Genomic DNA, 69,921 nt, shown 5'->3' with positions numbered 1-69,921 from the left:
TTTCACTGTACATAAATTATACTTCAATAAAATTATATTTATCAACATGTTGTTGTTTGTTGTTGTTATGTGCCATTGAAGTCGGACCTGACTCATAGCGACCCCTCCTTGGGTTTCTGAGGCAGTATCACTACAGAAGTAGAATGCCCAACCTTCCTTCCAATTTATCAACATAGGAATATGTTTTGATAAAATCTTTATTAAATGATTTTATTTATGTAAAAATTACAATAAAACAAATCCAACTTGAGGGGAATCCTATACTCTTCAAAACATGAAGATCATAAAAAACTAGACTGAAGAACTTCCAGACTGAAGGAGGCTAAAGAGGTGTAATAAATGTGGGATCCTGGGTTGGATCTGGCCCTGTAAAGGACACTAATGGGACAATTAGCAAAATTTGCATGTGGTGTTTTAATTTCATGGTTATTTTATTAATTTTGAGAGTTGTATTATGTTTATGTAGAAGAACTTCCTTGTTTTTAGGAAATACTAAAGTATGAAGGGGTAATAGGACATGATATCTGCAGCTTACTCTCAAGTGGTTCAGAAAAAAAACTCTTGTGTGTGTTTATGTGTGTAGAGAAAGAGAGAGAGAATGGGCAAAATATGGTAGAGTGTTAACAATTAGGAATTCTGGGTGAAGGATGTGCAGAAGTTCTTTATATTTTTAACTTTTTTGTAAGTTTGAAACTTGCAAAACAAAAATTTAAAAACACAGGTGATGCGCTATATATTTGTAATATCTAATAGCTAAAAATATGTTTGGTTTCTATTGTTGTAAAGGCTTATAAAGTATGGCATGTAAACAGCAGTTAAATGAAACAAATGGAGTTAATAGTAAACTTAAAAAAAAAAAAAAACCAAACTCACTGCCGTCGAATCTTTCTTCCAAGGAGTGACTAGTGGGTATGAACTGCCATGCTTCTGTTTAGCAGTCAACTAAATGCCTTAGGCACTATGCCAGCAGTGCTCCTAGTAAACTCTAGTACAAGAAAATATCTTTATCAGCTCTTCTCCCCCTTAGAAATGTTCAGTCAATCCAAGTCCTCGACTCAAGTTCCCTATCCCAGGGAATATTTTCACCACACTCTGAGCACCAGGCCAAAAATAGCCCCCAACCCAGTACCACATACACTATGGTACCACTTGGTGTTGCATCCTAGAAGTTTTGTCTGATCACAGGGAGCTGAGCATGGAGCCTGCATATTTCATGTTTACAGCTAGCGTTTATTTAGGGCAATGCCCAGTATAGTAGCCAGGGAAAGTCCTTCATGCATGTGCAGGCCACTTTGGTGACCTTCCTTCTTTTCTCAGGCCTAAGGCCTCTGCGGACATGCCGATCCAGGCTATAGTAGATCTGGGGAAGTCATTCCCTGACAGAAGTGATCCCAGAATAGGTGCCAGTTTAACTAGGTACCAAGACATTCCCTGCCCCAAGGTGAGTGGTTTAAGATCAGCCTACAAGACTAATTGTGTTGTGGGGGGGGGGGGTTCATTTCAGAACCATGACTAAGTGAACTTCAACATCATGGTCCCACGTATCAACACGATCAGAGCTAATTCAAATCAAGCCATTCTCCTAAACGCTCCCCAAACAGAAAATGCAGATGGTCATCATGAGTTTTGCAGAGCCCAGTAGCCTGGTTAACTGAAGCCATAAAGAAATCATAGGGAAGGTGGCAATTCTGCAGTTTGATCTGTATGTGGAATCCCTTCACTTTTTCATATCCTTTTCGGTATTGTTGTTGTTGTTGTTGTTATGTGCTAGGATATTGTAATTAGACAGACAACAGAAAAATAGTAGAAAAAAAAAATACACAAATGTCTGGGGCTTAATTATTTAGCTCATAACTGACCATCTATTATGGCTTGACTTGTGTCACCCGAAAATATGTTATAAATCCTAACCTCCACACCTGTGATTATAATCTCATTTAGGAATGGGTTGTCTTTGTTATGTTAATGAGGAAGGATTAGTGTAGGGTGTGTCTTGAGTCAATCTTTTTTGAGATATTGTTGTTGTTGTTGTTGTTATGTGCCATCGAGTTGGCCCCGACTCATAGCGACCCCTCCTTGGGTTTCCGAGGCAGTATCGCTACGGAAGTAGGATTGCCCAACCTTCCTTCCGAGGAGTGGCTGGTGGGTTTGAACTGCCAGCCTTCTGGTTAGCAGTCAAGTGCTTTAGCCATCTGGTGGTGTAGTGCCTAAGACATTTGACTGCTAACCAGAAGGCTGGCTGTTCAAACCCACCAGGTATTCCTTGGAAAAAAGGTGGGGCAATCTACTTCCGCAGTGATACCACCTCAGAAACCCAAGGAGGGATCACTATGAGTTGAAATCGACTTGACGGTAGTGAGTTTTTTTTTTTTTTTTTTTAAGAGATTAAACAAGCAGGTCAAGAGCAGAGCCACATAAAATCACCCAGGAATAGAAGCTGAAAGAGACAAGGACCTTCCTCCAGAGCTGGCAGAGAGAAAAAGCCCTCCTCTAGAGCCAGCAGCCTGAATTCAGACTTCTAGACTCCTAAATTGTGAGGAAATACATTTCTGTTTGTTAAAACCAAACTCAGTCGGACCCGACTCATAGCGTCCCCTCCTTGGGTTTCCAAGGCGGTATCACTAGGGAAGTGGATTGCCCAATCTTCCTTCCGAGGAGTGGTTGGTGGGTTTGAACCACCAGCCTTCTGGTTAGCAGTCAAATCCCTTAGGCACTAGGCTACCAGAGCTCCTTCTGTTTGTTAAAGCCACTCATTTGTGTTATTTCTGTTAACAGCAACACTAGATAACTAAGATAGAATTTGGTACTGAGAAGTAGGGGTACTGCTCTAACAAATAGCTACAATGTGGAAGTGGTTTTGGAATTGGGTAATGGGTGGAGGTTGGAAGAGTTTTAAAGTGCCCAGTAGTAAAAGCAAATGATGAACATGTGATTGGACAGTGGAGGAGGGGTGATGCTTTTTATGCAGTGACAAACCTATATTTCACCAGTTCACAGATACAGAAAAAATTTAACCCATATGGAATATGCCTAAAGTTTTGCCCATATTTGATCTGATTCAGAAAATGAGATTTTGGACTTGGAGTTAAGACTTTTGGGATGATATGATAGGATGTTTTGCATGTAACAAGGACATGAATTTTAAGGGTGCTGGAGGGATAAAAAGTTAGGGATTGAATTATGTTCCCCCAAAATATGTGTTATACAGCACTAGATAACTAAAACTCTATCCTACTTAAAAGCCTTCTGGGTAATGGAATTCCTGTGATAGTTATAAGTCTTCCACTCTGCTTCTAAAGTTTCCATCTACCAAACTCTCTGAATGCCCAGCATAATTCTAGGGTGCACTCTAAACTAAAATAACTTCTCAGCCCAGGGGATAGAAAGCCATAAACAGCTGCACTGGAAACAGATTACCGTATTACCCACAGACAATGGAGGCCTCAGACCTAATGATCTTAGTTTTGATTATTATACCATGATTATATAAGCTAGCATTCTAGGAGAAATAAAGGAGGAGATATTGGCATCTGATATCAGATCTGCCTGTCTCATGACCAGCCTTGTTAAAGGCTGCAGTGCCACAGGAAACCAGCCAGAATTAGACAGCTGCTTCTTGGCAGTTGTTTCCAGCAGGGCTGATGGTGTTAGATTCCTCTCCAATCAGTGATAAGGGAAGGAGAGCCCTGACTGTATATGCGAATCCAGAGATCCTCAAGCAGAATTCTTAATAATGGAGTCTTACTCATGCATTTACTTCTACAGTGGAAATGAGACCTGGGGTGTGATTTGGCTGTGCAGTGACCTGACTGAGTGACCTTGGCCATATCATTTAACCTCTCTGGGTCTTAGTTTCCTCATTTATTAAATAAAAGAAATAATCTTTAAAATAGTATGAGTTTTCTGTGACTTATAAAAACACAGTAGATATCTCAAATTTCCTCAGCTGTAAATTGGGATTAAACAAATCCTAAGGATTGTTGTAAAGTTTAAAAATGATCTGTACGTATGAAAAAAGAAAAATAGTAAGTTCATATGAAGAAACTTAGTAGATAACCAAGTGTGGTGCAGTGAATTACTTGGTATGGCTCTCCTAACCATGGTCCATGGTCTTTGTGACTCCCAACCGATTACTGTGTGGAACTATGCAAATGAAAGATGCTTGTGGCCTGCAAAGGGAATTGAATAGTTTGTGAGTAACGTAAATGAGGTACAGGGCACCTTGTGGGGGTGGGAACATGCAAATAAGGTGTATAACACTTGGCCAAGCAGGGTAAAGGGCCAAGAGGCCAAGGGCCAGAGAGGCCTGCCTGAGGGCATAGCAGAGGAGAGTGTCCTGATGGAAGAGAAGAATTTTAATCTGAGCTGTTCCTGAATCTGAATTGTATCCTGTTACTTCCGTAATAAACCCCATAATCGTGAGTATTATCTGTGAGTTCTGTGTAGCCATTGCAACAAATTATTGGACTCAGCAGAGTAGTGAGTGTCATGGGAGGGACGGCTGGTGTCAAAATTGATAAAAAGGCTGGAGGGTAATGGTATGTCTGACCTCAGAGGAATAAGCACTGGGCTGTTGGTGGTGACTCTGTTTCTCCCTTAGGGGGTTGGAGGAGGTCAGAGGATGCTGCCTCTATGTCTTTTTTGCACCAAGTGATCAGTGTTAACATCTATAATAAAACATGCACATAATGTGTACGCCAGATGTGATTAATGGGAAGGATGCATCACATCTGTGATATTCTTCCCAAAATTCCATAATCTCAGTCCAATCATGAGAAAATATCAAGCCAACAAAAATTGAGGAACATTCTACAAAATACCAGATAAGTACTCTTCAAAAGTGCCAAGGCAGAAGACATGAATAGACACTTCACCAAGGAGATACTCAAGAGGCCAACAAACATATGAAGAAATGCTCACGATCATTGGCTATTAGAGAGATGCAAATCAAAACAACAATGAGATACCATCTTGCCCCAGCACCAGTAGCAAAGTTCAACAAGACAGAAAATAACAAATGCTGGTGAGGTTGTGGAGAGATTGGAACTGTCATACACTGCTGGTGGGACTGTAAAATGGTACAACCACTGGGGAAAGCAGTATGGTGATTCCTTCAAATTTGGAATTAGAAATACCATTTGACCCAGCCATTCCATTACTAGGTATATATCCTAAAGAAATGAGAGCCATGACAAGAACAGACATATGCACACCCATGTTCATTGCAGCACTATTTACAATAGCCAAAAGATGGAAATAACCTAGGTGTCCATCAACTGAGGAATGGATAACCAAACTATGGTACATACACACAATGGAATACTATGCAATGCTAAAGAATAATGTTGTTGTTGCTTTTTGTTGTTGTTATATGCTGTCGAGTCAAACCCGACTCATAGCCACCCCTCCTTGGGTTGCCGAGGCAGTATCACTACGGAAGTAGATTGCCCAACCTTCCTTCTGAGGAGTAGCTGGTGGGTTTGAACCGCCAGCCTTCTGGTTAGCAGTCAAGTGCCTTAGGCACTATACTACCAGAGCTCCTAAAGAATAATGTAGAATCTGCAAAACACTGCATAATGTGGATGAACTTGGGGGACATTATGCTGAGTGAAATAAGTCAATCATAAAAGGACAAATATTGTATTAGTTCGTTATTGTAAAAGTCAAGGAAAGGTTTACCTATGGAAGGAAATTTTCTTTGTTTGTTACCGGGGGTGGGAGGGGAGAGGAGGGAACACTGTTAGATAGGCAGAGATAAGTATTGATTTGGTTGAAGAGAAATGCAGTGTTCCAAATGTGAGTGATCAATGTGGTGGCATTGAGAAAGAGAAAGACAGAGAGAGGTACATGGGAGGTACAGACAACAAAGATGAACCCTTTTGCACATACAGTACTACATTGTCAGTGAAGGCAAACATGGGTATATGGGTGGATAGATAGGTGGACAGGCTGAACTAGTAGGTATGTCTATGAAGCGGGGAGTGTACCCAAGAACATGTATATCAATACCATGAATTTCCCCAGCTGTGGGGCTGAATAAACCTTGATCTTGGATCTGCTCATATGAGGGGTTGTTTATTCACAACAGTTGATAGGCCAAAATGAACAGCATCTTGTACTCTGTGTTTAATATTCCCATCTGGCTTGACAAGAGGCTGTTTATACACTCATCTTAGTTACTAACAGGTGGAGTTGGCATCAGCAGCCAATGAAAGAAAGGTCAGCATGCATGAGGCCCAGAGATAGTTCCTCCCCCAGGGATCAACATGTATAAGGTTGGCAGACAATGGTCCTATAAATTTATTTGTATGATCTGAATTCCCAGGTGTATAGTATAACTGACAAGGGGCAAGGTTGTAGTCACTTCTTGATCACAGCCAGCTACCCAGAGGGACTGAGTAGTTGAACCTGTGGGCTCGGGACCATAGCCGCAGGGGACATCAAGCTCAATTGGCATAACATACTACACAAAACATTGTTCTGCCTCATATTTTGGCAAGTAGCGACTGGGATCTTAAAAGCTTGCAAGCTGCCATCTAGATACAACGATGGGTCTCTCCTCACCCAGAGCAAAGAGGAATGAGGAAAACCAGAGATTCATGGAAACTGTTGGTCCTAGCGACTGGTACACCATCCGATCTGTAGCCTATATGACTATGAGACCAGAAAAACTAGATGGTGCCCTGCTACCACTGTCAACCACTTGGAAGGGGATCTATGTAGGAGATCCTGGATAGAGAGGGAGAACAATGTGGAACAAAACAAAAAAGTAGCTGGTGAGGTTGCTTATGTATAACCAAAAACTTCTTTACGTTGAAGGCATAGGGTCATTGTTTCATGAGACATCCTAGTTAATTGATCTAGTAACATGTTTAGTGCTTCTGTTCTACCTCCTAGTTCATTGCATAGTGCCTGGGATCTTACAAGATTGAAGGTCATCCGAGGTACAATAATTGGTCTCTATTCACCTGGAGCAACAGAGAAAGAAGGAGAGTTAGGAATAGGAGGATATGCAATGTGACTAATTGCCTCCATGAACAACTGCCTCCTTGTTCATGAGACCAGAAGAATTAGATGGTGTCAGACTACCATTACTGAACATTTTAATCAAAGACTCCATAGAAGAATCCTGATCAAAAGGGAAAAATGCAGAACAGAATTTCAAATTCTCATGGACTGTAGACTTCCTGGGGCCATGAAGATTGGATGGACCCCTGAAACTACTTTCCTGACATAACATAGTCCACCAAAACAATGTTCCACATCCTACTTAGGTGACTAGTGACTGGTGATTTAAAAGTTTGTGAACAGCCATCTAAGATGCAACTATTGATCTCTCCTCTACCAGAGCAAAGAAGAGTAAAGAAAATCAAAGATTTAAGGAAACAATTAGTCCAAAGGACTAATGGGCCATGTGAACCGTGGACCCCATTACCTATAGACCAGAAGAACTAGATAGAGTCCTCATCTTTGGCTTTAGTGGTTGGGGGTAAATTTGAATAATAGTAGTATTAATTGATCTTCCTTGTAGGCATATGGATATTATTATGCCTAGTGGCAAACACTACTGACCACTCTGACTGGAATTGCAGTAGAAAGTCCTAGACAGAGATGGAGGGGGAAAAAAATGCAAAAACATAAAAAAGACCAGACTTATTGGGCTGTTAGACACTAGTGGAACCCCTAAGACTGTGGCCCTTAGTCACCCTTCAAACCTGGAATTGAACCCAACCCCAATGATCAACTTTCAGCCAGACAATAGGCCTATAAAATGAATAAAACTAGGGAGAAATGTACTCAATACAATCAACCATACATGACCAAAAGGGCACCACTTACCCCAAAACAATGCTCAGAAGGCAGGAAAGGGCAGAAAAGAAGGACATATGGAAACAGAGAACCCAGGGAGGAAAGGAGAAGAATGTTGTTACTTTGCTGGGATTACAACCAATGTCATAACACAAAATGTGTATAAATGGTTGAATGGAAAAATAATATGCTTTGTAAACTTTCACCCAAACTTGAATAATAAAGAAACTATTGCCCTGAGATAATCTTTAAACCTTAAACCAAAAAACCTTAAACCTGAAGTCTTCTTAAAACCAAAATAGTTTTGGAGGACATTATGCTGAGTGAAATAAGTCAGTCATAGAACCACAAATACTGTATTAATTCATTATTGTAAAAGGTCAAGGAAAGGTTTATATATGGAAGGAAACTTTCTTTGTTGGTGGGTGGGAGGGGAGGGGAGGAAACACTGCAAAAATAAAAATAAAACAAAAAATAATAAAACCGAACAATAGTTTAGCTTAACTAGTAAAAAAATGTCATATTGAGCATTATGCTCTTATAAGATAATCCTATATATTGGATCAAATTAACCACAGCAATTAGAAGGATTAGATGGAAACCTTGGAGGGTGTGAGTTTATGTTAATGGGGGAGAACAACTCAGAAAAGGAGGGTGAGAAAGGTTGCACAACTCAAAGAATGTAATCAGTGTCCCTGAATTGTACGTGTGGAAGCTGTTGAGTTGGTGTATGTTTTGCTGTGTATAGCCTCAATAACAACAACAAAATAAATAAAATTAAAAAAAAGATAAAGGACATTAATGGAAAAACTGGAGAAATTAAAATAAAGTCTTGCAGTTTAGTTAATAGTACTGTACTGATACTCATTTCTTAGTTTTGATCATTGTACCATGGTTATATAAGCTGGGTAAATGGAATAAGGGAACTTAGTACTATCTTTACAGCTCTTTTGTAAGTCCAAAATTATTTTAAAATAATAATAAAAAAAAAAACTTTACCTGAAACCAGAACTAGATGATGCCCAGCTACCACTACTAACCAGTCTGACCAAGACCATAATAGATGGTCCCAGTTAGAATGTATAAAAAATGTAGAACAAAATTCAAAGTTAGAAAAAAAAAAAAAAAATCCAGACTTACTGGTCTGAAAGAGACTATGTTGTTGTTGTTGTTATGTGCCATCGAGTCAGACCCGACTCATAGCGACCCCTCCTTGGGTTTCTGAGGCAGTGTCACTACGGAAGTAGATTGCCCCATCTTCCTTCCGAGGAGGGGCTGGTGGATTTGAACCGCCAGCCTTCTGGTTAGCAGTCAAGTGCCTTAGCCACTATGCTACGAAAGAGACTACAGGAAACCCCAAAACGATTGCCCTGAGACCACCTTCTACCTTGAAACTAAAGACACTCCCAGAGGCCACTTTTCAGCCAAATAATAGGACTATGAAACAAAGAATAACATCCATGAAGAATGTACTCCTTTGAATATTCAACTATATAAGTAAGACCAAAAGGGCAACATGTGCTCAAAACTAAAGATGAGAAGACAGGGAGAGAAAAAGAAACCAGATGAATGGAAATGGAGAATCCAGAGAGGAAATTGATTGCTGATACATTGCAGGGATTACAACCAATGTCACAGAACAATTTGAGTATGAATTATTGATTGGAAAACTAATTTACTGTATAAATTTTCACCTAAGGCACATAAATATTAAAAAAAAAAATCTGTATGTGCTTATAACCTATGATAAAATGCTGTTAGTTTTGAAGATTTAGAGCCATTCATTGGCCTTGTTTGTGCAACAGAAATCATTCCAACCACAGATACTGCAAGACTATGGCTGAAATATTTTATAAAAACTACTTCTTTATCCTTGAGGAGGCTTCTAGGAATTGAAATGTGCAGCTGTTTATATAATCCTTGTCTGTTCTTTATTCGTGGGCTTAGGCTGGATTTCTCCCCAATAGCGTGGATTTCCCCAGCTGTGCGGCTGAATAAACCTTGAGCTTGGATCTGCTCATATGAGGGGTTATTTATTTACAACAGTTGATAGGCCAAAATGAACAGCATCTTGTACTCTGTGTGTTTAATATTCCCACCTGGCTTGACAAGAGGCTCACTCCTGTCATACGCTCATCTTAGTTACTAACAGGTGGAGTTGGCATCAGCAGCCAAGGAAAGAAACGTCAACATGCATGTGGCCCAGAGACAGTTCCTCCCCCAGGGGTCAAACCAGTCAAGAAACTTTGATTGCATTCTGCTATTCTGCCTCTCCATGAATAGTAAGGACCCAATGGCATTTTCACAGAGGGACAGGAAGATACACTGATGGTTTCTATAAGCCCTAGACACAGGCTTCCTAAAAGCTGCAACCTCAGGGATCTTGATCCTGGTGCTACTCCCTATTTCAGCTATCAGTTCCCACCTTCTCTCATAGCCTCTAACCTTGGACCTGTGAAGGAGTCACATGGCAGTAGTCATGGCTGTGGTCTAGAACAAGCCTCCCCTCAGCCAGACTTGGGATGGGTCCACCTCCTTAAATCCCAGAAAGCAGCTGTCGTGAGTAGAAGCCAAGGTAGAAGCCAGGCAGGCGTTTCCCTTCCCACAGCCGCTTACATGATCCTCTGAGAGCCCTGAAACCAACTCCTGTGGTATGACATCCCAGGTCCTGATGGCCAGTCTAGTTCAGTATTCGATTCCAGTTTCTGAGTCAGGTGCCTTATGTGGCATGCTTGAATAATCAATATATAACCTGTACTGGGTGCACTTTTTTTTGGCCAATTTGGCCCCAGAGTTTATTTTGGGGGTGGGGAAACACAAGAGGTGGCTACGTCAAGTGGTCAAGAGAAGATGCAGGGATTTTTCACATGTCTATCTAGACAATTCCACTAAACACTGACACCAGAACATTCTAGAAGAGATGCCAAATTCAATATCTGATATCCTAGATTTTGTAAGGTGAAAATCATATTCTCAAAAATGCCTAGAAAGGGAAATCTATAGAGACATAAAATGAATTAGTGGTGTAGTGCCTAAGGTATTTGACTGCTAACCAGAAGATTGACGTTCAAACCCACCAGCCACTCCGCAGAAAGAAGATGGAACAATCTACTTCTGTAAAGATTTACTCCCTCAGAAACCCAAAGGGGGTCGCAATGAGTTGGAATTGACTGAATGGCAGAGAGTTTGATTTTGTGTGTGTGTGTATGTGTGTGTAGGCGGTGGGTAGGGTGGTGGATAAGAGGATAGGAGGGTGATGGCTAATGGGCAGTGTCAGATTACCCAATAAGTAAGGTAACAACCTGCTTACTTGTGCTTACTTAATAATCTGTAGGGAAAAATTTCACATTTTTCAGTACATCATAGATTCTGCTTCTAGGTAATGGTGGGCATCCATCTCTCTTCCAACCCCACAGCACCTTCCTACAGAATCAAAGCCTCTTTTCAAATTTACAGTTCTTGACAGAGACAGAGTACCCAGTAAGCAAGGTAAGCACAGGCTTACTTGTGCTTACTTACTAATCTATAGTGATGAAATTGTTACCTGGCTTATTGGATAATCCGTCATCTTAAAGTGATGAAAATGTTCAAAAATTGACGGTGGTGGTAGTTGCAGATATCCGTTGTTGTTGTTGTTGTTATGTGCCCTCGAGTTGGACCCAACTCATAGCGACCCCTCCTTGGGTTTCCGAGGCAGTATCACTACGGAAGTAGATTGCCCAACCTTCCTTCTGAGGCAGATATCTGTAAATATGTTAAAAACCACTGAACTGCACACTTCAAATGGGTGAATTTCGTATGTGAATTATATCTCAATAAAAAGAAAATGAGGACCTCAGCCCTGAAACCTAAAAGAATCAAATTCTGCCAACAACTGTGTAATCTTAGAAAAGAATGTTGAGCTCCAGAAAGGAAAACAGCCCAGCCCACACCTTGATTCCATTTCTCTATCACAACCAGTAATCTGACATACCAGCAGGTCTTTGCTAATTTTAATGTTCAATTTACTGGGCTCTTTCCCTTTTATGTCCTGACAACACCAGCACTTAATGGCAACAAAGAAACATCTTTACCCAGGCTCTTCTTTCTCTACCAGCAGCTAGCCCCATGCTAGCCTCTGTCCTGCTCTCCTAGCACAATCTTCCTTCATGTCTATTTTTAGTTTTCCTGGCTCAGGCATCTTCAGGCCACTGAAACACAACTCTCACTCTCTTTCTCTTCCTCTGCCATGCATGCTGCTGCTAAGAGCCCTCCAGGTAAAAATTGCCTCAGAAATCCTTCATTGCTCCTTCTTAAGGAAGAATCTATGGCTTCAAGATCACGGCTCAGTTTTTAAGCTGGATGTAAGCTGGACAACTTCTGATGGGCTTCAAACTTTGTATTGGATGTGGACATTTTTCTCTCAGATGACAGAATCACTCAGACTTCCCCTTTGCAGTTGCTTCCTTTCCTTGGAGGTAGCTGTGTCTTGTTTTCTGTAAAAAACCTTTTCCTTCCAAAGTTGCCTGCCATGCCGACCGTCATTAGTGCATCTGTGGCCCCTCGGACAGGAGCTGAGCCCAGGTCCCCGGGGCCATTCCCCCATCCAGCCCAGGGCAACACCACCGAGGCCGGGGGTGGAAACTCAAATGGCATCTACTCGGCCATCATCAGCCGCAATTTTCCTATTATTGGAGTGAAAGAGAAGACTTTTGAGCAATTACGCAAGAAATGTCTAGAAAAGAAGGTTCTTTATCTGGATCCTGAGTTCCCACCGGATGAGACCTCTCTCTTTTATAGCCAGAAGTTTCCCATCCAGTTTATCTGGAAGAGACCTCCGGTGAGTAGTTTATTGGTTGCTTGTTGGGTTTTTTCCCCTCAAAGACATCCTCCTACTCAGCACCTCCCCACAGCTTAGCTGTACACATGGGCACTGGGGGAAGGATCCTGGCAAAGGCTCTGCCAGGCTCTGTCAAGTGTGAAAGGGGGAGGAGAAGGGAGGGAGTCTTAGCTATCAAATATCTGCAAAATTGACATCCAGCACAGGAGAGGCAGGGCTGATTCTCATTCTTTCTCTCTGTCTTTGAAATAATCTATTTCCAAAATAATCTTGCTTTAAAAAAAAAAGAAAAAAAACACGGAAACTTTAATTCATCCTATACAAATACTGAACAGTCTAGATCTACATTCACTATTTAAATATCTTATATCTTTGTGAGATTCTTTCCATTGCTTTGGTTAAAATCGTGATGTTTTTCTCTCTTAGTTTGCCAGTAGCCATGTCTTTCTGAAACACTGAAGCCCTAGAAAGAGGAGAGTGGCAGGCAAAGACTAATTTTTTATGCACAAAATGTTGGGATTTGAAGGGACCCTTGCAATCATTATTATCCCTGTAACTCCCCTCATAAAGGAGGAATTAAAGGCATAACTGAATGAAGTGTGTCAGTGAGCATGTGACTGAGTCCAGTTAATACCCCCTTCTCTTTCAGGTAACTCCTTTAGCCTCTGGGTTTCACTTACAGGTGATCTGTGGTTGTCAAGTGCTGTTGAGTCCATTTCAACTCATTGTGACCCCATGTAACAGAGTAGAAATATTCCGTAGGGTTTTTTTGGACTGTAATCATTACAGAAGCAGATAACCAGGTCTTTCTCCCATGGAGCTGCTGGATGGGTTTGAACAGCTAATCTTTCAGTTAACATCCAAGCACTTAACAGTTGTGCCACCAGGGCTCCTTCACAGTCATCAGTCAGAAAGAAAATCCGTATTCCTTTGGTTCCCTTCTCTTACCGTGCCTCTTGTTCTTAATAAAAGAAGTATTTATTGAGCATCTACTAGTGCCAGACACTGGGCAAGTGATCGGGGAAACAGCTATATTTAAGAAAGAGGGAAAAAAAAAGGTGCTCTTGTGGAGCCAAGAGTCCTGAGAAACACACAGGTATTGAACAAGAATGATGACTGTTTGGAGACAACATTCAAGGCTATGGGATTATACTTTCAACCACTCTACACATTCACCTGTGTTCATACCCATCTCCCTCCTGCCCCGTAGACCACCTTCACTTCCAGGCAAAAGAGAACAAGATGGGAAAATGGTCTGGCACACCAAGAATGATGCTCTGGGCAGTAATCACTGACACTGTATCTGTAACCTGACTTTCTGTTTAGAATCCTGTCGGGGAGAGTGTGGCCTGTTGCGTGAGTATGCAAATGGGTCTTCAGCAGACCTGGCCTTTGTGGTTAAGAGCTTGGGCTCAGGAAGAATCCTGGGGTTCATGTCTCACATCCACCACTTATCAGCTATGTGTCCTTGTGGGTGTCATTTGCCTCTTCAAGCCTCAGTTTCTTCATCTGCAAATAGAGATAGTAGGACTTACTTCAAAGGGCTATTGTAATAATTAAATGAAGTGATCTAGATGAAGTGTTTAGCGCCATGCACAACATTCATTAACTTTAGCCATAATTATCATAAGGGAAGGGAATGTATACACTGAATGACTATGGACCAGACATTGTACTAGGTGCTTAGCTAATTTAACTAATCCTCACTATAACCTGAGAAATGGGAATGGCTATCTCTATTTTAAAGAAGCTCTCCTGGTACAGTGCCTAAGGCATTTGACTGCTAACCAGAAGGTTGGCAGTTCAAACCCACCATCCACTCCATGGAAGGAAGATGGGGCAATCTACTTCCATAAAGATTTGCTGCCTCAGCAACCCAATGGGGGTCACTATGAATCAGAATCAACTTGATGGCAATGAGTTTGGTTTTGGTTTGGATCCCTATTACAGAGAAAACTGAGGCCCAATGTAACACATCAGATGATAAATAGAGTCATAATTTGAACCCAAGTTTGCTTGAGTCCAAAATGATGATGTGCCCATTCAATCATAGTGTCTCCTAAAGATATATCCTGGCCTATGAGTTAGTCTCCTATGTGGTCTGGGATATGTGGGTCAGATCAGCCCTAAACCAAAAACCAAAACCAAACTCACTGCTGTCGACTTGGATCCAACTCATAGCGACCCCTCCTCGGGTTTCTGAGGCGGTATTACTACAGAAGTAGATTGCCCAATCTTCCTTCCGAGAAGTGGCTGGTGGAATCAAACCTAGTAGAATAGAAGATGAAGGTCGTAGGCCTGCCAAAGATAGAGTAGATTAATGAAAAACCAGGGCCAAGATGGCCTGGGAAGAGAGGGGAGAGCTGGAGTGTTATTCTGTGATTTAGTAGCTTCTCCATCACTTTTCTTCCACCAGCTGTTCCCAGGCAGAGCTCCTCATTCAGGGCAGCAGTGCAAACCTCTACATTACAAAGGCTTTCTTTCTAGGTTTCCTTCTCAGAGATAGCTGCCCTCCCACACACCAGCCTTACTCAACTTTCCTGCCCCCACCGCCCCCTCCCCAGGGATCTGGGGCTGTGCACTTGGCTAAATAATCCCTGGTTACACTACCAAACTTGACTCTAGGAGAGAGCATATTATCGAAGGTACAGGATCACTGAAAACCAATCTGAACTTTTCTTCAACAATCAAGTATTATTTATTATAATCATAATGATGATAATAAAGGGAGAGTTCGTGGACAACTATAATTTTAGTTAAGATAACAGGTTTCACTTTCAGCCTTTCTCTTTTAAAAGAGACTACAGCCACCTGTCCCTGAGATAATTTACAGTCTGTTCTCCCACGCTTACTAGTGTTACATCATTGCTTTTCCTTCTCTACTAGGGAGCATCATAAATTAAGTTTCCAGATCAAATAATCTGATTCCTCTAGCCTTTCCTTCCATGACCTGTTCCTAGTATCAGAAACAAACAAACTACACAAAACTTCCCAGTTGTTAAACCAAATGTTCTTCACAACGGACTTTTGGGCATTTAAAAATGACTTCTAGAAGAGGGCTTATGGTAGGCTGATGACCTCTTGCCCAATATCAATGAGGACAGGTGTTAGGGGAAACATATGACCCATCCACGTGGTGGGAGATTCAGTAGCAGAACACTCCTGGCCTCTCTTTTCCTCTTGGGTGGACTTGTAACGAAAACCCCGACTATGAAGCCCAGCCCTTTCTTCTTTCTTGGGAGCAAGCTGCCTGCAAAACAAACACATCTTCTACTCTGTTTCTCCTTGTAGCAAGTTTTACAGAGGCAGGTCCCCCAGAGAATCAAGCAGAAGTCTGTGCCACCTGCCTCTAGGTAGTTAATAGCTAATCTCCATTGAAAACTCATCATGTGCCAGTAACTATTTTAAGGGCTTCTGGTATATTAGCACATTTAATTTCCCCAACATCCCTCTGAGGTAAGTGCTATTATTGTCCCTACTTCACAAATGAGGAAACTGAGACTCGGAGGGATAAACAACTTATTCCAGACCACCCAGCAGTGAGGGGTGGAGCTAGGATTCTAAGTCAGGCAATTTTTTCTGGAGCCCTAGATTTTAACAATAAAATCTACCTGATTCTGAGATTTTGAAACCAATATCAGCTTTGTCAATAATAAATGTGGTAGTTTGGACTCCCACCTGTCCTACACTTTTTTTTTCTTTTGTATCTCTCCATTGATTCAAAAATCAGGTAGGGAAATGAGCATCATTTATTGGGCCTCTTCTAGCCACAGCAGGGATCAAGTGACACCTCAGGGTGGCAGAGTAGCTAAGAGCCCAGGGTCCCAGATCAAATATGCCACGTTCAAATCCTGGCCTGCCACAAACGCATGAGAATTCTGGACACACACTTACTCTCTTTGTCACAAGTTTCCCATCTGAGAAGTGGGAAATAATCATAGTAAAAGAATCGACCTCAAGGTTGTTGTGAAGATTAATAAGTTAATGCACTTTAAAGGCTTAAAAGGTGCCTGGCACATGTAGTGGTACAATGGTTAAAGAGCTTGGCTGCTAACCAGAAGGTTAGTCATTCAAATCTTTGTGAAAATGTGAGTGTATCATAGAACCAGGAAGGGAACCATGTATAGGGGATTACACTTGGCTGGGGAACTTGGCAACTCCCTCAATGACTGGCTATAAAGACCCACAAAGATCAAGACCCACGAAGATCAAGGCCAATCTGTGGGAGAAAGATGTGGCAGTCTGCCTCTCTAAAGATTTACAGCCTTGGAAACCCTGTGGGGTGTTCTACTCTGTTCTATAGGGTCACTATAAGTTGGAATCGACCCGATGGCAGTGGGTTTGGTTTTTGATTTGGCACATGAGTGAGTACTCAATAAATATGAGTTATTCATAGTAAATACAGTTGTGTGGCCTCTTAAGGGAGGCAACATCCTAAACACATTTTTTAGCTTAATTTGTATCTATAGCCAGTCAAGGTGTTAACCACAGCAGTGTATTGGAGTATTCCATGCTTGGTCTAAATAAATCAATGTCCAATTGATCTTGAGGAGCTCTGGTAGCATAGTGGCTAAAAGCACTTGACTGCTAACCAGAAGGCTGGCGGTTCAAACCCACCAGCCACTCCTCGAAAGGAAGGTTGGGCAATCCTATTTCCGTAGTGATACTGCCTCGGAAACCCAAGGAGGGGTCGCTATGAGTCGGGGCCGACTCAACGGCAAACAACAACAACAACAACAATTGATCTTGAGAATATATATGTTTACAGTCACCTACTCCCCTCATGGTCAAGTGATTACCTTCCTTTAGGGCAATTGCAGTGGTGGCGTAGTGCCTAAGGCATTTGACTACTAACCAGAAGGCTGGCGGTTCAAACCCACCAGCCACTCCTCGGAAGGAAGGTTGGGCAATCTACTTCTGTAGTGACACAGCCTCGGAAACCTAAGGAGGGGTCTCTATGAGTCGGATCCGACTTGAGGGCAATGCGTGCGTTCGACATCATATAGAAAAAGGAAGACAGAAGAATTGATGTTTGAACTGTGGTGTTAGCAAAGCATATTGAGTATACTGCGGACTGCCAGAAAAGCAAACAAATCAGTCTTAGAAGAGTACAACCAGAATGTTCCTGAGAAGTGAGGATGGCAAGACTCGAGCTTTCTTACTTTAGATACATCATCAGGATAGACCAATCACTAGAATAGTTCATCATAGTTGGTAAAGTAAATGGTTAGTGAAAATGAGAGAAACCCTCTACGGCGTGGGTTGACATAACAGCTGCAACAATGGGTTCAGACATACTAACATTCTCAAAGAGCGGGCAGGACTAGGCCACAATTCATTCTGTTCCGTGTAAAGTCACTGTGAGTTGGAATCAACTTGACAGCAACTAACAACATCAAATAAAAAACATGTGCTTGGTTGTGAAAATGTGAGTGTATCATAGAACCAGGAAGGTAGCCATATATAGGGGATCACACTTGGCTGGGGAACTTGGCAACTCCCTCAATGACTGGCTATAAAGACCCACAAAGATCAAGAGGGTAGACGTATACTTTTAAATTCCCCCATCTGCATTTGTTTCATGCATACCAAGGTTAAGAGGTTCTCACACTATTTCTCTACACTCTCCTGCAATTACTCAAAATCAAGGACAACCTATATTCCTTTTGCCTTAGGAGAGATGAGTAATAAGGGGCCAGTTGCAGTCACCCTCCTACCCTTGGTAACTGAGGATCCCAGAGGCCATGACAGAACTCTCCCTTGGGAGGGTAACCTCCTTGGTGCTTCAGCCATAGCCCAGGGTCCCTATGCAGGTGAGTTGACTCTTGTGGTTTAGCATGCATGGATTCTGTGTAGGGCATTCTATGCAATACTGATCCACTCTAATCAGCTTAGTTCATTAGGGATTCCCAGTGGAAACTGGCAACAATATACTCCTGCACCTCCCCCAATCTCCAGTCTTAGATGAAGTAGCCTTTCTGTAAACTACATCTTGTTCCAGCCCCACCCTCACTCAGACCTGGAGAAAGAAGAGTTTGCCGTATGTGGGAGCCAGGTTAAACCAAACTTCAGGTCAAGCTTCACTCTATAGCCTCCTCCATGGATGTGGTCTCAGTGTCTGCTGGCTCTACCAAAAACAAACGAATAAACAGAGCAGTTGCTGTGGAGTTGATTCTGACTTATGGTGACCACATGTGTCTCAGAGTAGAAATATGCTCCATAGGGTTTTCAATGTCTATAACCTTTAGAAAGATCAGCCTTTCCTTTGAGGTGCCTCTGAGTGGATTCAAACCACCAAACTTTTGGTTAGTAGCACCACCCAGGGATTCCTCTTGCCAGGTTATTGTTGTTGTTAGGCTCTGTGAGTCGGCTCCAACTCATGGTGACCTTGCATACAATAGAATGAAACACTGCCTGGTCCTGTGCCAGTCTTACAGTCCTTTGCTATACCTGAGCCCATCTTTCCAGCCACTGTGTCAATCCATCTCATTGAGGATCTTCCCTTTTTTCGTTGACCCTCACCTTACCAAGCATGATATCCTTCTCCAGGGAATGGTCCGTTCTGACAGCATGACCAAACTAAATGAGATGAAATCTGCCCATTCTCCCTTCCAAGGGGCATTCTGGCTGCACTTCCTCCAGGACAGATTTGTTAGATCTTTTGGCAGTCCATGGTACTTTCAGTATTCTTCACCAACACCACAAATCAAAAGCATCAACTCTTCTTAGGTCTTCCTTATTCATTGTCCAACTTTCACATGCATATGAGGCAATTGAAAATACCATGGCTTGGGTTCTAAAACTCACTGCCCATGGAGTTGGATCTGACTCATAGCGACCCCACCTTGGGTTTCCAAGGCAGTATCACTATGGAAGTAGATTGCCCAATCTTTCTTCCGAGGAGTGGCTAGTAGGTTTGAACCAGGATTCTGGTTAGAAGTCAAATGCCTTAGGCACTCTGCCACCAGACCTCCTAATGGTTTGGGTTAGGCCCACCATAGTCTTCAAAGAGATATCTTTGCTCTTCAGCACTTTAAAGAGGTCTGCAAAACTGCATACTTGCCAAGTGCAATATGTCATCTGATGTCTTGACTGCTGCTTACATTGGTGTTGATTATAGAACCCAGTAATATGAAATCTTTGACAACATCAATCTTTTCTCCATTTATCGTGATGCTGCTTATTGGTGCAATTGTGAGGATTTTTGTTTTCTTTATGAGGGAGCTCTGGTGGCATAATGCCTAAGACATTTGACTGCTAACTAGAAGGCTGACGGTTCAAACCCACCAGCCACTCCTTGGAAGGAAGACTGTACAATCTACTTCTGTGGTGATACTGCCTCGGAAACCCAAGGAGGGGTCACTGAGTTGGATCTGACTTGACGGCAGTGATTTTTTTTTTTTTTTATGTTGAGATGTAATCCATACTGCAGACTGTAGTCTTTAATCTTCATCAGTAAATGCTTCAAGTCATCCTCACTTTCAGCAAGCTAAATTGTGTCATCTGCATATGGCAGGTTGATAATGAGTCTTCTTCCAATCCTGATGCCAGGAGAAGTTATTTATTTCCTGTTTGGGTGTCCAGTTCAAGCTCTGAGTTAAAATCAAAACTGCTCACTAAAATACAGCTACCTCCAACATCTCTTCCAGCTCTTTCCCTAGGGAATCCTTTCCCTTCCTCCTAGAGCTGACCAATGAGATCCTGCACTTTTCCTTCTCAACTTTCTCCGCAGCTATGCTTTCCTATTGGCTAATCTCAGCTGTGCTTTACTATTGGCTATTGGGGTGTGGGGAGAGTTTACCACCCTCCCATTTAATTCCATACCAAAACCAAAACCAAACCCACTGCCATGGAGTCAATTCCAACTCATAGTGTCCCCCATTAGTTTGTTGGCAGTGGCTGACCCTCCAACCATGGGCTGCCTAATCTGCCTCTTGCCCTCAAATCTGTCTCCATCTCTCTATCTTTTCAGAGCTCACCTGTTGATCGTTCAGAGCTGGGTCTCAGCTTTGCCCACATTTCTCTGGTATTTGCTGCCCCTCCAACTTGTCATCATTATTACTATCCCAGATCCAGCTGTACTTTCCCAGTTGGTATAGCTTCACTCTGGTCTTCTCCACTCCTTAGGCCGGCTAGTTCCTTCAACCAACACCTAGGCCTTGAGGGAACCTCTCTTCCAGAAGGCTGTTGTTGTTGTTATGTGCCCTCAAGTCAGACCTGACTCATAGCAACCCCTCCTTGGGTTTCCGAGGCAGTTATCACTACGGAAGTAGATTGCCCCATCTTCCTTCAGAGAAGTGGCTGGTGGGTTTGAACTGCCAGCCTTCTGGTTAGCACTCAAGTGCCTTAGGCACTACGCTACCAGAGTCCAGACAGGCAGAAGCCCCTTAATACTCCAAACAGGCGACTTTATTCCTTGAGGCTTCTATACCCCAAAATTGCCTGAATTAGACTCTTTTAAAAGATAAGAGTGTAGGTAAGCTGCCATTCACCATGAACCATGTTTCGTCAAGTCTAAAAAATTTCATTGCTAGTACTTTCTTGATTTTACCAGAGAGTGTCCACAAAAGGTCATGACCACCACCCAGCTGAGTGCACTTGAAGGAAGTTTTCTAATGTAAGATGCATCATGATTTCAGAGATGTTAAAATGTGAGGGGAAAAATGTCTTAGAATGGAGAAATAAATAAGGTCTCTTTCCCATTTAACTCACAGCTCTACTCTCCCCTTTCTACTCCTAATTTCTATTTCTAATTTCTATTCCTCATCCAAAACCATTTCTTTCTTCCATGGCATCTGTTCTGGTTACCTAGTGCTGCTCTGACAAGAATATACCACAAATGGGATGGCCTTACCAAACAGGAGTTTATTCTCTTACAGTTCGGGAAGCTAGAAGTCTGAGTTCCAATTGCCAGGCTCTAGGGACTGTGTGAAAACCACTCGACCTTGGGCTTCAGCTGTGCCTCTGGCTTCTGGCCCACTGAAGCTAGCGGCATCTCTTCACTTGGGCAGGTACTGGCTGCTGAGGCTAACAAGCCCAAGGTCGACAAATAAAATGGCACAGTCCCGATGTTACCAAACCACATGCCAGGCCATTAATATAAGTCCCAAGGTCAGCAGAGCATGGCAGGCTACTGAGCAACAACATGGCTACATGCAGGGTCCAAGCATGCCATAAGCTAGAGACTATCCCCAAGGCTTCTCTTTATATAGGAAGCAGACCACATCCCAAAGGCAGCTACTCAGATGCTTATGGTAGATTCCCCCATGGAGTTGATTACCAGTCTCAACATGGGGAATAACTACCACCAGCTGCCCAGCCACTCAACCAGGCCCAGCCAAGTTGACACACAAACTGAACTACCACAACATCTATCAGCATGGATCCAACCATATAGCCTCAGGTTTATGCTGTTGTCTTTATGACAGGGTCTCTCACCCTTTCCTAAGCTCCTCGCCATCCAGTCAGACTAACTTTTCCGCCCCTCTCCACTAAAGCTGTTTGACCAGGGAAAAAAGGCTTTGCTTATAAATCATTACATTTTCCCAGTTAGGTTTTGTTACTGCTATGGAGTTATATTAGATTCTTTATATCTGTTTAGCCAAAATGTGGCTTACTTTCTGAATCCTTCACAGGGCCGAATCTGCTTCTATCCAAAAGGAAACAATTGTGATGGAGTGGAGATAACTATACAATGAGAATTCCTTTTAGGAAGATACGATTTCCTACAGGTGCACTTTCTTTCTAGGGGTGGACATGATTGCTTTCTAGGGGGAAAATATATATATATATATATATATACAGGTTTACTCACAAGAGGGAAGAAAGCTAGAAAGGAGACAAAAGGGAAGTAGCGGAAGAACAGGGCAGAAGGCCACACACCACACAGTATTCCCTCTCCCAGGAACTGACCCTCAAAGCCATCTTCATGATGCACTCACTAAGTGCCTGAAGCAAGTAACTTTTTTGTAAAGGGTGGAGGTTGCATCTTGATTTACACAGTCGGGACAGGGGAAGTCAGAGTGAGGAAAGCCCGGTGTGGAAAGAGAGAGATATAAGGAAGTAAACTGACAGGAACTCAACTCAGGTGGGGTGAGGAAGCTCTGACCTCACAGAGCTAAGAAGTGAGAGTTGAAGACAAGCTTCCCTCAATCTCCAAAAAAGAATGGGGCCCCAGCTAACACCTGGGAAGCATTCTGTTAAAGAAAGGTACCACACACCAATTAAGACTTGCTTTAACATTTTCATCCAGCCTTCAAGTTTATATCATCACCATCAGGACTTTTAGAAGTGTGCTGTACACCCTAGACACCAGGAATGTAGTATAAATACTGCATTATAGCTCATAGGACTAAAAGTTTTGAGAACTACTTGGTTCAGCCATTCCAGGTAGATGGATGGATGGCTTTCTTTCCTGGTGTTAAGGTTTTGAAGGAAAGAGGATGCCCCATTGCCTTCAATAACTAATTGTCACTTTCACAATCTGAAAGTTCATCCTTATTTCTAGCCAGAACTCTTTTGGCTATAATTTTGTCACATTATTTCTGGCTCTAGCCCACGAGACAGTGAAATGAAGTCAGCTGATTTCCTCTTTATTGTAATCCTTCCTCCTTTTAGACCATGTCATCCCTTCTTCAATTGTTTCAGACAGTCACAAAGCTCCTCTCACTTTACCCATTTTGTTGTTGGGTGCCATGGAGTTGATTTTTTACTCATAGCAGCCCCATGTGACAGCATAGAATTGCCCTGTAGGGTTTTCTAGGCTGTAATCTTTATAGGAGTAGATTGCCAGGTCTTTCTTCCATGGACCTGCTGGGTAGGTTCAAACCATCAACCTTTCAGTTAGCAGCCAAGCACTTAAACATTGCACCACAAAGGCTTCATAACCTTACCCCCATAGATATGGTTTTTCCAACTCTGGAGTGTGTCAGTGCTATAATCCATATACTCTCTGCATTCTCAAGCAATATTGAAACAGTATCCTGCTGAGAGTGTTATGGGTAGGAAGCATTGTGATGCTTAATCCATTGCAGTCAGTATTCTTTTCAGTGCTCAAATTGCCTCATCTTTGGACAGGGGGAGCCCTCCTACAAGTTGTCTGTATCATGTGGCATGACCCTATTAATTTTTAATAGACTCCTTGTTTTCTGGCACAACAAAATGTCCCAGGCTCATCTTGTACATTTCTTGTCCCAGACCTAGAATAAATAATTGCTTCAAGCTATATCTCTCCATTCAAATGGTTCCCTTCAGTCTGAAATAGAATTAAAGAAAGGGGGTGAGATTTAGAGGACACTTGACCACTGACTTCCTGTAACCCAGTGGTTGCCCATCACATCAGTCTTCTGAAGTTGGAAGCTTTTTGCTAACCTGTGGTGATACCAACCTGTGGTAACACCAGAGAGTCTTTTGCCCCAGTGACCTCCTCCATGCACCTTATCAACTCTAAAATTAACGTTAACATTAATACTCCACTTTGTGTATCTCCTCAGGCAGAGGGTCACTAGACCTGTGTTACTCAAGTCTGAAAAGTACAAATCCTCGGTTGGCACAAAATAAATTACTCCATATCAGTGTGGAAAAGGAGAGAGAGAGGATTGAGCTATAGAAAACCCAGGCTGTGTGCAGGCAGCCTTCTGCCTAGGGTGTTGGCCCCTCTGGTGAGTAGCTTCTTCTCCCAGAGCAATTATTCATTATCCCAATGAAACTGACTTATCAGGAGGGCTGCCTGTGAGCTGCTTACGGGATCCCCGGTCACTATTAGTTGGACAGTTTAGAGAAGTGGGCTTCCTGGGCTAACCACAAAGAGGAAGAATTGAGGGCATTCTCAGAGTGGTTAAGACGGTGCAATTTAGAAGAACCAAACAGACCTAGAACTGACTTTTGGCTCTGCCACTAGCAACGCACTTATCTTTTCTGATTTTCACTTTTCTATAATAGTGATAATGATATTCTCATAAAATCCTGGCTGTAGTAGGCACTCAAGATAAGGTAGCAGTTACTATTAGCATAGATAGCAAAGAGCAGGAGCGTGACAACGTGATAAAGAACATAGGCTTTGAAGTCAGACAAACTTGAATCAAATCTCAGCTCTACCACTTAACAGGTGGCTTCAGGCAAGTGACTGACCATTCTAGGCCTCAGATTCTTTAACTATGAAATGAAAATGAAAGTTCCTGTCTTCATAAAGTTGTTGTAAGGATTAAATGAGATGCTGAGATGCTGTATATGACAAGCTTGTTGTTATTGTTGTTATGTGCCGTCAAGTCAGCCCCAACTCATAGCTACCCCTCCTTGGGTTTCCGAGGCAGTATCACTATGGAAGTAGATTGCCCAATCTTCCTTACAAGGACAATGAATTAATAAACAGTGCCGATGATAACTGAAAGGCAAAATGAGGTGCCCAATGGAGAACTTGCCTTCTCTCTGCTCAGCAGAAAATTATGACAGTACTGTCCAAGGGTGGAGAGGGGGACATAGGTTTTGATGATAGTGACAGTTCTATAAATAACTCTTAGAACTGCCTTCCATCATTTTCCACAAGACAGCAGCTCCTCCTGAAGGTCATGATGAGGACAGAACTCTAGACATCATCATGGTGAACGAACTGAAATGACTCAGCAGTCAGTATAATGTTGAAAATGGGAGGTGGGGCCAGAAATTGCCAAGAAATGTTTGAAAAGATTCATTTCCCTGATTACAAATAAGGCAGGACATCTTTTTATATTTATTCATATATTTCTTGGTCATTTGTTATTTCACTGCCCATGAAATAGCTGTTAATGTCTTTTGTTCATTTTTCTGTTGAGTTTTTTGTCTTTTTCAAATGGAATTATAGGCATCCTTTATATACTGTATTCTAGATACTAATCCCTTATTTTTCCTATGTGCATCTGGTCTATACAGGAGAAGGAGGTTGCAAAGTAAGGCCTTGATGGGGGAGATGGGGAACTGCCAGAATACCTGCTGAGTTTAAGTATTTAGAAAAATTATTGCTTGGGGAAAATATTGTTAGATACATAGAAAGGAAGAGATTACTAACAATTTATACAGAAAGGAAAGTAATCACAGCATATCACATAGCTAAGATAGAAGCAATATTTACTTAATCATAGTACATTAGTTTTCTAAGGCTTCTGTAACAAATTGCTACAAATTTGGTCACTTAAAAGAACATAAATTTATTTTCTCACAGTTCTGGAAGACAGAAGTCTGAAGTCAAGGTGTCAGCAAGCTCCCTTCAAAGGCTTTTCCTTGACTTCCAGCTTCTAGTGGCTCCAGGCATTCCTTGCCTTATGGCTGCATAACCAGTCTGTCTCCATCCTTACATGTCCTTCTCCGTATCTGTGTCTTCTCCTCTTTTATCTCTTCTAAGGACACTTGTCATTGGATTTAGGACCCACCAGAATAATTCAAGATGATTTCATCTCAAGATCCTTAATTTAATTACATCTGCAAGATTCTTTTTCCAAATAAGGTTATGTTCACAAGCTCTGGGGGTTAGGACACAGATAGCACTTTAGGAGGACCACCATTCATTTCACTGCACATAAAGTAAATATTGAATTTTTATTTTACCAAAATTTGTTATATAATTATTTTGGGAGGATAGTGAGCACAGCATAATTTAAAAGGCCTAGGTTTCATTCAAGGAGCTCTGGTGGTGTAGTGCCTAAGGCATTTGACTGCTAACCAGAATACTGGCTGTTCAAATCCACCAGCCACGTTGCGGAAGGAAGACTGGGCAATCTACTTCTGTAAAGATTTACCGCCTCAGAAACCCAATGAGGGTCGCTATGAGTCGGAATCGACTTGATGGAAGTGAGTTTGGGTTTTTTTGGTTTAAGTTTCATTCACTAAAATAGGAAATCAATTGATACTTTTTTAAAAAATGAAATAAAAAGATAATAATATGAGCATATTCTTTAGAAATGTAATAGTAAACAGCCTCAAAAAAAAAGTAGCTAAAAGAATTAAAAGTGGCTGCCTCTGAGGAGAAGGATCTGGCAATAGAGAGAGTAGGGGCAAGAAACTGATATTCTTCTCTGTACTTTTTGTGTTATTTATTTTTTTTTTAATTATGTTCATTTGTTAACTGGGTTAGAGTAAATTGTTAAAAGATTTGACCTCAAAATGTATTTTGAGCTATTCTAGTATCTGTAATGCTGGAGTTATGGTTTTGCAGTTTAGTGAATATAAGAACTTCCTAGGTGCGTATTTAAGATGTAGAGTCCCAGACCCCTACCAAGTGTCTCTGAATCCACAGGTCTGGGAGAGGTCTTGGGAACCTGCATTTTAAACTGGCATTCTAGGTGATTCTGATGCAGGTTATCCAATGATCACATTTTGAGAAGCTCAGAGTTGACCAAGGCTAAGAGGGGACAGTGAGTAGACAGGGTGACTGGACTCCTCCTAGTGGGCAGGTTGCTAGCCTTGAGCTTCCACCTGCATCAGCTCCCTGCTCTCAAGTAAGAGTTGCCCAATTCAGCATGGTGGACCTTTAGAAGAATTGAGGTTTCTTGATAACATTATTCCAACATACATTTTTCCTCCCTTCCTCATCGACCATATTCTTTGCCCTACATATCCTGAAGGGAGCTCTGGTGGCATAGTGCCTAAGGCATGTGACTGCTAACCAGAAGAAGGCTGGCAGTTCAAACTCACCAGCCATTCCTCGGAAGGAAGGTTGGACAATCTACTTCCGTAGTGATACCGCCTCAGAAACCCAAGGAGGGGTTGCTATGAGTCGGATCTGACTCCATGGCAGTGAGTTTGGTTTGGTTTAGATGTCCTGAATTTGTGACAGTGGATGTCTGCTCCATGTCACTGGGGCCTACTCTATTAAGGAATTTTATCTGAGGTCCAATTGCCTACCCTCTGGATTTCTCTTACAGGTTAAAAGATCCCTAAATGGCCAGCCAGAAGCCCTGTGGTAGAGTGGTTAAGCACTTGGCTGCTAACAGAAAGGCTGACGGTCCCAACCCAGCAGTCACTCAGAGGGAGAAAGATGTGGCAGTTGGCTTTGGTAAAGGTTTACAGCCTTGAAAATCCTATGAGGCACTTCTACGCTGTCCTATAGGGTCTCTATGAGTCAGAATTGACTCTACTGCAGCAGGTTAAATAGCCAGTCAAGTCTTTCAGGGGACAGAGACATTGAGAGAATAAAGGCTTCATTACCCTCAGACAATGGCTTGGGACAGATTCCTCCTATGCATTCAGCAGCCTGTATAGGATTAGTGTATACAGCATGTTCAGACGGCCCCATGCTATATCCCATTGACCTACAATGTCAAAGGCATGAATGCCTTTTGCTGAGGCAAGGTAAGCCTCTCTGTAGCTATATTTTCTCTTTTTAAAGAAAGAATCCCAGCAAGGCCAATGGAGGTGCCCTCAAAGTCTGTCCTGGGGCTGTCCCTGGTTCACTCAACCCTCATTGACTCCTCTCTGACTTGAATGGTGTTGCCCTAGACTGTGGGCTCAGGGGCCTCCACCCAAAGCTGCTGACTCTGACCATGGCATTTCTCTGGGCTGTGTTCATTTGCATCAAGTTGCTGAGGGTGGAGGAGCTATATAGCTCAGGCCCATTCACGGGGGATTAGATTTGTATGGAGTACACAGAGGGAGACAGGCTGCAGTGAAGACCCAGCTCCCATCCCTGAGCAGTCACCATGCCCTACCTGCTGCCAGGATTCTTCTGTGACCGTGTGATCCGAGAAAGGAACAGGAGAAATGGAGAGGGCACCATCACACAGCCCCTCAAATATGAGGGGCAGGATTTTGTGGTTCTCAAACAAAGCTGCCTGGCTCAGAAGCGTCTGTTTGAAGATAATGTGTTCCCCACAAATGCTCAGGCCCTGGGCTCCCTTGAACTGAGCCAGAAAACCAAGATGAAGGCTATCACATGGAAAAGGCCAAAGGTAGGGATGGAAGGGATGGGACTTCAGGAGAACACCTGGGGAACAGAAAGTCAAGGGTCCAGAGCCTGAGGCCATGGATTCTGTCACTGAGCAAGTAGCTTATCAAGGTTCTTCTTTCCCATGTGCCCCCAAAACACTGTCCTGCTTTCCTGAAGCTGAAAGATGGAGATGAAACTGGAGATGTTATTTTCTATTCCTGAACTAGGATGATTATACTTTATAGGTTCTTGAGATTGTAAATATTTAATGATGGTAAAAATGCATTGACTTAAATTCATAGTAAAGTACAATTGATTGTCAAGTCCCTTCTTAGGATCAGGTATTTTGGGGGCTGGGAAAGTACAGTTGAGTGTACTGAGGCTCACAGTTTCAGGGAGAATTCCATGGAGGGTGGTGAACAGTAAGTGGAGACTGAAGAGGCTGGAGGCTTGCCTCCTTTGCCATGTTGCCCAACGCTAGCTCATCAGGACAATGTCAATTCAGTTTAAACAGAAAGGTCCACACTGACCAGCCAGACTCCTTACAGGATGAAGCAGTTTGCTAAAGGCTATGTTATGGGGCAGCCAAAGGGCTCATTGAGGTCAGTGCATTGGGGGTCAGTAGAAGAAAGTCCATCTTCCAGCATGGAGAGCACCTATAGCCCCAAAGCGTTCACTGCATTTAGAACAAGTAAGAATCTCTCTAAACCAGTAGGCTGATAAGACAGTAAGAGCTCTGGTGGGGTAGTGCCTAAGACATTTGACTTCTAACCAAAAGGCTGGCAGTTCAAACTCACCAGCCACTCCTCGAAAGGAAGACTAGGCAATCTACTTCCATAGAGATACTACCTCAGAAACCAAAGAAGGGGTCACTATGAGTCAGAAACAGCTCAACGGCAGTGAGTTTGGTTTAGTTTTTTTTTTTTTTTTTTTTTTTTTTTTTTAATAACACATGTTCAGTTATATCTCCTAAGCTGCTCTTGGTTGTGACAATTTCTAACATTATCTATCATCTGTATCTATGAATCTATCCATATAGGTATCTATCTAAATATCTATTGTTCTGTTATGTTTATGGTTGCTGTGGTGGATTGGAGACGACTCAATGGCAACTAACATCAATAACAATCTATGTATCTAGTATATTTTATCCATATCCATTTCTAAGGAGCTCTGGTGGCTTAATGGTTAAAGCATTTGGCTGCTAACCAAAAGTCAGCAGTTTGAACTCACCAGCCATCTTGTCAGGTAAAAGATGAGGCAGTCTCCTTCTGTAAAGATTATAGCCTTGGAAACCCTACGGGGCAGTTCTACTCTGTCCTATAGGGCTGCTATGATGGCAGTGGGTTCGGGTTTTTTAATATCTGTATTAACCTAGCTAGATAATCTTCCCATCTTTGCTTTCCTTGGTGTTGTTTTTTTTCTCAGGCAGGCTAACTTCATGATGGGGCAAAAATGGACACTGGAAACTCCAGGCTTACACTCTATCAGTTTAGTTATGTCAGCAAAAAGATGTGATTCTGTCCCAATAATTGCAACGAAAGTCTGGGTCCTGACTCTCATTGGCCCAGATGTGGTCATGTCCCATCTCTGAACCAAATACTCTAATTGCCTCTAGTATTCCTGGAGCTGGTTAGAAAATGCAGCTCAACCAGAATCACAGGGGCTGATGGGGGTAGTTCTCCACTGAAAATTTGGTGTGATCTCCAAAAAAGAGAAGTGTATTCTGGAGAGGCAAATACAACCTATGTCCACTGTACCTTTAATTGGCTTTTCTTTTTTTTTTTAAAGGGGAGGGAGTTTTGTTCAGAATAATGAGAGTTTTATATTTTCTTAGTCTAATTTGCATTATTATGAAAACAATAGTTGTTAATGCATTATTCAATGTTTCTGAATTATAATAGAAGGCTGTGTACTGTAATTAGACAGACTTAGTTTGAATCTTGCCCTGCGACTTACTAGTTGTATATCTGGGACAAGATATCTAACCTCTTTGTTACTGAGTATTCTCATATGTAAAATGGGAATAATAATAGTGCTTACCTTGTTAGATTTCTATAAATATTAAATAAAATAAGATATGAAAATCAGCTGGAATAGTACCTAGTACAAAGTATAATCTCAATAAATTTTAGTCATTGATATTAATAAGTTATGTAGACAGGTACAGTATATAACATAACACTTTCATGGGTAGATTTTTATACACATTACCAGTTGATCATTTTCACTGAATTAGCTGGTGTTAAAGAGAAAGAAAAAGTAATTAATTACATACTTAGTCTTTCCCTTTACTCATCACTTTTTAAGATAATCAATTGGTTCCTTGCCATCCTTTGAAGGCAGTTAGTCCTTTAAACTTAAATTAGTCCTTTAAAACATCATTATCCACTCCTCGGAAGGAAGATTGGGTGATCAATCTACTTCTGTAGTGATACCTCCCCGGAGACACAAGGAGGGGTCACTATGAGTCAAATCCGACTTGATGGCAGTCTGTTTTGTTTTTATGTACTATCCAGCAATTCCACTCCCAGGTGGGTATATACCCCCACAGGATTGAAAGCAGGAACAAAAACAGATAAATGTACATCAATGTTCATTTCAGTACTATTCACAATAGTCAAAAAGTGGAAACAATCTAAGTCATCAATACATGAATGAATAAACAAAACTTGGTACATACAATAGAATAATACTCAACCATAAAGAGAAATAAAGTTGTGATACATGCTACAACATGGATGAAACTGAAAATAATTACGCTGAGTGAAATAAATCAGACGTGAAAGAACAAAACCTGGGAGATTATTTTTAAAAATACTAAAAGTAATCATTTTAAAAGTTACTATAAATTTGTAGAAAAGTTCTAACACCCAAATTGTGAAATGGACAGAAATGTAAACAGACAAGTCATAAATGGCTAAAGATAAAACAACAATGAAATATCATTTTCCCCTTATTAAATTTTCAAAGATTTTTTAAAAATTAATTCTGAATTTGAGTGTTCATGAAGGGAAAACAGACATTCTCCATCTCAGATGGTGGGACTGTAAATTGGTGCATTCTTTCAGAAGGATGTTTGAAGAGAGGTATCAGTGAGTGCTGGGAGCTTCAGCGCACCTGGGTCTGTTGGGGTGTTGTGATGGAAGAGGGAAGAGGGAGTGACACAGGACCAACAAGATTTCTTGAATCTGAAGAATGATGTTAAAACCAAAGCACACACTCTGTAATTATTAACAACAACAACAACAAAAGTTTAAAAAACAAACCATGAGACACATCCAAACAGAAACAAGAGCACCCTCTGTTGGTAAAACCAGGGTTGCTCTGTGAGCCTCTGTCGGGCTGAACATAATCTGTGGTACCTGATCTGAGAGTGCTGGTGCTGGTGCCCTGTTTGCTCGGCTTGACTAATGACAGGTTCTCCCCAAAGACAGAGATGTCTGCAAGGCCCATGCCAAATTTATTTATTCTTTGTCTCCCCACCTCTTAAGTCCTATGTTGTTGTTGTTATTGTTATTTGCCGTCGAGTCGACCCCGACTCATAGCCACCCCTCCTTGGGTTTCCGAGGCAGTATCACTATGGAAGTAGGATTGCCCAACCTTCCTTCCGAGGAGTGGCTGGTGGGTAGATCCTGGGATATACGCTGACTGTAAATATCTAGGTTGCCACATTTTTGGAGAAGATAATCCTAATTTTCCTTTCCCGCACCTTTTTTCTTGACACAGAAGAAACAAAAGCCATGTTTTCTGCTACCACTTTGCTAAAGCTGTGACAGGAATGACACCACTCTAACTCTCAAGCTGAACCCTCACTCACATAGTGTGAGAGTGTGGGGGAACAGTACGGAACTGTGAAAGAAAGCTTGTCCTGTCTTCCACCACTCCCTAGCTGTGTGTCCTTGGGCAAGTTACTCAACCTCGCTGAGTTTGTTTCTTTATCTGAAAAATAAGAATGCTTTTATTCAATACACAGAGCTTTTTTGTAGGCTAATATGAGTGGTGTGTAATACATGGTGTCAGTACTATATGATGAAACTGAATAAATAGTAGCTCCTATCATATTATTACCTGGTCATTTTCTTTTTGTTTCACAGGAAATTTGTGAGAATCCCCGATTTATCATTGGTGGAGCCAATAGAACTGACATCTGCCAAGGAGATCTAGGTAAGGAAAGTCCCTGGGGATTGTATCTACCCAAATGATCAAAGGGTAATTAAAATTTCTTTACAGAAAGTAAAGGGACAGTAAAATGATTTTGCTTTTGATTAATTTTTAGAAGGAGATTTTCTTATCAGCTACTTTATGTTCGTTTATCTGTGTGTTGATAATTGCTTCATTTAATTTCTGTCTCTTCCACATTTCTCACTAGCTTTTTACATTATGTCACAGTGAGTATGCCTCATTCTTTAGCCTTCCCTCTACAGTCTTAAGGACACTTACATGTCCCCCTTAGCAAAACAAAAGCCCTGCACTTAACCGTGTCTATCTTCCTTAGAAGATAGCTTTATGACTGTACCAAGCATGTCCTTGGGTATGTAGAATCTATGTACACAGATAACATGTATTACTGAAAAAAGTGCTTGTAACTCAAACTCTTACTTAAATTGCCTTAGAATACCCCATGTTAAATGAGTTATTCAACAAAGATGATATTTGCCGTGTTGGTTGGCATCCAATTTTCTGTTTGATTAGTTAGCTTGGCATTGTCTCTCCGTCTTTTGTTCAGAAATTATTATCTTTGGGTGTGAACTTCTGGAAAGCTCCATGAAGTAAAACTGGAGAGAAGAGAACATCAATAGAAATAGTTTAAAACTTGAGGGTAACCTTAGGGGACAATGATTTTATGTTAATGGGGGAGGAACAACTCAGAAGAGGAGATGAGAATGGTTGCACAACTTGAAGAATGTAATCAATGTCCCTGAATTGTACATGTAGAAACTTGAATTGGTGTATGGGTTTGCTGTGTATCTTCTCAACAACAACGAAGTTATGAAACAGAAAACACTGAGGCACGCAGTTCTACTCTGATTCAAGTGGGTCGGCAAGAGTCAGGATCAACTTGACAACAACTAATTTTTCTTTAATATTTAAAAACAATAAACTGTGACATCTGTTCAAAAAAAAAAAAAATTGAGGGAAAAGGGGACCCAATATCAAATAAAAGGAATTGACTTGTTTTGCCACAGAGAAGCTGAGGAGGAGCAATTAGATATCTGGGTTCCCTCACCTGAGCTAATAATCTGTCCCCCTCAAACCAATACAGTATAAAAGGAGAAACTGCCTCATGGGGAGGGGAGAGAGGAAGTGCGGCTGCTGGCAGCTTTCAGCCTTCCTCGCTGCAATCTCAAGGACCCTATCACATTCCACACAGCAAAACGAAAGCCTGAACTTAGAAGGCCATTCTAGGACTATGTACCCAGCTATGTAAAGCAAAATATTACCTCCAGCTACACACTGTACTCTGCTAGAAAGGAGGTCTGGGAATAAGAAAACTTCTCTATCTCATTCCATTGTCAACTTGTGCTGTCAAGTTGATTCCAACTCATAGTGACTGTGTTTGACAGAGTAGAACCCATACGGTTTCCTAGGCTGTAATCTTTACAGGAGCAGATCATCAGGTCTTTTCTCCTGAGGAGCCACTGGGTGGGTTCGAACCACCAACCTTTCTGTTAGCTTAACCCTCGTGCTACCAGAGCTCCTTATATATGTCTTAGTGCCACCCATAGACTGATTCTGGGCGGCTGCCCAACTGGCTTTCCCTATGATACAAATCTGATGGCTGGTGGTGCCCTGATGCTCAGTCTCAGCTGAGGTCTGAAGGGGCAACGGCTTCACACTGCAGAGGTTCGGGGCAGGACGGATTTGCTGAAGGGGTCCGGAGGAACAACCCAATTATAATCTACTGCTCAGTCTCCACTGAGGTTCAAAAAGGAACTGAGTTTATTGTATTATATAGAGGAATTTCCTACAGTCTTTAGGAACACTTTCCCACTATGAGGGAGTAGTTACCATGTTGTTAAAATCTCCTTCCCTGGGGTGACATCTCTATAAGGTCAGATCTGAAAGGAGGACAATGAGCATCAAGCAAATCCCAGTTGTTCAGAGAAATCCCAAAGAGAAGTGGAGCAGCTGGCTGGCTGGGGTAGGGTCTTCCTTGTCCCAGAGGAACAAGCCCACCATGACCTGTGTGTGTGTTTACCTGCAGGGGACTGCTGGTTTCTTGCAGCCATTGCCTGCCTGACCCTGAACGAACGGCTGCTTTTCCGAGTCATACCCCATGATCAGAGTTTCACCGAAAACTACGCAGGGATCTTCCATTTCCAGGTGAGTTAACAGGAGTGTGGTTAAGAGGGCTAGCTGCAGTCCACTCACCCCAGATGTAATTGGCCTTGACTTCCCAGAGGTTCCACAGGAAAGGCTCCACCCACTTTCCCGTTGGTGACAGTAGGCAGAGACCCCCTTAAGGCTTCAAGCCTGTATGGAAGCAGTTGTTTATCCTCTCCCCTACTCTTACTACCCCCCGCCCCCCACATACACACACCTTCCGCTTTGACCCAGAAACACTGGAAAACATCCTGTATGCTGGCATGAGGGTCTATTTTTGCCTCTAAAGTTGGCTGGCTACTGTGTTACTGCCTGCTGTCCTTCTCAAGTAGGCCCCTAAGATATTAGCACTTGGAATCTGAGGCCCTTTGGACTGTAAAGGAGCCCTCAGCTGAAGAACTACAGCTCCTGTTTACTTCTTTCTTTCTCTTTAAGACAGGTTTATCACTTACCTCTTCTAGGCCCTGGGAGAAAAGTCTGGTTAATCAATCTGGGGGCCAGACTTCTGGTTGGGCCAGGACTGAGCTTTTTGGTTCCAAAATCAATCCAGCCACTGGAAATTTTCAAGGTCTAAATTGTCCTGGCACACGAGATTCTGGCGCTGGCCCAGAATTGAAAGGAACCCCATATGTAGGGATGTAACAGCTACTAGGGTTCTATAGGGTCATTCCCAGCTCTGAAGGCTCCTTAACATTCCAAGACTAACCCAAATCATAAGTTGACGTACCTGCTGCTCTTGTACTTTAGGACTGAGGCCTCAAAAGAGTTTTTCAATTGAAGTACCTCCCAGGCCCAGCCTCCTATTGCCCTCTAAGCACAGCTGAAGCAGCCAGGTCCTGAATGTTGTTTCCTCCCTGTGTCATCATGCTACTAGATTCCCTCTGATATTTAAAGAGTCGTGCCAGGGTACGACTGTTGTCGTTAGGTGCTATCAAGTGTATTTTGACTCAGCAACCCATGTAACAGAGTAGAATTGCCTCAAAGGGACTTCTTGGTACAGGTTATGAACATCTGACTTACATACAAGCAGCAGTTATGAACTAGCCCTAGTAAAGCCTATTATATTAAAAATTTGAGGTATATACAGTGGTTTATGATAGCAAACAGGATACATTGAGATGTGCATCAAGATATTATTATTATTATTACTGTATTAGGAGCTCTGGTGGCATAGTGCCTAAGGCACTTGACTGCTAAACAGAAGGCTGGTGGTTCAAACCCACCAGCCACTCCTTGGTAGGAAGCTTGGGCAATCTACTTCTGTAGGGATACCACCTTGGAAACCCAAGGAGGGGTCGCTATGAGTCAAAATTAACTCGATGGCAATGAGTTTGGTTTGGTTTATTGCTGTATTATTGTGTTAAAGATGTTTTAGTGTATCTGAAAGTGTGTCTTTAATGTTTTTTATGCATAGAAAGGTACACTATATACTATATACTAAGACAAACATTTGACTAACTGATGTTAGATGTAAACCATACCTAGCTATTCTGATTTATGTACAAATGTGACTTAAAGATAGATTTAGGAATGGAACTGGTTTGTAATCCCAAGACTGCCTATATTGACAACATATGCTTTGCATCACTTTTCTGTTTTGGTCATCCTTCAGCAACAATTTCTGTATTGTTTGTCATCAAGAAATACATAAATCAATACATCACCTTCATCCAGACCAACAGTTCTCAATCTTGGCTGCACATTAGAATCATCTGTGCACCTGAAAATACTGACACCCAAACCCCACCCCAGACCTACCTGAGCAGGGTAGTGAGAATCTCAAGTCCTGACATAGTCACTGAGCCATATGCATATCAGTGCTGGGCTGGAGTCTATGGAGGAGACAAAGTGGTAGGTATCTCACGCAAGGAGAAGTTAGAGATGGATTTACACACCCTGAACCCAGAATAGCAGGAATAAGCATCAAAATGCAGAGCCCAAGAAATGGTCTTGCTTTGGGATTCAAAAAATTCCTAAGGAATGTGAGTGTAGGGACATGCTTCCCAATGGTAACATGTGGATGTGACTCTGTGTTTGATGCTTTTGTGCAGTTCTGGCGCTATGGAGACTGGGTGGATGTGGTTATTGATGACTGTCTGCCAACTTACAACAATCAACTGGTTTTCACCAAATCCAACCACCGCAATGAGTTCTGGAGTGCTCTGCTGGAGAAGGCCTATGCTAAGTAAGGCAACATTTTAGAATGTGTCTCAGAGCTAGAGGTGAGGAGGTGCCTGCAAAAGCCAGCCAAGGTCTCATTTACAGAAAAATGCATGCATCAATGTACATACGCATGTGCATATGTGTGTGTGTTCAACTATGACACAAAGTCAGAGAAGTATAGGTCCAGGCAGCACCAACTCTAACTAAAAATACTCATTAAAGACAAGAAGTAAAGATTTGAGTGAGAAATCTTTAGTTTTCCTCTGTGAGCTCTCTAAATTTACATTAATCAAGACTCTTTCAATCAACCCTTTCATGGCAGTGTTGAAAGTCTTGGATCAGAGCATGGTACCTCTGGAGCTCAGAATGCAAAGTTTTGGTTGGCTCAACCTCATGACTCAACATGAGTATGTGAATAAGGTCATGTTGTCTGTCATCTTAAAATGAACATCCCACCTGCTAATGGCTTCAATGCAGCCCTGCCTCGAGGTTCAAGGTGTCTTGGAAATGAAGTAGGAAGACCTGGTTCCAATCAGAGTTCTTCTTGCTTTCTGTGGCCTTGAATAAGTCACTTAGCTTCTTGGGCTCAGTTTCTTCATGGTGAAGAAAAGGAATCAAATACCCATCCCATTAGTTCTCAGGGGTGTTAAGGAATTGAATGGAAGAACAAGCATAAAGTGCTGGGGACAGTGAATCATGTTTCCTGGAATCCTGTGATCGCAGATTGGTCCTTATCCTCTTTCCAAGGCTCCATGGTTCCTACGAAGCCCTGAAAGGTGGGAATACCACAGAAGCCATGGAGGATTTCACAGGAGGGGTGACTGAGTTTTTTGAAATAAAGGAAGCTCCCAGAGACATGTACAGGATCATGAAGAAAGCCATCGAGAGAGGATCCCTTATGGGCTGCTCCATTGATGTAAGTCTGGGGTTGGGGTAGGGCGCTGGGCAGAGAACAGCTCAGTGTCAGGAAGCCCTTTACCAACTGAACAGCAGTATTGATCTTTCTTCTGAGACAGGGCAAATGTTTTGTTTTAGGAAACAGGAACTGGTTCTCAACTTTGGAAATTGGGAATTTTTTAAGGTATTCTCAATAAAGGGATTAGGCAAGTACATTCCAAGTCCTGGTATTCCAGTGGAAATAGTTCCAGAGGCCCGTGTCAGTGCTGGGCTTTCTTTCCAGTGCCAGTCAGTCCCAGCATGCCCTGGTTACCTAACCACATATTTGGCTGTGGACTAAGAAAGCCTCCTAGTCATTGAGCGTTGACTTACCCCTCACTTGGAACATGAGCTTTGTGTTGTTATCTTGGGAGAAATCAGCCAGTAGTCCCCTTCTCAGCACAACAAGGTGGCATGAACTGAGCCAAGAGGAGAGATAAGAAGTTGGCAGACTATAGCCAGACTGCCTGAGTTTCAAGTAATACACTTTCCCTAGAATCAGCTCGATATAAAATAGTCTTGGGGATTTCCATTGCTGAAGAAGGGATCCAATCTGAATTCCTTTTCTTTCCTTTCCCAATGGACAGGAAACCTTGGGAAGATCAGTTAGCATAAAATACCATCAACAAACATTTTCTTCCTGCATCACTTTCTTTCATCTTTTCTCCAATCATGCTCTATTTATCTCTTCTCTTTTCCTTTGTCTGTCCTCTCCCTTCTTTCTACCTCCCTCCCTTCCCATTTTCCTGTTTGCTTTCTCTCCCTCTCCTGATTGTCCCCTGCCTTTCCCATTGGGCCTCAGGATGGGACGAACATGACCTATGGGACATCTCCTTCTAGTCTGAACATGGGGGAATTGATTGATCGGATGGTGAGGAATATGGATAACTCACGGCTCAGAGACTCAGATCTTGACCCAAGAAGCTCAGATGAAAGACCAGTCCGGGTGTGTATGCCTCCAATGGTCAAGACTGACCATCCTTCCAGCCTGCATGACTCAGTCCTTTTGGGAATAGACTCCCCTCAGCACCCAGTGCCTTACCTGCAGATCCCCACGTGGGGCCTTCCAAAAGGTCCAGGTTGAAATTCACTCCAAGGCTTCTGAAGAAGGCTGGAGAGACAATGTTTGGAGGGATTCCCTGTAGGAATTCCTTCTTACTCATTGTCCAGGTGTTTTCTCTGACAACAAATTAATAGGAAGAAATACAACAAAGACTTCATTTATTTAAATTAATTCATATATTTATTCAGCACTTATTTATGGAGCTCCTACTATGTGCCAGACACTATTTGAGCACTGAACAAAACAGTCTCTTCCCTCATAGAGCTTCTATTCTAGTACTTTCAGAAATAATTCGTGCTCATTGAAGAATACCAAGTCATGCAGAAAAACACAGAGGAAAAATTATATTTTCCACATCTAAAGATAACCACTCTTAATATTCAGTATCTGTCCTTCTAGGATTTTCTTTTTAATGTATGCACTTAATCTACATTTCTCTTTTGAAAATGCTGTCATACTGTGTGTACCTCTTTGCAGCCTGATTATTTTTAGTTAGTTTTACATTCTCAATAAGTCATTAAGTATTCTCCTATAATATTTTGTTAATGGTTGCACAGTATTCCAACATGTCATAATTTACTTTACCCTGTTATTGGAAAGTTAGGTTGTTTCCTTAAAAAAAAAGTTGGCTATTGTTTTTAAATGGTATAATGAACACCTTTATGGATACATCTTTATGCACATCCATGATCATTTCCATAGGACAGCCTACCAGCAATAGAATTGCTGGGTCAAATGATATGCTTAGGTAATACCAAAAGAGTCATTTCAAGTGGCCTCCCAGATCTGGAACTGAAGATGAATAAGTCTCCTGAACTTCCCTTACCCCTTCATTCAGCACAGTCTACGTCATTTGAGGACTAAGATCTGAGAGAGGCTAAGATGTCGAAAGCTCTGGCTCCATCTACATCCCTTACCCAGAGTAAGACTCAGGAATTCTACAGCTGAGCTTAGCTTTGGGAAGTTCCCCTTGGATCTGTTATGTTACCAGGCAAAGTAAAGCCACAGAGGTTCTGTCTTGTCTTACTGGGTTTTCATGATCCTACTCCTCTGCCCTGGATCCTCTCTGGCTACAAAAGAAATTTCTGAAAATAGAGGAGCTCCCCCAGAAATCTGTTGTTGTTGTTAGGTGCTGTTGAGTCAATTCCAACTCATAGCAACCCCATGTGACAGTATAACTGCTCATAGGGTTTCCTAGGCTGTAATCTTTATGGAAGCAGACTACCACATCTTTCTCCCATAGAGCTGCTGGGTGGGTTCAAACCACCATTTCAGTCAGCAGCCAAGCACCACCAAGGCTCCCTTTGCAACCTTAGACACAGTCGTGTCTGAAGAGACCTCTCCTCTGCCCTCCTCGGAATTATCTCTCTGGGTGCTTGTGGCTCTTGATTTCTTGAATACCATGTTCTAGGTGGCGCAAACCATGTGTGGCTCGATTCCTAACTTCAAAATGTGTGGTTCAAGCCCACCTAGCAGAATTGTGGAAGATAAGCCTAGCAATCTGCTTTCGTTAACACTACAGCCAAGAAAACCCTATGGAGCAGTTCTACTCTATAACATAGGCAGTCACCATGAGTCGGGTATCAACCCAATGGCAACTAATGACAACACAACAGGTGGGTGTAGAGGAGATGACAGGATTTACTGTTCTAGGAATAGTAAACCTTGAATGACCTCAGGGGAACAGGAAGCCCAAAGTCTAGAGCAGCCTCCATCTATTGCCCTTCCTCTCTTAAAGCACCCTCAGAGTCCAGAAAGGAGGGGCAGGGACACTCTCACCCACCTCACATCCTGGCATCCACGCTGCTCTTTGATGATCAGAACAGAGCCTTCTTAGGGTGACCAGCTCAGGGAAAGCATTTCTCTGGAGCAGTGTCTTCTGCTTTCTCCAAAGTCCAGTAACTCTATCTTCATCCTGGTTCCTCTTTTGTTCTCTCAAATGTCCAAGGGACATTTTAAAGCAATTAACCAATATCCACTGCTTAAAGTTTTTTTAAAACATATAAAAATCAAAGTGTGCATAAAAGAAGGTAGTGAGACACTTCTTCATCTGTAGTTAACACTGTATTGGTTCCCTTCCCACTTTCATAAGTCTGCAACGCAGCCACATGAAAAAAAAAAAAAAAAAAGGTCCAGTGATCAAATACTCTTATTTGTGAAGCACATTTTCAGAGTGTGAAATAGTCCCTTTCCTCACAGAACCTAGAAAATAATTCAGAACTTCGTCTGCAGGCAGTAAACTTTCAGCTCCCCAATCTTGACAGGCTGTCTGGTTTTTCCTCTACAGACTATTGTTCCCGTTCAGTATGAAACAAAAATGGCCAGTGGGCTGGTGAAAGGTCATGCCTACTCAGTTACTGGGCTGGAGGAGGTAAGCCTGGCTGGGGTTTTGTGGTACTTGGCTTCCTGAAGTCAGGATTAGCTCTTGTGCTCCTTCACTATGTGCAGAGCCTAATCAGGGGTTCCACTTAAGGTTCAAGCAGAGTGCCAGGGACTGGAGGTGCCCATATGAACTGGTAGGGGAGCCCCAGTGGTGCAGTGGTTAAGTGTTTGGCTCCTAACCAGTGGTTCAAACCCACCCAGCATCTCTGTGGGAGATAAGACCTGTCTGCTCCTGTGAAGATTACAGCCTAGGAACCTCTATGGGGCTGTTCTACTCTGTCCCATAGGGTCTCTATGAGTTGAAATCAACTTGACCACATACAACAATCCGAACTGGTAGAGGTGCATCTTGCTACAAGATGGTACATAGTTTATCTTTATTCTTAATGCTAATGATGGCAATTTAGCCAATGTTTTCAAGAAACAAATGGAAACATCACTTTGGTTTTATAAAATTGACTTAATGAGCTCTCATGTTTCTTGTTCTTTCATGTTCAGTTACCATGTTTTGTTTCCTCTGGAACTTCTGGGATTTACTGGATCATGAAGGAGACAGGGACCTTGTCAGTCCTTGTTGCTCACAGCTGGATAGGTTGTGCTGTGCACAAAGGATGGGCAAAGAGGGCAGTCTGCTGCAACAGCCCATTGCAGGAGATGGGAGGAAGGGGCACCTTTCTTTGATTGGTCCACCTAGAGGGGGCATCTTTCCCTATGTCCTTCACCAGTGGTGGAGTTTTTCTAATCATACAAGACCCTGAATGTGCTAGCAGGGTGCTACTGTATACGTCCTACCCCTTTCCCCATTGAGCTCGTAAAATCTGGGGATGTTCCCTGCAAAATCACTTAGAAGATAGAAAGATGATGGTCAAGCCATGATTCCTGCAGACTCAGTCCCAGGGTTCTTACACTCATCTCCCACATTCCATAAAAGATCCTGATTAATCTCCCTGATCAGGGCCAGAGAGGACAGTGCTCCTGTAAGGGAGTGAACCACCCCTGTCTTAGGCCTTTCCAAAGAAAGGGTCCAGAGCTTGAGAGCTATTTCTTTTTGCCCAAGACCATATTCAAGAATGAGAAAGTGAAGCTGGTGCGACTGAGGAACCCCTGGGGCCAGGTGGAGTGGAATGGTTCCTGGAGTGATAGGTAGGTGCTAGGACCCAATGGTGGGGGACAACAGGGTCTGGGCCAAACCTGGATTGAGTATCAAGCCATGAGTACTTCCAAAAGGTTGGTCTGAACTCACCCTCAAAATGAATGATCAGTATAGAAGAGAGGCTCAGAGGGTGGGCTCCAGGGAAGGGCCATAAGTGGAGCCATGGAACGATGGACCCACAGAGCTTGCTGATGGTTGCTGACTGGGAAGGAAAGATTCTAAACAGCAAGAGATAAGCCCAGTTAAGATGGGAGTCTTAATACAAGGGCATGTAGTGTGCAAGTAACTTCCCTTTTGGAGTCTCTGTTGCTTGTCTGTCAAATGGAAACAATATTAGCACTCAACTCATGGGTTGCTATGGGGAGTAAATGTGGTCATGTATGGAGGGTACTTAACCAGTGCTTTTTTCTCTCCTGGCTGTCCCCCTACACAAGCACATGGGTCCATTTAAAGAATTATACTACTTATCACACATGGTGGGGTAGGCAATGGTGGTTCAGAGGTAGAATTTTTACCTTCCATGTAGAAGACCCAGGTTTGATTCCTGGCCAATACACCTGAAGCCCACCCACCAATCAACTCATCTGTCAGTGGATGCTTTCATATTGCTATGATGCTAGAGGAATTATTACAAAGTTTCCAGAAAATTTAGAAAACTTCAGCCTTTCAGTCCCACTCTAATCTCTGGCTCCTGATTGCTTTTACTGAGTGGAGGAAGCCCCTTGAGCTCCTTTTTTATGCCCAGAAGATGGATAGCATGGGATTATGGCCAGGCTAAGGCAGAGTGGCATATGTCTGTGTGTGTCCTTCAGTCCTGTTCTTACTTCTACATACCTCTTATCCCAATGCACTGTAAATCTTGGGTCATTGAGCCTTTCATCCAGTCAGCAGATATTTACTGAGCACCTACTAAATAGGAGGCACAGGTCTAGACCCTGGGGATATTCAGAGAACAAGCAGCCTCCCTCAACAGGCTGTGATAGATGCTGATCCTGTGTCCCACTGACTCCTTCACATGCAATCTTTCACTCATCCTGCAAGAATGCAGTGCTGACTATATGCCAGGCCCTATCCTATCATCTGGAAATTTAGAAATGAGTACAGGAGACACAGATCCCTCAACTTCATTATACTTCTCTGACACCTATTGCCCCAACCCACATCAGGCCTTCTCTTTCTCCCCCACCAATAATTTATCTGTTTTCCCATTAGTTGGAAGGACTGGAGCTTTGTGGATCAAGATGAGAAGGTCCGTCTGCAGCACCAGGTCACTGAGGACGGAGAGTTCTGGTGAGTCTAGGTCCCATTGGATCATGAAGGCTCAAGGATGGAGCAGGAAGCTTGAATCTCAAACCTCAGCTCCCGTGCAGAGGCCATCAGACTCCAGGCCTTGGCAAATTTTAACCTATTTCTTCTTCCCTGAGCCAAGGTCCAGGAAGGAAGAGGCTCTGAGAGGAGCCTGCCAGGTCACAGTGATGACTGAGTCCCAGGACCTGGTCAGCATACTGTGGCTCCTGCTCATTTATTCCCTTCCTTGAGAGCACTCTGCTTTGGTCATCCTGGCCTTATACAGGCTATTTTTCTGAGCCTAGAATGCCAACTTCATCCTCACTCACATTATTTCTATTTAGTCTACAAGTATCAACTTAAAGGAAATTTTCTAACCCAAACTAAACCAAACCCACTGCTGTGAAGTTGATTCTGATTCATAGTGATCTTGTAGAACTGCCCCATTGGGTTTCTAAGACTGTAAATTTTTATTACAGAAGCAGACTGCCATATTTTTCTCCCAGAGTGGCTGGTGGGTACGAATTGCCAACTTTTCAATTTGCAGCCAAGCGTTTAACCAATGTACCACCAAGACTCCTTGGACTTTCTAAGGGACCCTCTAAATTTATACAGAACTCGGGTTGTTAACCTGTTTTTGATACTGCTCAAATTCTCCTTAAAATTGCTTGCTTAATTGTCCTCCTCCAAACCACATCTCTTTCGCCTGTACCCTTGGTGCTCAGGGTTGAGGCATGCAGTAATTTTCTGGAGAGTTGAAGTTGTCCAGTTCTCCCAACAAGGGACTTTGAGTTTGAGACATTATTGGAAGAGAAGACATTTGGGAGTAGATATATCAGAACTGACAGTGTTTACCGTAAAAAGGAAGGGCTGGGTCCTCCCTGGGACCATTATCAAGCTCCTCTGAACTATTTTGTTGGGCTGTGCTAATGATGAAGTCTTGTCCTTCCCAGGCTCTCCCCATCTGTTCCCATGAGTCTCTCTCTTCTTCCAACCCTCAGGATGTCATATGACGATTTCATCTACCATTTCACAAAGCTGGAGATCTGCAACCTCACAGCTGATGCACTGGAATCTGACAAACTCCATACCTGGACTGTGTCTGTGAATGAGGGCCGATGGGTGAGGGGCTGCTCTGCTGGAGGCTGCCGCAACTTTCCAGGTGGGACACACTCTTGATGGGAGGAGGGGGTCCAAGCAGAACAAGTTTCAAGTAGAATAATGCTAACTACCATTCATTGATGAGCTCTGGTGGTGCAGTGAGTGAGGCATTTGACTGTTAACCAGAAAGTTGGCAGTGCAAACCCACCAGCTGTTCCATGGGAGGAAGATGAGGCAATCTACTTCCATAAAGATTTACAGCCTTGGAAACCCTACGGGGGTCACTATGAGTCAGAATCGACTCGAAGGCAGTGGTTTTGATTCGGTTTACCATTCATTGAATGTCTACTAGGTTCCAGACACACTTTATTTTATTAAGCCCTCTCCTTCTTACTGAGAAGGAAATCACCATGCTGAAGAATTTGCAGCAGAGAGCTATCTCAGAACAATAATCAGTGAGGTTGAGAATGGTACTGGAGGACCAAGTTAACAGCTACTGCAATAGTTCAAGCCAGAAATGCCGTAAGCCTAAACCAAGTCAGTACCAGCAGAAATGAAGGGGAGAGGGCAGATTTAGGGGGAGAAATATAAGGTAATATGGGAAGTGAAGAAGAAAGAAGAAAAAGAATGACTCCAAAACTCCTGGTTGTGGAACAACATTACAATATATGACACACAAGAGAAAAACACACTGTTTTTGTTTGTTTCGGTGGTGATGGTTGGAGGATTGTAGGGAGGGTAGTTCAGTTTAGAAACAGAAAATTTAGGTACCTGGTGAAGAAAGATGTGTAAGAGAGAATTGGATGCACAGATTAGAATGGTACTTGGTTAAATTGTGGGAACTCAATAAACAATTGTGGTGGGAAGGAAGGAGAAAGAGAGAGAAAGGGAGGGAGGAAGTCAGAAGACAGATTGAGGTTGTTATCTCAATCTCATCAGTGTGTAGGGGGTAAACAGTAGAAGTGAATAAGATTGCCTAGAGAGGCAGGATAGGTGGATGAGAGAAGAAGAGGGCCTAGAACCAAATCCTGGGGACCCACAACATTTAAGAGACAGATGAGGAAAGTGAAGCCATCAGTAAAGACTGAGAGTGAAAATTCAGAGATGAAGGAGAGCCAGGAGAAAATGGAGTCACAGAAGCCAAGGGAGGAGTTAGCAGTGTTAAATGCAGAGGTCTTTTGATGAAATCTGGAAAATGTCTGTTCATTGTGGCAGTTAAGAGGTCATAGGTGAATTTCACCAGTTCGGTTGTGTAGAAGGAAGAACAAAGTGATCTGATGGGTCAGGGGGTGGGGTGGGGAAGGGGGAGGAAGTGGAGGTGAGAGGAGAGGAAAGGGGAAGGGAAGAGGGGGAAGGGGAGGAGGTGAAAAGTAAGTAAAGTCATAAAAAAAAATATGAAGTTCTGATACATGCTACAACGTGGAACATGAACCTTGAAATATTATGCTGAGTAAAACAACCCGGACACAAAAGAATAAATATCGTATGATCCTATTTATATGAAATAGCTAGAGTAGGCAAATTCATAGAGACAGAAGGTAGCTCTGAGATTACCAGAAACTGAGAAGAGAAGAGAGAAAGGATTACTTAATGGGTAGAATTTCTGTGGTGATAAAGACAATTTTAGAATAGATAGTGGTGTTGATTGCACAACATTGTAAATATAATTAATGCCACTGGATTGTACACTTAAAATTGTTAAAATGGTATTTTCTATGTTAAAAATTTAACAAAGTAAAATGAAATTTGAACAAATCAAGTGAAAATGATGGCTATAGATGTTTCTCTCCAGAGCCTTGGAACAAGACTGATACCTAGAGGGAGAAATAGTCAGGGGAGAGATTGAAAGGGTCCAGGAAGGAGATAACTAAACCTTACATCATAGAGTGTCATAATCTATGCATATGTCTTATCTTCTCTTCTAGCCTGAAAGTAAAATCCATGTCCATGTTTTCTACATATGTCTCACTACCCCTAATGCAGAGTTTTGCACCTAGTAGACTATTGATGAATACTGAACGTGTACATATTTGCATAGTAACACCATCACTAACACCATGTCTGCTCTCACCACTATAGTCACCATTGCTTTCAATGATTTTTTTTTTAAAAGGCAAAGAGTGTGTATGTGTATTTTAAAAATTCTAATAGGCAAAAGGACATGAGCATCATATGGATAATCTTATCACAACCAGGACATTACAAGTGTTGGGATTAAGAGCTTAGGCTCTGAAGTCAGAGAAACCCAGGTTTGAATTCTAGCTCTTTCACTTACTATCTGTAACACCTTATTAAGCCATTTATCCTCTCTGTGTCTCAGTTACTCTATCTATAAAATGAGGACAATAATAATACCTATCTCACAGGTATTATCTGAGATTTCAGTGAATTCAGTGATTTGATGAAATAATGCAGGAGTGTTTAGCACAGGGCCCAACACATATTAATGTGTTACATTATTAAGAAAGAGAACTATTGATGTTAACACATCCTTTTACCATCCCATTTCAAGAAATAAAGCCATTATTATCATTATTGTTCTTATATTTTATAGTTTTATTACTATTATACTAGCTGACAGACAGGAAACCGCATATCCAAGTCACTGCAGCTCCATCTATATAAGGAAGAAGCTATCCCCCAAATAATTAGGCAAATGCTTGAATCCTTTCTCCATAAATGTGTACTGGGCATATAGATGCATCTCGTTTCCCTTCCTAGCCGTTGTCCATGAGGCAACTCTGAACATACTTTTCCTTTCTGGGGCCACAGACACTTTCTGGACCAACCCGCAGTACCGTCTGAAGCTCCTAGAGGAGGATGATGACCCTGATGACTCCCAGGTGGTCTGCAGCTTCCTGGTGGCCCTGATGCAGAAGAACCGGCGGAAGGACCGGAAGCTGGGGGCCAACCTCTTCACTATTGGCTTCGCCATCTACGAGGTGTGCAGTCCCTAACCTGCTTTAGTCCAAGAAACATGCACCTTCCCAGGCAGGAGGCTTTTAAGGCTTTCTCACCCAGGGAGGCTTCCAAAGGGCTCCTGTGGCTTCCCTGATATGCAGTGACACCCAGAGTCCCTGGTATCTGGCCCACCTGTGTCAGAACCTCTCAGGTTTTTCTAATAAATGAAAATATCTGGGGGTGAAAGTAGATATGTGGGGGGGGTAGTTTCTGCATTAATTGTTGGCATTCCCTTCTTGCAAACTTCTTGTTTCCATTCAGATCTGAAATCCACAGAATTTGAGAATCTTCTTTTTCTGTTTCTCCTCAAGGTTCCCAAAGAGGTATAGAAGTGACCAGAAGCTGTGTGCAGCATTGCCTGGGGGTCACATGTCTGTCTGTGGCACACCAGGAAGCTTCCTGGTGGCATTTGTGGGCAGGACTATGATAGGAAAGGGCCTTGCTGCTTTGTCTCAACTTCAGAGCAGGTGCCTCAGTGTACTGCATGGTCCCCCTGACTACCACCCTCATGATGTGGACTTTCTCCCTTCCCACCAGAAACTCTGCCTGTCACACACTCATACTCACTCATTCATACTCACACAACCATACTCATTCACACACACTCATACTCACTCATACTTACTCATGCACACACTTTCCCACTGTCACTTAGACAACACGCTTAGTCACACCCACAGTCACACATTCTGAGGGTAACTGCCCTCTTAGGGATGGAGGAATCACCGCCCTCAGAGCCCAGCCAAGGCCCCTCCTGCCTCCTTGGGGCCCTTCCCCAGTCTGGAGGTGATTTGGAACTGACGAGCAGCAGTTCTGGTAAGTGGCCCTGAGTGTGGGAATGATAGACTTGACCTTCACTTCTGAACCACAACAGAAGAGAAAATGGAGTAGGGAGCTCCAGGGTTGTGACTGTGAAACGAGTGACCTGGGAGTTGGGAAGGGACTGTGGAAGGGGACTGTGAGCAGAACAGGGCATCCCCCTTGAGGGGCTCAGATTCCCTGGGCTCTTCTCTCCCATAGATGCATGGGAATAAGCAGCACCTGCAGAAGGACTTCTTCCTGTACAACGCCTCCAAGGCCAGGAGCAAAACCTACATCAACATGCGGGAAGTATCCCAGCGCTTCCGCCTGCCTCCCAGCGAGTATGTCATCGTGCCCTCCACCTATGAGCCTCACCAGGAGGGAGAATTCATCCTCCGGGTCTTCTCTGAAAAGAGGAACCTTTCTGAGTGAGTCTCAGTTCCTAAAGGTACCAATGACCCATTGAGAGCTTGGAGGTGTGAGGCAGCTGGACCAGTCTCCTCCAAGAGGCATGGGATAAGATGACCACTCTGTTGCTTCCTTCCTTCCTCCCCACCCCCTTCCCTTTCTTCCTTTTTTCCTTCTTCCCTCCCTTATTTATTTCACAAATATTTATTAAGCACCTACTATGTTCCACAGGAGCTCTGATGGTGCAGTGCCTAAGACATTTGACTGCTAACCAGAAGGTTGGTGGTATAAACCCACCAGCCACTCCATAGAAGGAAGAGGAGGCAATCTACTTCCGTAAAGATTTACTGCCTTGGAAACCCAATGGGGGTTGCTATGAGTCGGAATCGACTCAATGGCATTGGGTTTGTTTTTTGTTTTTTGGGTTTTTTTGGTATGTTCAAGGCACTCTTCCAGGCACTGGAATTAGAGCAGTGAATCAAACAGAAAGAAATAATAGATTTTAACATTGTAGTCAAAGACAGTGAACAGGAGGGGAAAAAAGGAGAGAGAGAGAAAGAGAGAGAGAGAGAGAGAGAGTGGAGAGAGGGAGTTATATAAGTGATAAGAAAAAATAAAACAGGGAGGAGGGATATGAAATGTTGGGGGCAACTTAAATTTTAGGGAAGGTGGCCAGGGAGGGCCAGCAAGTCCATATCCTCCCCCTTGCCCGCTGGGGGTGAGTTCATAGGCCTTGCCACTCTGATTTCTGTCCCTGGAAGAAACACAAGGTTTGTGGGTAGGTGGCGGGTCATGCCTTTGGAGGGCTCTGGGTAAACCCAACAAGAACCCATGTGCCTGGCTTGGCTGCTGGGAATGGTGGCCTACATAGGGTTGGTTCCTAGGGCAGAAGAGGGCAGTGTTGGTTCCTGAGGTTCTCTTGAGGTCAGTTCTGATCACAGAGAAGCCATGTGACTTGAGGAAATCCTCTCTGTGCTTTCTACTTGCTCCTGGTAACACTGAGATCCTGGCATGTTTGTGTTCCTCACAGGGATGTTGAAAATACAATCTCCGTGGACCGGCCACTGGTAAGTGGTACAGCTCTTACATGTAAGAAGATTCAGAGGATCACCTTCCCCAGGCCAAGCAGGAGTCAGGCTGGTGGTGGAGAGAATGAGTGTCAACAGAGGGAGAACGGGGCCTGGGGTGTGATTATTCCAAGTTACCACAGCTTTTGTGTGGCATGACCAGAAATAAACAGGTCCTTGGGCTGATCACTCACTCCAGAGTCTGAGATGTACAAGAGAGTTGTAGAAGGGAGAATGAGTTTGAACAATTAGAGGAAAAGAAAAAGGGTGCATGAAAAATGTATGACAAGAATATAGCAGTTAACATGGATTATGAGGTGCAGTCTCACATAGAGGAAAGAAATCATACAGGCTTTGGAATCAGGGTCAAATCTTGGCTCAGCTGCTGACACAGATGCTTTGTTTTAATATTAAGTGCAATGGATTCTATCCCTATCTTTCAAACATTGGTAATCAGTGTATTTATCAGCAGTGGCTAACTCACAAGCTTATGGGAGTTGGCATGTCACCTAAACAAGTAGAGCAGACAGATGCAGCGGTCTTGGAGTCTCCACTGGCATACGTGTGTTCAGTTCTCAAGAACATTGACTTCAGTGTTGGAGGTACAACTGGAGTGGTGGTGACTGTGGCAGTCTGGAGGTACAAAGAGAGCAGCTATCTCAGTAATAGCTGATTGCTTCCTTGATAAAGTGGGAGGAAAAATGTGGAACACAATTTAAAAACACAAAAATGACCAGAATTACTGGTCAGATAGAGACTGGTGGAATCCCTGAGATTATGGCCTGGGGTTATCCTTTGGGTCTGGAAATGGATTTACTCCCATGGATTGGCTCTCAGCCCAACAGTAGAAAGACCTACAAGCAGAACACCTACCCCTGGGAGGTACATCCACCTACCCTAGGGAAATGCATTCCTTGGATCAGTCACCTATGAGACATCAGAGGGGCAGCATTCACATAGTGGGAAAGCTGGACAGACCGGAATAAGATAAGAAGGGCACATGTGGTCATGAGGAGGAGAGGGGAGGAGAGTGGAAGAGAGTTTTTTATGGTTGGGAATTGTAGTCAGGGCCGTAAAATCAAACGTGCATGAACACATACTGAGAGTAAAACTAATCTGCTTTGTAAATTTGCACCCAAATCATAATTTTTTAAAAAAAGCTGATCATTGCTATAGGGGAAGGACCAGTGTAGCCAGCCAGACCTTCCATTTTACAAAAGAAGCCAAAAATCTAGATTTCCATATTAAATATCCCTGTGTTAAATGCCTGCTCAAAAAAAAATTAAAAATACTATATAAGTTAAGCAAAACTTATTGTTGTTTGGCTGAGCCACTTTTTTTTTGTATCAGTAATCGACATCAGTAAAAATGAAACAAGAGCCAGAAGATCCCTTCCCTTAGCTAGGTCCAGTAAGAGTAGAGCATAAAACAAGCCTCAAAAAATAGCCTCAGCCCATCTCTGGGCCTTGAGTGAGAAGCAAGTTCTTTTCTCTCACTTCCAGCCACTTTGGCTCCATATAACCCAGGTTTCTGGACCCCAGAACCTTACCTCAAGGTGAGGACCAGGTCACAGGGAAGCCAAACGCCACTAGGTTTTCTGGGAACTGCTTTTCACTTATTCTGCATTTGCCTATTTCCTTTTCTTGTGCAGAAAAAGAAAAAAACCAAGGTGAGTGTAACTGGTGGATTGGGTGGAAAGCAAGGAGTGTGCATGTGCATGCACGTGCACCAGACATCTTGTTGCAGCTGTGGGTGTGTAATCATAATAGCTAATACTTGCTGAGGGAGCTCTGGTGGTCCTGTGGTTAAGGCACTGAGCTGCTAACCAAAACATCGGTGGTTCAAACCCACCAGATGCTCCATGGAAGAAAGATGAGGCACTCTGCTTCTGTAAATTTACAACTTTGGAAGCCCAAAGGCGGTTGCTATGAGTCGGAATCTACTTGATGGTAGTGGGAATATTTGCTAAGTGAAAGCTATACTTCAGGCACTCTTCTAGATGCTTTATTTACATGGATTAACTCACTTCATCCTCATAACAACCCTATGTAATTAGTGCTGCTATTATTCCCATTCTCAGAGAAGGAAACAGGAACAGAGAGCTAATTTATTCAAGGCCACACAGCCAATAAGATTCAGAGCAGGACTTGGAGCCAGGCAGTCTGGCTCCAGAGTCTCTGTTCTTAATCCTTATGCTGTACTGCCCACCCCTCAAATGAGATGAGAGATGGCCAACCAGTGAAAATGGGCCTGAAGTAGGGGCCCTGAGAAAACCAGAGGCACTCCTTCTATTTGGTTGGGGTGGGGGTTTTATTCCTTAGAGTACAGTAAGAAAGTTGCCTGAGGGCTTCCATGGAGAGTGATGCCAGCAGCTCTGTAGACAGGACCGCTACTTCCCCTTCTCTCTTTCCCTGCCTGCTCCCCACACCTCCTTTTTGTTCAGCTTTCTCCCGGGAGAATGGGTGGTAGACAATGCCCAGAGGGGCCAAGTTACTGCCAGGGCTCTTTCCAGATAAAGCTTGTTGCAAATTCCCTTTTAGAAGCGTGACCTCCCACCCTGAACCAAGCTATGAAGGGCCCTCCTAAATCCCGGGCTGTGGCACAGCATGTTAGCAGCATGATGGTTTCTGCTTGCTGCGTGTGTCCAGATGGTCATGGTCTGCATGTATCCCCTTGCAAGGTCAAAGGGGAAAGAGAACATTCACCTGCATAGCTCCAGAGTTGATGCTGAACTTGACTGTTTAAGGGGGAAGAAGAAAAGAAAGCTACCTGGACAGCTTCCTCTCCTGGAGCCTTGGGTTGTTACCTTCCTCCACCAATTCACCAGAGCTTCTCTCAGACCCTCTTGGGTCTCATTATAGCCACACTGCTGCAAAGACTTGGTCCTTAAAGTCCCTAAAAGTGACAAAGGGCATCTCAGGAGCCTTAGAGCAAAGCTTCCATCTGGGACCAGGATCCTCCGTATGGTTTTGGAACTTAGTATTATAGTTGTTTAGCAACTCAAACTCTTTCCTACCCCCATCCTCACTTCATTAACCACATGAATTCCCCATAGTCTCCAGGGAAATAATGGCCACAGTAATGAGTACCCCTTTCAGAATTTTGGTTTGACTGCCCAGAATGCCATTCAGAAACGATTGCTCTTTGGGCATCCTTGAACCTATGGGGTAGTAGCTACAGGCATTCAGACAAGTTTTGCTGTTAGAGTTTATGGTAGGGCGTGGGATGATCCATTATAGGGGTCATCAAGTATTGGTGCTGCTTTAGACTAGAGCTTCTGACATGTATCAAGTACCTACCATGTGCCAGACACTGTGTTAAGGGTTTAAAAAAAATTTTTTTTTCTTTCTTCAGTTATAACAGTATCTATGATTTTACAGGTGAGGATACAGATTCAAAGAAGTGAAGTGACTTACCTAAAGACACACAACTAATGAGTGGCAAAATTGGAACTGGAGCCCATCTCTGTTTATTCTAAAACTTGTGTTTTTGGCCCCCCTTCTGGTTCAGGCCCCTTAGACTCCAAGGCCTGTGTTTCTTAGACTCACTTTTGAACTCTGAGATGTGTGTCTGGCAAGAATGCTCCCATGGCCACAACATGTGCACTGGCACACATCCCACCTCAGACTGTGACCCCCCACAAGCATCAGTAAAACCCTTTGCTTAGAAGGCAGAGCAAGCCAGGTATTTTGTGGCCTGCTGGGAGCCAAGGGGCTCATAACCTGATGGTTTCTGCTTGCTGCAGATGTCCGGATGGGAGCTTCACTGTTCATTCAAGCTGTCTAGATGAACCATGAAAGACATGTCAGGTTCTTTTCCTCTAAGAGACTGTGATTACCCCATTATTCTTTGCACTGCACTCCAACCTCTACAGCCTAGCTTTCCTCTGGCTTTTCCTATGGGTGTATGACACCAACCAGCACTGGCATGGCAGGCAGTCTCCACCCCTTTTCATGCCGTCTCACTGGATGAATGAGCCTTTCATATAAATATCCCTTCTATTTATGTAGCACTTTCAATGTATTTGTAGTATAATTTAATATTCCATATCTCATTTGATCTACACAGTACTAAGGGCAAAGCAGGTTTTGTCATCCCCATTAATGTATGAATACTCTGAGGCCACAGAAGTTACGTCTGTCTGTGAGGGGCATGGCTGGAATTCCAGCCTAGTGTTCTGACCTCTCCCCTATTGATCATTTCACTAATCAGTTTTTTTTTTTTTTTCTTCTCAAACTGTACTTAGCGGAGTCCTAGAGATCCCTTGAAGGTGTCTTAGTAGCTGTCATGGTGATGAAGTTGTGCTAAAGGGAAAGAGCTCTGAGCCTCCCCATTAATCAGAGAGGCTTTGCTTTTAATGGCTTTATATGCACTGCACTTCTAGGGAAATTTAATTTGAACAGTCTACAAAACCTTTGAAAATTATTGCACTAGATCATGCTGCTTTTAGCCTTCCTGGCATTTCACACCTACTTCTGTACTTCATAACTGTACCATGTGGAGAAATGGGGAGGTATTGAGAGATAAGAAACTAGGTCCAGAGAAACTTATCATCTTTCCCCAAGGCATACAGCTTGTTAGTGGCCGACATGGAACTTGAACTGAGGTCCAAGAGCTCCTGACTCTGATCTTTTCCTCTTCTAACAGCACAGAGCTGCTCCAGGTGCCTTAATGCACCCCTCAGCCTGTAATCCTTGCTTCTTTCTTACCCTCTCCCTACTTTCCTCCTGTCTTCAGCCCATCATCTTCGTTTCGGACAGAGCAAACAGCAACAGAGAGCTGGGTGTGGACCAGGAATCAGAGAAGGGCAAAGACAAAACAAGCCCTGATAAGCAAGAGAAGTCCCCACAGGTTTCTGGAGCATGAATGGGGTGGCTAGCATGCAATAGGGGTCCTCCTACGCTCTTGGGGTCCCAGAGGTAGGGTGGCTCTTTGACATCTAGAGGTTTGGATTTGGCCCACTGACCTTTTCTCTCAGAAGTAAGTTGCCCTAAAATTTGAGGTGCTGCTTGGGTGAATGTCTTGGGGTTTATCCGCTTTGCCAAGCCTGTCCTAGGGAAGAGAATGACAGGCTGAGCCTTCCCACTGGTACTTATCAGCTAGGACAATGACAGGAGGAGGCAGGGCCTGGGACAGAATCAGCTTGACCCCAAACAACTCTTGCCTTGTGTTGTCTTCATGGCAATGGGGAGATAAAGAACAGTAGCAGAAGCAGGGTCCTCCAGAGCTCTGGGGAGGGTATTGGATTGGGGTGGGAAGAGCTGGTGGCATAAAACTTAGCAGGAGTGAGGTTAAGGAGCAAAAGTCACGGGCAAAAATCCAGGGCCACCTCCTGTAGCCTAGAATGTGATGTGATAGTGTGCGTGTGTGGGATGGGGGGACTCCTCTGAAGACTTGGCCTTGATGACAAAGGCGTGGGGAATCAGAATGGCCTGATGATTTTTGACCAGCTGGGCTTGCTTGGTCAGGCTTAAACCAGTGGAAGGGTTCTAGCTGGAGGGAGAGTGGGGAGAGGGATAAAGGAGGCTGTCCACATGTCTGCATGGCTAATACATCTCCTTTGGTTGGGGTGTGTGGGTTTGGAGAGGTATGGAGTGAGAAGTTGCTGAGGCCTAGATGAATACCACTCCAGCTCACCAGGCTTCACTACAGCAGAAGAGCATTTGCCCCTGTACCCAGCTTCTGCTGCCACCCAGGACTGCCACCCTTCTGGCTCCACCAGCCCCAAAAGAACATTCTTCACGGGTCTGTCCATCTCCTTGATTTCTGTAAACTAGTTTTCCTTTGTTTTTCCATAGACACACCCTGGCAACATTGAGCAGGAAAGTGAGGAACAGCGGCAATTCCGGAACATCTTCAGGCAGATAGCAGGCGATGTGGGTACCTCCAACCCCAAGGCCATCCACAGTTGCTCACCTCTCACCTTGGTTAATTACTCAAGTTAGGAGTTATTTCAATATTGTTCAGAAGTCACTTTTGGCTTTTGGTGGAACCAGGGATGCATGTGTGTAGCACAAAAATCCCCACGCTTGTGATACACAGACTGGGTGGATCACAGGTCTTTTTGCTCCGAGGGACCCACTGCAGTCTGGACAGCTGATGGTGCAGAATCAGGCCCCTCAGAAAAGCCCAGCTTCCATATGACAGAATAGCGCTGACAGGGATTACATGAACATGGACAGCTGGGATTTGTTTGGCAAAGCCTGTGTTCCATCAGCTGCTGTCCTCTTGAACCATGGCTCTTTTCTCCTTTTCTCCTCAGGACATGGAGATCTGTGCAGATGAGCTCAAGAATGTCCTTAATACAGTTGTGAACAAACGTGAGTGGCTCAGACAGAATGAGGGGGAGAGGAAGGGGGCCCAGTTATCTGAAAGTAGTTCCTCACTCTTCTCCATACCCCCCAGATAAGGACCTGAAGACAAAAGGGTTCACGCTGGAGTCCTGCCGTAGCATGATTGCTCTCATGGATGTATCCTTCCTGCCACCTCTTCCCAACCCTCCATCATCAGCCCCTGTGCAGCCCAACAATGAGTGCCCAGTCAGGCAGTGGGGCACACATTTGTATTCAAGGAAGTACTTTAGGAAGTCCTGAATCTGTACATCCTGATGCTGGCCAGATGGGGCTGTTTGAAGGGGCAGGAGTTGGGAAGGAGATTGGGTTTTAACAGGCCTCTAATCCTGGGGTCCTGCCAAACAAAGGTGGTTCTTAGAAGGCAGGCTCCTTGGGTTATAGAGTAGGCACTAACCTTGATTTGGAGGAGTGGAGGGAATGTTTAATACCCAGATAGGGCAGTGGGTAGGATATCCTGGGCATAGCCTTCCTAGAGAGCCACCTTCCCTGTTGAACCCCCTAGACATCCTACCCCCAGACAAGGGGGATTTTGCTATGTACTCTGTAGCCCTGACCTCCCTCCACCAGACAGACGGTTCTGGGAGGCTGAATCTGGAAGAGTTTCATCACCTCTGGGAGAAGATTAAGACCTGGCAGGTGAGAAGAGAGAATGAAAAGTGGGAATGAAGGAGTTGATTCAGTTTAGTGAGTTGATCTCTGTCCTATTTTCTATTGCCAGAAAATTTTCAAACGCTATGACACAGACCACTCTGGCACCATCAACAGCTACGAGATGCGAAATGCAGTCAATGATGCAGGTGCTGGGGAAGAAAGCGGGTTGACAGGGATGTGGACTGGAGCTCAATGGAGCAGCAATGAGGGGGCAGGGGCCAAGACTACTAGGGATTTACTGAAGGAAGGAAAAAGGGCTTCTCATTTTTCTTTTCCAGTGCACAGAGTGGAATGAGAAAGAGGATAGGGCCTCAAGGAGCAGGGAAAATAGAATGCAGGCCTAAGGACTCAACTCTACTTCTTCCTCTAACATGATCACCCTCCACAGGATTCCACCTCAACTGCCAGCTCTACCACATCATTACCATGCGATATGCAGACAAACACATGAACATTGACTTTGACAGTTTCATCTGCTGCTTCATCAGGCTGGAGGGCATGTTCCGTAAGTGGGGCTACCCTTCTCTCTTGTACCCTTCCAGCCTGCTCTCTCTGGGATAGCTGTGGCAGTAGAAATCTGAGACTGATAGTCTTTCAGCCTACTCTACCTAGGCTGAACAAAGGCAAAGGCCCTCTTTAGACCCAGGATGGGATGACAAAGGGAGGGTTACTGGTGATACTGTGCCTGGCAGATATTTTTGCTGTAGGGCAGCACTTAGCACATGGCCAGCCCTTCTAAGAAAAGTTACAGTAGTGGAGGCAGGGTGAGCCTCTAACTGGCCTCCAGCTTGTGCCTTCTTCCCACAGGAGCTTTCCATGCATTTGACAAGGATGGGGATGGTGTCATCAAGCTCAATGTTCTAGAGGTAAAGTATGCACAGGTAGCACATGCCCTGCACTTAAGATTCAAGAGGGATGGGTCAGTGAACTGTGTGCTCATCACTCTCCAATGGTGGTGGAGGACAGGATGGGAGAGGAGTCTAGAGAAGGGAAGCCCAGCAGGGATTATGGCTCACAGGAACACGTACTGGGGGAAGGCTCCAAAGTGGCCTCAGTTCCCAAAACTGAGTTCCCAAAACACGTACCTTCCTAAGAGACTGGGAGACAGGAGGCAGTAAACCACTGCTTCTTAGAAAACAGTCCCAGTGTCTGGCGTGCTGAGGCTGTTCTCTTTCTCCCTACCCCGTTCGATTCCTTGGGCTGGGGTCTTTGTTTTCATTCTGGTCTTGGGACTTGCTCTTTCAGTGGCTGCAGCTCACCATGTATGCCTGAACCAGGACAGCCTCATCCAAGGCCATGAAGGATGACTGTGGATTTCAATTTTACCCAAAACTGCTAGAACCACTTACCTCAAAGGACCTAGTAGCTGCACCCCAAACAGGTCTCCAGGAGCCTATTTCTCATGCCTCTTCCACTTCATTCCCCACTTGGCTTCATGGCATCTGTTGATCTTTCATGCTCAGCCTAATCCTTTAGTAAAGGAATCCAACTTTGTCCTTTTGTGACACGAAGGCAAGTACCTCTGAGGTTTACTCTGAATCTGAATTGACTTGGCTTTGAACCACTTGCAAAAGTTTTGACCTCTCCTTAGCTGTCTGCAGGGGCCACTGCCAATGGCACAGTCCCTGGGTGGTGCAAACTGTACCCAACTACTAACTGAAAGGTTTGAATCCTTCCAGAGGTACTTTGAAAGAAAGGCCTAGCAATCTACTCCCAAAAGATGACAACCACTAAAAACCCTACAGAGCACAGTTCTGCTAACACATGGAGTCAACACGAATTGGAATTGATTTGACAGCACTGGATGGTTAGCTGGTTGCCAGTGGCACTCAGCACTTCCTTGTGCTGGAGCCCTCTATCACCTTTATGCTATCCCAACTATGGGACAGTAACCAAACTATCACTGGGTCTGCCTAATTGTCTCAGAATAGATCTGCTCTTGGGTAAACTAACTCGGTGGAACAAGACTGGCTACTTTGGGTTGTCTGACTCATAAGTTTGGCTGCATTCTGAAAAAAGTTGATCTAAATAAAGACATGTGTATGGCTAGTTTCATTGTGTTTAATTTTCTCACATTTAGATACCTGCCTTAGCAAGATACTGAATGGCTTCCAATCTTATATTCACTTATCAGTTTCAGGATAGAACAATGGAAAAAACACCCTCTCTGAAAAATTCAAAAAACCCAGAACTCAAACCCTACTTTAATTATGTCTATTTCTTGAGCATAGGAATCATTCAGACATTGTCTAAGCATATGAACAAGAGGAACGGCTGTTGGTGTAGAATGGGTCACCTGTAACTGGAGGGGCCAGTTACCTGAGTGGAATGGAGAAGAGAAGAGATGCAGTTTTTAATTCTAGCTCCTCCACTAACTACCTGACCTCCTGCATGAGCTTGAACAAAATATTCTTACATACAGTTGTTTGCCATACTCATCTGGACCATGGACTACAGCTTATCTATAACTCTCTTACATTTTCCATCCAGTTTCTTCTTGCTTTTTATATCAGCATGGAAGAGAAAGGGTTGGCTACAAATATGCAGACAAGATAAGAAAAGCTGACAAGCAATTAGTAAAAGTACTTTATTTTCCTCTTGTATTTGCTTTATATCTCATTTTACAAAGTTATGAAGTTCACAGCTTTATACCAAAATGTAAGAAGGCTAAGCTATTTGCTTATAAACATTTTTTGCAATTAAGTATCATCTGCTTTTATTCTTCTAAATCCATATTCAATATATTAAAAAAAAAAAAAAAAAGTTCTGAAACCAGGATGCTGGAGCAGCTCTAGGGCATATATTTCTCTTAAACAGGAGAAAAATCTTCAACAGCCCTTCCTCCTCGAGCCCCTCCTCTCCCAGTTCAATGAGCTACTACCTTGAATTTAGGGAGGATCTGGGGAACTTTAGTCACCATGAGACCCAGCTGGGCCATTTACTTGGGGGTTGGAGGTAAGGTTAAAGGATATTGTCAGGTAAGTAACAGGTTTGGTTTACATGAGGAGCTCATATCCAGTTGCATATGGAACTCAGCAGGACCCAACTCACCTCCACTACAGGATCTATTCCTATCCATTAGATTTCTTTTCTTAAACTCTGAGGATCCTGATGATGTGGGGCAGGGATGAAAGCAATGTTCCTAAGTATGTCAGGCATGGCCTTCACAACAGCTCTACAAACTCTCCTTTAGGTAATGAGAATAAAATTTTCAAGTAAGCGTATTTAAATTGCAGTTATCTAAGCAAACCAGAGGGTACAGTGCTACTGAAATCCTACTTCTCAGTATATGTCAATCTGCTCTCTAATGAATTCCCTCCATAAAAAAAATACCATACCAATCCACTAAGTGTACACCTACCCCCACCAAATTATCCACATGCCTAGTCACTAAAGTTGTCCATTGTATAAACTTCAAAAACAAGAACTCTTGAGCCTTTCATCTTAAGGACAATTCATCTCAAGGCTGTTTTGGAGAAACTGCTTTTGATATATTTTATTCTTCCTACAAAGCTGACTTTTATACCAGCAAAAAAAGCATGATATTCCAACAATACAAATTCATAATCTGGAGACCACTCTACAAAGACAATGACCAGAAGAGCCCTTATAGTTGTTTCACTCTGAATTCTTGCTTGTTACCTGCATGGGGTTAGGGACCATGGCTCTGGGAATCATTGTCATTTTGTGTGATTCCTCTGACTTTGTGGTTTTCTTTTCTGCAATAACAATGATAGTCATGGAAATCTTTTATGCTGTCCTTAATGGAGTGATAGCCCAGTGTGGGATGAACCAGAACATGCGGAGAACCATGAGACCAAGACGAGCAGCACCAAGGAGGGAAGCACTCAACAAAATTCAGGGTCCTTGATGATAGAGGAACCCACCTCCATCACTTGGCTATAACTGTCTACTGAACCTGCTATCTGTGGCCTTGAAATTTTGAGTTTCTTGAGCATTGTTTTTAAATACTAATAAACTCTGGCTTTTGAAAATCTTAAAAAAAAATGATTTTAAAAAAAACCCTTTGCTAGGCAAACAATCACTTATATAGCAATAATACTGCCCATACAGCATAGGTAGGTCCACACTGAACTGTTAACCCTTGTGAGGAGTGTAGGAGCAATGACTTCTTCTCAAATCTGAATAACATCCAGTGGAGATAACTCTTTGCTCTTATAGATGTGTTTTCATTGTATTTGATTACTTTATAACTAAGTAGTGGAGTATGCCAAAATATACTTTTGGCCCTATTTTAAAAAAACTTAAGCATAAAACTTGAAGTAACTGGTTATTTTATCAGAACAAACTGCCAAGAAAACTAACATATGCACACCAAAGGATTTATGCTAGTTTTCTTGGCTTCTGGCCTTTAAAAGTGGGCACAGGCAATTAAAACAACATTCTAAAAATGTCCTCCAGCTACTTATATGAAATGAGTAGGTTTTTATCAAGAAATTTAAGTATCCTTCCTTCATTAAGGTACTAAATACAGAGTCAACACAAATCCCTGAGCCACAGCTCTTCTCTAAGGAGAAGCAGAGGGCTAGAATCAGTCACGACATTGTGGAAGACTTTAAAAATAGAGCTCTCAGTAACTTTTAAGACACTTCAAAGTAATCATACCATAAGCAGCCAAGATGCTTATGGTACCTTTATTTCTAAACAGCTAAAACAGTGCATTTTGGATAACACACTAACCTGGTGTTCAAAGAATTCCACGTGTTCTTGAAACAAAGATGTTTCTGCCATTGCTTCAAACAAAAACTTTAGTGAAATGAGGAAAAATATTATAATATAGGTACCCATATGTATACACACAAAAGAACTTTCATATGTGCACACACAGAAGCAGACAGAGCACACACGAATCTCCCCAAGTTAAACCTAAGTCACAGCCCTTATTGATTCTATCAATCTGTTAATACCCTCAAAAATTCCTCTACAACTGCCCAATACTTCACATACTCCTCCCTGTTGTACAAAGGCTCCACCACTCTCATCACTTCAGACACTCTCATCACTTCAGTCGAGACAGAAGGGCACCTATGCAACAGAGCATTCAAGGCTCACACTGCCCAGCCAATGTGGAAATGTGGTTCCACCACAGCCCAGCAAAAAAGTCCAGGATTACCAATAAGTCCAAAGGTATTTTCATGGGAAATTACCACTCCCAAACACAAAGACAGCTTGGTTTCTCTGGTAACCCTTAAAGGAAGTAGGTTTGGGACATAATTTCATACAGAAACAGCACAAACACGCTTTATGCAATAGAATCTTCTCTGTTCTCATAAGCATCATACACACCATACACATCTCAACAATGTAGTTAAGAGTTTCCCCATTTACAAGAACAGTATTAAATCATTTGTGGGGCCTTTTATTATTTAGTAGTAGCTCCTAGATTAGTTAACAGTTTTTGAATCCAGTAAGAACCAATGCAGCATTTCCTTGAAAAAAAGGACACATATAATCCCAGGGGGTTCATGGCCCCTCTTGAAACCTATCCAATGAACTGCCCTAGAATCTGAGCAAAGACATGTGAGTAGATGTGTGTGCACTAACAGGGATGAGGATGAACCCAGACATTCTGCAATTCTAGAAAACAACAGGCTTCACACCATGAAGCTTGCCATGTGGCACTAGGCTCTTCTCCCATCTTTCTCTCTGAAGAATCTTCTGAGTTTAGAGGATCCAAAAACAAAAGGCTAGAAAGCAACACTTCTACAGCTTTACTGATACAAGTCCAGAGAAAATTTAAAAAGAAAGCAGTTCCACTGAGGCATCATTCATCTGGTTGCTCAACACGGTCAGACAGATTCTTGACTTTCATTATACTCTATTCTTCTCTCCTAGCTAGCTGGACAGTGAAGGCAGAGACAATGGTTTCCAGAGGTAAGTCTCTAAGAAGCCTGTATAAGGCTCTAAAAACTGTATCCAGGCTCCATCCTAACTCCCTAACTCTTGAGTGCTGTAGGTGGGCGTAAAATACTCTGTGAGTCCAGAGGAAATACTTGATGGCTGCCATCACTCCAGGACAGGCAGACAGTGGGGGAGACAGGGCTTGGCAATGGAGCAAATCAGGTTTCAAACCCACAGCAGGCTTGGAGAGTCAGAAACTGGAAAGGGAGATGAAGGCTACAGCTCCAGTGCAACCAGCCTGACAGTACCTGCAGCAGTGAGTGCCCAGATCAATAGCAAAACGTAATGCCAGACATGAGGTCTGTGCACTGCTTTGCACTGAGCACTCTATTAATATTTGCAGAAGTTCCCTAGGAAGTGCTGTCTATAAAGACCTCTCACTATGTAATTTACTTTTTGAATCCTGAAATATAATCAGCCGAGCAGCTGTTCTAGCTGTTAAAATCTACTACTACATGTCCTAGCATTTGAACCTAGCTCTGTCCATCTACAATACAAGAGATTATTGAAACACACTGCACATAATTGTTAAGAGAGGAAACTACTGGCTTCCAATTTTAATATCCAGTTGTTACAACTGGTGAAATTAAAACTGATTCTGAAAACCTAACATTTGAGCAAATTTGTACTTAAAAGCCTGACTACAGGTTTAAACCATTATAAAAATATAAACTAGAACTCACAAGTTGAAAATCAATGAAGTCTATGTGTGATTAGGATAACCAATTAAGATCGTTATCTTTAATAAACATCTGGAGGACACTAGTAGCATAAGTCACTATGCCATACTGCCCCAGAGGAGTAAAACTCTTTAAAATCTGTTTAAATCTGACAAACCTCCAGCAAGAACTTAAAGTGGAACTTATCATTCCATAGAGCTGCCCAGACTTATGTTTTTGGAAAGTCTGGCATGATCACCACTTTCTCCTTCCCTGCTTCACTGGAGAAGGGAGGAGAAAGGCTTGTGTGAGGGGCTGATGTGAAAAGAGTCAAATTAATGACATCCCAACATGGGAGGCAAAAAACTTCATGAATCAATTTTGCTATCATCTTCAGCATGCCGTTCAATGTGTCCTGAAGCATCCTAGGGATAAAGGAAAAAAAGACCCATGAAGAAAAGTTGGTAGTAGGGCAGGAGAAAGTCAAAGCCAAGGAAAACTCTATGGGAACATTCTAAATAGGATTTATAGGTAAAAGACAGCTATGAGCCCACACTTTGCTAATTTACATAAATCTACACATTTAAAAATGAGTTGTCTAAACATAAGGCATTCTAATAAACCTCTGGATTCTGATACTGGATTTAAAACATACAAAACCATTCTTTTTAGGCTCTTTACCCAAAACTCAAAACTACCCAATTCATCCTTCTAAACCTCGTTACCAATACCAACTTCTTTCCTAAAAAGAAAAATGCCTAGGCCTCCCTATTGGCTGCAATTCTGAGTATTCTGATAAAGCAAAAGAATTTGAGAGCCTCTTGGGCTTTGTCTCAATTATTTATTTAGACAAAGTATATCCCTAGATAGCTCAATTGTGAAAGGGGAACAGAAAAGAACTGTGTCTGGTAATCTAAAAATCTTTTCCCTTAAAGTGATACCTAGAATGTATTCAAGAATCAACCAACTTGTCCAAACTGTGGGATTCAACCAAATTATCTTCTAAGCCAGGGGTTAGCAAACTTTTCTGTAAATAGATAGGAAATAATTTAGGCTTTGAGGGCCATATATTATCTGTTGCACCTAGCACAAAAACAACCACAGATAATGTATGAACAAATTGGTGTGGATGTATTTCAATAAACTTTCATTTATGAAAACAGACAGAGGGCCAGACCTGTCCCACTGGCTATAGTCTGCAGACCCCTGTTCAACCAGTGTATTATAGATATACCTAGGTTAACCCTGAGTCTCACTAACATACCTGTTTGGATCCTTTCCTAGCAGTGAAAAAAGCATCACAGTTCTTCCAGCGACATTTCAGAGTCTGAAAGTTTGGATTAGTGTGGTCAGTCAGCAAGTGTTGTTTCAAATGATCTATGACACCAAATATTAGAGAGCAACCATGCCACTGAAGAGAAAAACAACAAGAGGACTCAGTTAAAAAGTACAGAAATGTGAAGTAAGAACTTTCCTCACTTTTTTCCCATAAGTATTGTGGAAGCAGAAAGTAAGATGCTACTTCTTTAATTTATTCTTTGCTAGAAAATGTAACAAAGCTAGAAATAACCAAATTAGCTATCAATATAAAGAGAAACCCTGGAAAAACTGGAAAACTTGATTTGTTAGATAAGGAAACAATATTTATGACTTACCATAAAATTCAGTTTAAACCATACTTTATTCTATTTCTTCTCATTGTAAAATTGAGTTTGTCTCAGTCCACTTATTAAAAAAGGCAAGGAACTTTCCTATACTACTGGAAGGGTTATTTCTTAGAAATGTGAAAAACTACTGACTTACAGATCTGAAAACATAAATGTCTAATAAAACAAATGACACTTGTAGGAATAAATGATGTTTACTATGGAAAGTGAGCTTTATATAAAATCTTTATCAGTTTAATCACAATCTTGTGATTACCTTCTTAATTTTAGACTATAACTGTACGTTAAGTGGTTCAATTTCACTTCTTAGTCAGAAAGTATAAAGCCACTTTGTACTGGCTTTTTCCCTACCGGCTTGTTTGTAATCAACCTTGTGACACTAACATGGTCACTACTAAAGAGTAATGCAAATTTAAGTTTTCCCTCTTTAAAACCAGAAAGTATTCCCCCATTTTTCTATATAGATTGATTCTCTATTTGTGTATTCTGGATCCTGTTGTACTAGATTTTGTTTGCCTTTATTGAGAAGAGTAAACAAAGACAGGAAAGTATAAAAATAAATACTGAAAAGGATTTAGGCTCTAGAGAAGCCTGAAAAGCAATTTAAAAATAGAGTGTTGAGTTTATTCCATCAATGCTGAACAGGTTAGGAGTTTAGGCGGAAAAAGATCAGTGCCATAAACTTCTCTGGACACTACTAATATTGGAACTGATGAAACAAAGCAATGTGTATTTATAAGGAACAGTATGAGAGTTTTGAGAGTTAATCACCAGTCCCCACCCCAAAATCAAACGATGAATTTTAGCCCAGTGAACTGAGTTAGTTTAAGACTCCAAGACTGCAAATTTTATTCTCCTAGACAAGGATAAACACAAAACTATTAATATTTGTAATCCCTAAGGAATGGGTGTAATATAGGGGGCAGGCAGGTCATGAAAATAAGCACTTCCATTTTTTATTCTTGACTTCTGTATTATTGATATTTTTGTAAGCAGTTAAAAAAAAAAAATCACATAGGAGACAACCTTTGAGTAGACCATATTTAAATATACTTGTCTTTTTTTTTTTTTTTTTTTAATATACCTGTCTTAAAATGGGAGCTGTGGTGGCATAGTGCCTACAGCATTTGACTGTTAACCAGAAGGTTGGCGGTTCAAACCCACCAGCTACTCCTTGGAAGAAAGATTGGGCAAGCTACTTCCATAGAGATACTACCTCAGAAATCCAAGGAGGGTCGCTATGAATGGGAACCAACTCGACGGCAATGAGTTGAGTTTTTTGTCTTAAAATAGACTTTTCATTAAAAGAAATATAAAAGCATTTTCGATGTGGCTTTAAAAATTAAACTTCTTTGTTCTACACTGAAAGGCATAAAGAAGATACTCAAATATGAAAATGCTAAACTGACAATAAGAAAAATCTACAAATTAGCCTAGGGTTAGCAATTCCTACGTCTGGTGGCAAGCACAGTTTCACTCCTTACCCAACAGCGGTAATTCTGCATCAGATTTAGCCTCACGGCCTGAATACTGCCATCATAACAGCCAGTATAGATCTGGAGAAAGAGTTAATCATATCAGACCAAAACAGCACTGAGGAAAAACAAAGAGAAAACACCCTCCAAGCACAAGTCAAAAGCTAGTTACAGCAAGTATAAGAAGGTAACAAGCTAATCTAAACTGAAATCAGCTCCAGAGTCCTAGAATAGCAAAGTATTTTGTAGATCTTCTAATCTAGGCACTTTTAAACTGTGCTCCTTAGAGCCATTCTTGGGGCCACAGCTTAAGGCAAGAGTAGTAGGGTGAGAAGCTCCCCTTTATACTCTAACTGGTACAGTTGTGGCATTAGGCTTCTGTATTTCACTGGAACATAGGGTTCTGCTCAGTTTGAAAACATCCATTTTAGTTTGACCCCATAATTTAAAAATAAAATAAATCAAGGCTTAGCAGGGTTAAGTGAGTTAGCTTCTACTTTTAGGTCTGCCACTAATTATGCCACACTAGCCAAATCTCCCAACTCCATTCCAATGTTCTACTCAGATCATAATGTCTCTGGAAAAACCACCATTCCATTTTCTATAGCATCTTAAGTACCATTATTGAATGGTGGTTATTAGATTTTCATTGTAATTATTTTAGCTATTAGGAGAAAACAAAATGTTCTCACTGTTATTATACCAAGAGATAGGAAGGCATTCAATAAAGAGGCACACCAGAATAGATGTCACTTTTGGAAGTGACAGGTAGTAACAGTTTTATTAGTTTGTAGAATTTTTAGTAAATACATTCAAAAACAAGTATTTGACATGGCAAATAATACTCACCATACTTTTATGGATGGTCATACACATGATCATGTCTTTGTGTCCTCCATAAACTTGCAATCGATCATGAGACTGAGGCAGAGAAAAAAAAAAGCCAAACATCTAAAGTTATTTATACTTGTGATAATAAGCATTGTTTCGGAGGGCCCTGGGCAGGTTTAAAACTAAGCATTTGGCTGCAATAACTAAGACATTAACTATTCTAATGGAAATATAATCTAATGGCAATCTTTCTAATAAGTCTCCCTCTTCAGAGGGGTAGCTTGTAATTAGAAATAATAAGACCAATCACTAAACCAAAAAAAAAAAAAACTCACTACCATCAAGTTGATTCCAACTCATAGTGACCCCAGTTGGGTTTCCAAGGCTATAAATCCTTACAGAAACAGACTGCTGCATCTTTCTTCCGTGGAGTGGCTGGTGGGTTTAAATGACACCTTTTGGTTAGCAGCCAAATGCTTTAACCACTATACCACCAGAGCATTTACTAAGTAGGGTCAAAGTCTCAAACTTAAAACTGCATACAAGGCAAACTAGACATTTATTAGAAAACAGAGTCTATTCTAAGAGAATAGAGTCTAGAAATCATTTAAATTTTGATGCCTATTAAAAAAACAAAACAAAACACGGCCATCAAGTTGATTCTGACTCATAGTGACCCTAAAGTGCCCCAAAGGGTTTCTTACAGAAACAGACTGCCTCATCTTTTTCGTGTGGAGCAGCTGGTGAGTTCAAACTGCCGACCTTTTGGTTTGCAGCCGAATGCTTTAACCACTGTGCCACCAGCGCTCCTTATCTACCTACCTTCCTACCTATCTATATCTCAGAGCAGTGCTTCTGAAAGTCTAGTCTGTAGACCAGCTGCTCTATAATTATCTAGTATGCATGTGAAAAATGAAGATTGCTGGTCCTCACTCCAAACTTACTGTATCAAAAATCAATACCAAATACAAATAGATAATCTCTCCAAATCATTCAACTAAAAATACTAGATTTAAATTTTACCTGTAATTCATAGACACGAACAAATTTATCCAGGCAAGCAGTCACCATCACTTTTCCCAGGATATTCACCACAGTCACTGCATGATTGTGACCTTTATAGATCCGCACAAGCTCCCCTGTCTGCATCAGAGGAGAGGTAAAAGTCACTAGACTGACTTTTAAAATTCTTTCCAACATTTGAGATTTATGATTCTATAATTCTAAGAAGCAAACTGAAGTTTACTTGTATACACATGTAGCTGTACTTACTGTACCAGCTGAAGTACTCCCATAAACATTTGTTTACTAAACAAAATGTGTGAAATATATGCTGATGGAGAAAGCCCAGTGTCACAGAAGGGCCCCGATAATACTATCTGCGTGTATTTCATAGCTTTTGAAGTACTTTTACTTTTATCATCTCACTGGATTTGGACAAGTCCATGAGATGGGATTATGTCTAGGTTGACAGACCAGGAAGCTCAGTGAGCATCAAAGAAGTGATTTATTTATCCTAGGTACCAACGTCCATGTTCTTTCTATTCTACTACAGCTGCCTCTGTGACCTGAGCACAACCTCTCTGTTGCTGTCATGTTTCTATTTTAAGCTACAAATCATATCTACTCTTAGAGCTTCAGATGCCCAATTCATCTCAAGTTAAACTAAACCTTACACAGACTTCTGAATCTGTCCCCATTAAAAATTTTGATGAACTCAAAATTTTTAATGTTCCGTATTATCCAAGAACTTAAGAATAGGGATTATTAAACCTTTTCACTGGGTAAAGGACTTAATTTAAATTGCTAGAGGACTGAGGAATGCTTCAAGCTTTAACTACCATTTCTATTCAAGATTTGTTGACACTACATCAATGTGGCTTACATGGATGTTGTGGGCATGGACTGATTGATCACTGGAGCCACTGAACACAAGGTCATTCACCACCTTAAAGAAAAAAATTCTGTGAGTTTGATTCAGCATAAGGTTCTCAGTTTCCTCTTGGAATGCACATTGGCAAATTCTAATTTTCATCTATTTTGAGATGAGCATGAACTAAGTATATTATATTAAGTTTCTCAAGCAACTTTTCCCAAATGAAACTTACCCTCTACCACTAGGTACTCTGGTGAGTTGACCATGTGCTACTGAGTGTGTTGTCTCTTCAGAATAATTATGAAATGCCTAGAA

At 42.4% G+C, this 69,921-nt stretch overlaps 2 protein-coding genes across 2 annotated transcripts in view; one reads left to right on the top strand and one right to left on the bottom strand.

Moving 5' to 3' along the window:
- The first annotated feature begins 12,319 nt into the window (after positions 1-12,319).
- Positions 12,320-58,448, top strand: CAPN3 (calpain 3). The gene is made up of 24 exons (XM_007935279.1): positions 12,320-12,628; positions 32,621-32,690; positions 34,732-34,850; positions 36,902-37,035; positions 37,761-37,929; positions 38,752-38,895; positions 41,300-41,383; positions 42,452-42,537; positions 43,760-43,837; positions 44,836-44,996; positions 47,708-47,877; positions 48,208-48,219; positions 48,917-49,125; positions 50,136-50,172; positions 51,824-51,841; positions 54,910-55,023; positions 55,971-56,048; positions 56,435-56,492; positions 56,578-56,642; positions 57,093-57,161; positions 57,244-57,322; positions 57,565-57,681; positions 57,984-58,042; positions 58,422-58,448. The coding sequence occupies exons 1-24, from the start codon at positions 12,320-12,322 to the stop codon at positions 58,446-58,448; spliced, it is 2,466 nt and encodes an 821-aa protein (XP_007933470.1).
- Positions 58,449-64,125: 5,677 nt separating this feature from the next.
- ZNF106 (zinc finger protein 106) overlaps positions 64,126-69,921 on the bottom strand; it is a 42,015-nt gene continuing 36,219 nt past the window's right edge. Inside the window, 6 exon segments of the mRNA XM_007935277.2 lie at positions 64,126-64,182; positions 65,022-65,168; positions 66,909-66,980; positions 67,749-67,820; positions 68,754-68,873; positions 69,616-69,678. Of these exon segments, the coding sequence (XP_007933468.2) occupies positions 64,126-64,182; positions 65,022-65,168; positions 66,909-66,980; positions 67,749-67,820; positions 68,754-68,873; positions 69,616-69,678 (531 nt within the window).

The sequence above is a fragment of the Orycteropus afer genome, unplaced genomic scaffold, assembly GCF_000298275.1.
Source record: "Orycteropus afer afer isolate SDZICR_OR568_19922 unplaced genomic scaffold, OryAfe1.0 scaffold00026, whole genome shotgun sequence".
Lineage (NCBI taxonomy): Eukaryota > Metazoa > Chordata > Mammalia > Tubulidentata > Orycteropodidae > Orycteropus > Orycteropus afer.
This window is presented reverse-complemented; position numbering and strand designations above follow the sequence as displayed.

Bases quoted from the DNA above. Each gene is read 5' to 3' on its own strand.
- CAPN3 (XM_007935279.1), top strand. From the start codon at position 12,320: ATGCCGACCGTCATTAGTGCATCTGTGGCCCCTCGGACAGGAGCTGAG. The intron at 37,930-38,751 runs GTAAGTCTGGGG...ATTGGGCCTCAG, and splicing joins TTATGGGCTGCTCCATTGAT to GATGGGACGAACATGACCTA. The intron at 43,838-44,835 runs GTGAGTCTAGGT...TCCAACCCTCAG, and splicing joins ACTGAGGACGGAGAGTTCTG to GATGTCATATGACGATTTCA.